At 48.4% G+C, this 71,134-nt stretch overlaps 2 protein-coding genes and 1 non-coding gene across 4 annotated transcripts; 2 read left to right on the top strand and 1 right to left on the bottom strand.

Annotated features, from left to right (window-relative positions):
- Positions 1-1,791: 1,791 nt before the first annotated feature.
- Positions 1,792-20,349, bottom strand: LOC144148715 (uncharacterized). The gene is made up of 3 exons (XM_077680233.1): positions 19,955-20,349; positions 5,651-5,763; positions 1,792-2,122 (listed from the first exon to the last, which is right to left on the bottom strand). The coding sequence occupies exons 1-3, from the start codon at positions 20,022-20,024 to the stop codon at positions 1,973-1,975; spliced, it is 333 nt and encodes a 110-aa protein (XP_077536359.1). The 5' UTR covers positions 20,025-20,349; the 3' UTR covers positions 1,792-1,972.
- A 7,495-nt stretch (positions 20,350-27,844) lies between these two features.
- LOC144148716 (uncharacterized) lies at positions 27,845-40,535 on the top strand. 2 transcript variants are annotated; one of them, XM_077680234.1, is made up of 6 exons: positions 27,845-27,961; positions 28,801-28,841; positions 31,649-31,729; positions 35,578-35,643; positions 39,421-39,571; positions 39,683-40,535. In XM_077680234.1, exons 1-5 carry the CDS (start codon positions 27,934-27,936, stop codon positions 39,529-39,531), a joined length of 327 nt encoding a protein of 108 aa, XP_077536360.1. In that variant the 5' UTR covers positions 27,845-27,933; the 3' UTR covers positions 39,532-39,571; positions 39,683-40,535. The 2 variants fall into 2 exon arrangements, with proteins under 2 accessions (XP_077536360.1, XP_077536361.1); XM_077680235.1 differs by lacking the exon at positions 39,421-39,571 and having other exon boundaries at positions 39,683-40,531.
- Positions 36,806-36,877, top strand: Trnal-uaa (transfer RNA leucine (anticodon UAA)). Its single transcript has one exon. It is a non-coding gene; the product is annotated as a tRNA-Leu (tRNA).
- Positions 40,536-71,134: the final 30,599 nt, after the last annotated feature.

The raw sequence follows: 71,134 nt of genomic DNA on the forward strand, positions 1-71,134 counted from the left end.
AGAAGTCCCCTCCAATGATTGTCTTTAAAAGACGAAGGATTTCTCGGGCTGGGAGAATTGGTGTGAGCAGTGCATGTGTGCTTGCTGCGCTGCTTATGACAACAGCAGTTGCTATGCTGTGTGGCGTAGCAGTAGTGCCGTGGCCACGTGATACAGTGCTTGAGTAGTTTATTATAATCTTGTCTCTGGGTGACTGTTTTCTCTCGAATGTGGGATTGAAGCAAAGATGCCTCAAAAGTTAAAAAAGAAAGGACAGCTACAAATTGTTGAAATAACTGACTTAAAAGGGCCATGAAGACACCATGCAACTTCATTCAGCTTCAAAAAACTAGCTTTTGCTAACTCACCCAGCTACATTTCAGCCACGGAAGACGTCTTTTTAACCGAAAGGAATGCAGGAATTGCTAAAAATCTTCCAAATTTTATGCCACAGTGACGTGTTATGGTAAATAGTTGGTTACCGGAGTGTGTTCACTGCACTTCAGCATTCGAGTAATATATAGGTTTGCAGCTGCCTGTTGCACAAACATGTTTCTGACAGCGTAGAGAAATGCCAGAAAGTGAAGTGAACCAAACTTGTATTTTGCTTTCATGCCCCTCTAAGGACCCTCAAATGAAAGTATGAATGCACCGTTGAGGGAGTGTTTGTTAAAGTGGCTTCAAGGAAACGCCTGTGGCTCTGAGGGCGTTTAATAATGCGGCGTTAGATGAAACGGCAATCAGTACAATTGAGCAGGGACATGTAAGACTTCTTACATGTGGTAGTGCAAAAGCATCGTCCCATGGGTGAAACGTTTTCGCGTTATGTTTCTAGTAGTACGGGGCAAGTAAGGCATTTGCTTTAAATGTGGCTGAGCCTGAGGTACTATTTCATTTAACAGGGAGGTCAAGGGGTTTCAAAATAATGAACCTTGATGGGTTGTATCATTTTTTACTAAATGTAACGAACCAGAGGCAAATTTGTGATCCCTAGTTCTACTGAAGCGGCTCAAGCATGAAGGCTTCACCGTGCAATTCCAGTGGATCCCGTCGCACGTCGGTGTAGCGGGAAACGAACATGCTGACAGCTTAGCCAAGGACGCCTCATCATCTACAAGGATGGTGCAAACGCGGTGCGATTTCCAACGCATACAGAAACAGACCGTTCGCGAGCACTTTATCAGCTGTGGTGACCAGTCCATCAACAAGTCGTGACGAAATGCCTGAAGAGAGCCGAAGCCTGCCTGCTCCACCGAGTAAGAACAGACTCAGCCCGTACACCAGCTTGGCTACATGAAAGCATCATTGTTTCATCCCCTTTGTGCCCCTCGTGCAGTGTGACTGGTGACATTGATCACTTCATATGACCTGCTCCAAAACCAACCCTGAGCGGACAAACTTTTTTCGTGATCTCCAGGAGTTAGGAGTGCCCCACGCTACATCGGAGGACATTATTTTTCCTAGTGACCACTGGATTGTGCAAAGAGAGGTGTCTCATCTCCTGCTTGGATTCTTGCAGTCCACAGGACTAAGTGAGGTGTGGTGACATTGTGTGTCTTACGGCAGGACTAAGTGAGGTGTGATGACTTTGAGAGTCTCTGATATTGTGTTGGGGACGATCAGGCGGAGCAATTGCCGGCAGCTATGGAAGGCCTGGCTAAGTCCGCCTCATTCAGCAATACTTACTACTACTACTACCACTTGCATGTTTCTATGCTATGTAATTCACTATTTCCTCAATGGTGGCCATAAACTGAACATACATCGGCATCCATGAAAGAGAGAAAAAAAACAAAAAACGCCACGCCTCAGTTCACATTGATCACTCTTTATTGATTATGTGCCGGCTGGCAAAATGACTACTTGGTGGTCCTAGGTGGTGGGAGTGACGAGTTCCCTTGGCATGTTATGTAAGTTGTGAAAGGGCCCCGCATTCCATTTTCAAAGCCTGTGTGTTCTTAGTTCTTTGCACGTATAGTTGTTTCTCCGAAGCTCAAGTTGAAATGGGTGTTCTTGTGGCGTGCTTGAAGGACATGCTCAAGAGCCCGGCATCTGAGCTAATATGTGGGGTGCACTTGCAGATCTTGCAGCCAGCCTCCACCACCACCGAGCATTCGTCCTCTGGGCTGACTTTGCACCTGACCTGGAAGGTGTGAGAGATCGATTAGCACCTCTGGTGATAAGTGGTGATGGGTCCGTGATCAAGGGTCATCACGTACACTAATGCAAGCTCTGTACCTTTCACAGATAAAGTGCACTATGCAGTGGAGCTAAAGCTGTTGAACATTGTAAAGCAACCGCTGCAGTAAGATCAGTCGCCTATGTCAAAGTCTCTAACAAAGTGACACTAATTGCTGAATAACTGTTTTCTTGCAAGATGATGTTTTAAGCAGCTCTCCGTGCTTATGTTTGACAGTCAACAATACGTCGTTTATTGAGAAATAAGTTATTACTATAGGCCGGATTTTTAGGCACTAAAAAAGCACGTTTTAGGCGCCAAAAATAGGCGGTAAAAACAACGTTTTAGGCACTAAAAAGAATAAAATAGGCGCAATACATTTTTAGATAAATGCTAATAATTTCAAGTGAAGACGTGAGCGAACTGTAAGCACGACAGGAAACCTAAAATGTTATTGCTATGATGCCACAATGGCAGTAACAGTTCAATTCAATTCAATTCAATTCTTTATTTTTCTCTCATAACAAGTTATATACATTGACCTTAGACGTGGAATTGCCCCGTAATACCTCTGGGCTAATGGCGATCAATTGGCTTAATTTCACAAGCGCATTGCTTACATACATGTTCAGATGCGAAAGTCACTCAAGCGTCGCATATTGTGAAACAGGCAGGAGAAACAATACTTGAAATATGGTAATACTGATTTATAAAAGCGCAAGCGTCGGCACAGGTGCGTCTCTCCTCCACTCTCCTCCTCTCCTCTCTCCGATAGCGAACGCGGTCTCAGTCGACGGTCGTCCGTGCTCCGTTTGCACTGTCTCGCAGTGCTCGACGATTGCTTGATGCGACGGTTCCTTTAGAGAATCAACCCAACGTAAACACCAATGGAACCACCCAGGTGCGTTGCATCACACCAGGGTTCCCGCGAGGGGAGGTGGGCGTAATTTTTAAGTGCAATGCACTTCTTAAGCGACCCTGAACCTGCGTCCACCGGCGATGTCCGCATCACATACCCACGTGGGGGATTGGCCAGGAATCTCCTCGTCTCCCTTGGCAACGGGGGGAGATGGGCGCGCGCTGCCTGGCCGCTGACATTCACATTCCCACGTGGGGGATTGGCCAGGAATCGGGCGTGAGAAGGGCTAATGCTCCCGCTTAAAGGAGTACTGACACGAAATTTCAAAGCTGAGATCTGCTCTAGCAATCAAGTACAACGACAACACAAATAGGTGTCTGTGAATAAATGCATCTTTCTTTCTTTGTAGTTGTGTGTGTGTGTGTGTGATCTCTCTTTCGCGAACATTACCGAACCGCGCAAATTCAACTCGTGCATTCGCACTTTCACATTGTTCCCCTCGGGGAAATGCGGGGAATTTTTCACCATCACTTTCTTTGCCCCTGACGGTATCATAGTTCCCCCGGGGAGTAGAGTTGTGCGTCCACCGCCAAGTCCGGCGGGAAAGCCACCCATAAAGCATGCAGAAGCCGCCGCTCCGGTTGCACCGGCGCAAAGGGAGGTTGGGGGGTGGGGGGGGGGGGGGGGGGGTGTTAAAAAGAGGACCAGGTTCAAACTCATAGAATTCAGAACAGTAAATATTTCCAGGTAGAATGAATAAAGGTATCAAATTGCACTCGAAAGCGAAACGTGACGCTACATAGTGCTGATTTAATTAGGCGCCAATTTGAGAAAAAAGGCATTTATAGGCATTTATCGGAGTTTAGGCACCAACACCCAAAATAGGCATTTATAGGCACTATAAAACAACCATAAAAGCCATCCTTGACCTCCAATTCGTGCTCATATATCGAAATGGGGCGATAGGATCGCAAGGAAAAAAATAGGCATTTGCCTAAAATCCGGTCTCTAGTTATTACTGCTGCCATTTCTCCCTTAATTTTTCAGCGAAATGAAAACTTAGACGAGCCTCCCCCTGAGCAAGGTGCTGAGGCATTCAATTTTTTGTTTTCTGGCTGAGGTTCATGTCCTTGGAAAAGTTAATCGGCACCAAAAGTTACCACACAGATTTGTTTTATGTTTACGTGTCCCTGCCACCTTGGTGTTTATTTCAGTGAAGGCTGAACCAAGTTCCGCCAATCCTGCGCTTCACCATTGAAGATTTGGGATGTCACAAATTGCAGTGCGAGAAAGTGTATGAGGCGCATCGATACCTGTTTTTGTTTTGCTGCTTCGAAGGGTGTATTTCCATTCACAATATACAATCCACCAATAAAGGTGTTAAATATATGCTTTCGTGGATTTTTAATCTTGATTGTGCACTGTTATGTGTCTTGACTGCTTCCTAGAAAGAATTTATTGAATGCATTGTAAAGCGCCACAACAAGAATGTCATCATTTCCTTATAATTTTATGAGGGTAGCCAATGTGCCCACTAGAAGCGTTACCAGCTAACAACTGCAGCTTAAACATGAAGGTAGGACTGAAGCAAACCTATTTATGCAGATCACTTTTACACCAACATGATAGCGTTTTATATGATGCACAGCTGTTCGAATGATTTTGTGCACGCAAGTACGGGTATATATTTCTAGTCTACTGTTTGTTTGGCAGCCAATTCGAGTTTGTAGTACGGTCCAATCTTCAGCAAGCTGCACTATTTGAAGATATTGCAAAAAAAAAAAAATCAGTTTGCTTGCACTTTGTGGAGATAGATGACCAGTGCTAGCCTTTCTTGAATGCGGGCCCGCAGTTATTCAATGACCGCTTTACGAAGGCGCGCTGACGACGATCCCCGGCACAAATCTGCGCCCGACATATCGCCCCCTTTCACGCATTTGTAAACTAATTTCAAGAATTGTCCTGCCTTGGCGGGGAGGGGGGGGAGCTCCTTGGGCGGTGTAGTCCACTGTGCAGGTAGCTGCTTGTACGGTGAAGGCAGGTTCCCGAGTTCTACGCGGGTGCGAGAACTGGACTTGTACAGCTGCGCTATAATGTGTCATTTTCAGATTTCCTATGGATGGAATTGACTAATACCCGTCCCGCGCACGTACACGAAAAATGGCATTAAGTTCTTAATGCCTTAAAAGTTTTAATGCCACTAATAAGCTGCTACAGGCAAAAATTTAACGCCGTTCGCTTGCTGTAATGTCATGGTTTAAGGCGTTCCGCACTCTCAGCACGAGTGTGTTGACGCGGAGCTGAACTTTGAAATGAGACGATTTTGTGTGCACTTTTGGTGGCACTAAAACAGCGGCCAAAGGAAAAACATCGTGCTACTCGTCGTTTTGAATTTTTCGGATTTGGCTACCGCTGACACGTGATGGCAGCTGCTGAAGCCAGAAACGGCTAACACCAGTTTTTTTAGAAAATACTATTTCTCAAAACGTTGTCCTAAAAAAAACATTTTTAACCCTTTTTAAGACGTCTTCCTCTACGTTAAAAACTTGTAAAATGAGAGTGCATTTCTCTTTTTTGTCATTTTGTCACAAATTCCATTCTTAAACGAGGAAAGGCAGTTGTGCGTATATCACCTTGGGGCAGGCTGTGGGCGGAACCTCTTCGTGGCACAGGCAGGCTGGACAGCCGTTCTCGTCATTCGTCAACTCGCACTCGCAGCTTGTCTCGGGTGTCGGGCAGGTGGTGGCTGAAAAGATAAAAATCGGAAATCGAGCAGACGTAAAAACTAAGTGTTTGTTGCCTTAACAAATTATTAGGCCTCTTTAGTTATTCAAAAATACGGCCGCCTTCGCAATCATGCGATACGAGGACTGTGGAAGCAGCAGAGCTGGCGGTCTTCACTTGCTTTAACTTTGCTTTTCTTTGGTCTGCCATCTTATCGGTAGATGGGGCACTGATGCCGTCGAGCGCACGCCGATAGGAGAACGCCCGCACTTCAGAACTGACGTCATCACTAGGCGCAGCCTATCCCCGACGCGCGCCTCCACACCCGAACACCTGCGCCGCGACGCGCGCTCCCCACACCCGCTCGTCGGCTCTGTGCCTCCTCGCAACTTGCCATAGCACTTCTTGGCCTAGCATTTTTCTGCTCTCCATTTTGCGGCGCGGATTGCAAGCGAAGCGAGGCACGGTTGAAGCACAGGCTTAAACAGTTCCGCTGTTACTTAAATCGCTGGCTGCAAATCTGGCCTTTTTTTTACGAACGCTTACCTCCAGGCCAGTGTGAGGCACCGCGAAATAGTTCACCTGGTCATCCTTACTAAACAAATTGGCCGCGTATCTGCTCCTTTCGTTGCAAATGCCGCCAAAAGACGATAGTCTTTATCGGCTTTTGCGAAGTAAACGCCTCCCTTCGCTTTCCCGTTCACCTCTCATGTTGTTCCTGTTGCGTCGCGCTCCTCCCAAGGTAAAGATTCCAAAGGTTTGCTTCTCAACTACGATTCTCAACTACGACTTTGGCGCTCTCTACGTAATAAGTCGTTTGCCCGAAACTGATATGAACGCTTGGTTAACGTAGCGTTCCCGTCGGGTTTTCTGGAAGCTGGCTTATTTTCCGTGGCCGACTTCGACTTATTGGCGTCTTATTCGTAAGCGGGAACTTATTCGGGAACTTATACGTACGGGCAAACGGGCCCTGGTGTCTCGATGCGAACGCTGCCGTACGGCGAAGAAGCTCGTTAATCGAGGCACCCTACTTGAACCGCGTTTCCCTACTCCACGTGCGTTGCAAGCAGAACGTGGAACCTATCTAGTAGAACCTTGCGTAACTGTTGCCGGTTGATTTCTTAAAATGGCGCCAGAAGCTATAGTGGCGCGGGTGACAGCAGGCGACGGCGGAGTGAATTCTTTTTCTGCAGTTGATGATGTATTTAATTTCGCAAAAGTCAAGCATGTTTGATTTTTTTCTAAAGGAACACTGCAAATATCACTTCTGTATTGGTTGGTTGTTTCATATTTGCGTAATGTCTTGTTCTTCTTCAACAATGTTGACAAGTATGAACATTACACCGGACATACACGGGTAGATTTAGCTGTGACTATATAAGACTATTGCGCAGGCATTGTGCTTTGGCCGGGAGGCTGAATCGGGTCACGGACAGACAGACGTACAGACAGACCAAAATTTCTGGGTTTAAAGGGACACTGAAGTGATATGTAAACATTGCGGGATTACTATAGCTCAAATTGTAGTCCGGAGTCCCCAGGCCATGTTTCGACCACTCTAGGCGAGTTTACGCGATTTTATTTAGTAGAAAAACTAATTCGAAAATGCTGTCCTCCTCTCTTTACGCTCGCCCATTTTCTGTGGCGTTTTCGTGTGACGTCAGGAGGGGATGAGCTGGCAAAGATCTCCCCGGCCGACAGAGTCAGTCGGCCCAGCGTTTCGTCCGCCGGCCGCCGGCGGGCCGTCGCAATCAAGGAGGTTAAAAAAAAATTGCTTGGTCGCAATTCGTTCGCTTAGTTGAAACGAAGCCAGGACACGTTTGTGAATGGAAGAATGTGCCTTTCTTTACTTGGTTTGTTTGTACACTGTATCTAGCTCCAGGTCAAGGTCGCTTCACACAAGCGCTGCACAAGCGCACATGCGACGCTTCGCTGACTGGTACGCCAGTAGGAAAATATAAGGCCTCTGAAAGGCGGGAGAAGAGTCAGCGAAGTCAATATAGGTACTAAGGAAATAAAATCAACTGATATTTTTACCGTACAGCGTAAAACTAGGGCGCGGGAAGCACTTTTTTGCGCTGGGCGAACAAGCACAGCGGTCAGCAGCACGACTACGCATCTGCGAACGCTTTTCCGTCTACGAAATGCAATTGCTAGACGTGAGCTACTGTGGAAACTCGGGCGACGCTTAGTGCACGAGCGCAGTACAACAAATAGTCACCTAAGCTGCTTGAAATGCCAAAACTAAATAAAAGTGTAAACCGGTTGTACAATATATGCCATATATTAGCAAGGCCTCCGCGTCCCGCTCCGTGGTTCAGTGGTCTTGGGCGCTAGGTATGTCACCGCAAATGTTTTGCAAGTCACGAGTTCGACTCCCCGCGGGTGCGTGCTTTTTTTTTTTTTTTGTAAGTTAACTTTTTTGTTTTCCGCCGATGTTTTCTATATTGAGTTCACCTTTTTTTGGGCCGCAACGTTCATGGCTGCACGAACTAGTTCACAAAACGCGCGCAGGCTGGCACTGGCGCGCTAGCGAGTTCTCGTTGGCGTGCTGTTGCCATAAGCACCCACTGCTTGCAGGCAGTGGGCACAGGCCAGAATGAACAGACCCTTGGCCTGGTGCGAACACGCTTTTTACGATACAGGCATGAGGGAGGCAAGCTCCAAATATGGGGGAAAAGCGCATGACATTTGGGCGTCTGCGGGTACGCGGAGGGCGTTCATGCACTGCGTAGGTCTCGGCTAGTGAATGCTACGACTACAAGCCGTCCTGGGAGGCTTATCTTGTGCATTTTACAGCCGACAACATGGCAGAAGCGCGGTACGATGATTACTGAGATATTGAGAATGCCCATTCAACAACGCCATTGGTTATGTTTTACAGAACAGAAACCGAAACTTGTTTGATTGCTAACCTTGGGCATCGTCCAATCACGGCGCCCCTCCTCCCAACGTCACAGCCTTAGTTGGTGCGGCCGCCGCAAACCGCACATGGTAGTTTTTCTTCTTTCGTGCTTTGTAAAATAATTACCGATTTGTCAACCGGATAAACGATTAAAAGTGTGCTAATTTGAGCCAGTCTGCGCAGTGCAAGCGAAAACGGGAGCTTGACAAATTCACTTCAGTGTCCCTTTAAGTAGCCCAAGAAAGACGCGTCTTTAAAAAAAAATCCAACCCTTTATGAATTACTTTTTAGTGCGCACGCAGCACTTTGGCGCCCGGTACAGGGGTTTGGCGCCAGCGAAGGCGGCGGTGTTTGCGTAACCGAACGAGCGAACCAGACATCCCAGCAGAAAGAAAACGAAAGGAACAGCGTCTGGCGAAATAGAGGAGGAGGACGGCCCTCGCTGGGAAGGCGTCATCTCCCAGCGCGTCGCCACGGCTCAGTATCTCGATGACTGCCTCCCCCTCACACTTTCGCCAGTCTTCTCCTCCGTTTGTGGCTCATCTAAACCACGTGACGTTTGTGCGGGAAGTTCATACATGATTTGCAACAACACGCTGGGTGTGCAGCGAAGCACCGCGAGATAACGGCAGAGGTGCACGCGCCGCCATTCGTTCACTGATCACGCAATCACTTTCTGAGACACAGCAGATATGCGCCGTGACTGAGAAGACTGCAGTTCGCGCTGCGCACAAATTTCGCTTTAGGGAGTAGAGTAATCATTATGTCTTTTTTTTTTGTCTCAGGAAATAAGGAAATTGGGGCTGCTTCGCACTAATGGCGTGAAGAATGGGCAAACAGCGAAGCTGGGGGTCCCGTCTAGCTTGTTCTTGATTTGGCTAAGTTTACGCGCGGTTATTCTTGGAGACTTCACCAAGTTTTCGGCGAGGTGTCGTTGCTAGCCCCCTCCCCCCTCCCCCCAAAGAGCAATGAACATTCGGTCATGAAAGTTTGTACAATGTACGCGTGCCCGCCATCTTTCCAGTGAAGCTCCGAGAGTTACAGAGGGCGCAGCGTGGCGAGCGTTTGTTCAAAATTTTTGAACTCGTTCGGGGGCCACTGTTCGGCCTGTGTAGTTCGGCGTATAGGACGCCAAAAAAATCCTGGGCTATATCTACTACCGTGGAACCTGGGGAGGAGAGAAGCGTGCAGTGTTCAAAGATTGTAAGCCTCTGTTGCCACACGGCGCGCGCTGATTGGGTGCCGGAGAAGCGCCGGTGGGAGGAGCAATCGCGCGCTTGCTGAGGCGGTGGCGCCCTCTCCAGCGTTGAACCGAATTTGAACGGGCCCTAGGCAGGGTTCCAAAGGTTGTGATTTTATGCGCGCAATCGTTGAAGTACTATTCAAAGAATGTCCTGCGCAAAAAAAAATGGTTTAAAAGCGTTCGGTATTAGCCGAGTTATCGTTCATTAAAAAGGTCCCGCAATAAGGAGGCCTGGCGCGTCCACCCGTTTACCATGCTTCAACTTTTTTTATACTTTTATGTTCAATTTTATGATCTTATTGACCACTGCCTAAAGCTGCTAATGCGGGGGCCTGCGGCCTTGTCAAGCTGCCTTTATGACAGCTTTTTCCGCGGGCCTCCAGCGTCATGTATGCGTTGTGTACGTGATGCGAATAAAGGCTAAAGGCTTGTACCGCGCCTACAAAGCACTGTGGAAGCTGGCACGTCACCGGCCAGGCGCAAGACCACCAAGAGAAACAGGGCTGGTTCGAGATGCCCGCAGCGATTGGCTCCGCTGGGCGGTACGTCACGCATTTTTTTTTTTTTTTAGCAGACGACGGCCACGTTCCGCCTACTACAGCCGCTACCGCTCAGCGGGGCCGGTCGGTGGTCGGCCCGTATTGAACTGCAACTGTTGCTCGTGCGCCCGCGTCGGCACATCAGTTTCATAATAGTGGAAACAAGCGCTTGAGGGCCAGATAGGGGGCTCCAAACGCAACGTGCTCGCTCTCGACAATAATTGAAGATTGCCACCGACGACTAGCGGCCCGCTAGCGTTTCTGCATGCGGCGCTGTCGCGGCGGTTGGTTCACCGAGGTCGGAGAAAAGGCTTAGCATCGCCGCAGTTATTCGGACACCGCTTTGCGAGGCGCGCTGACGACGATCCCCAGCGCAATCTTTCACTGCACTGTCACCCCCTTTCACGCATTTATAAACTAATTTTCAGCGATAGTCCAACTCTGGCGGGCAGTGACAAGTTTTAGCTGCAGTGAGTTGCGACGGTAATTGGAACACTTTAAAAACGTTTCCTGAGCGAACCGCCGGTCTGTTCGCGCTCAAACTTCACACGAAGGTCGCATTTTGGGGTCTATTTTGTTTTACGCCGGGAACAACGACGGTACTTCCCTGTTTATACTGAAAATAAATAAAAACGATTTTCGCCTATGGGAAAATGGCGGCGATTTGGACGTACGAGCCCGAAAACCGGATTTTCTGATCGTCTGTTAGCTTATTTCTAGGTGCATTTTCTGATCGTCTGCTGCACCATTTGGCTCCGTACGTGAATTCCAAACATGCGTTTCACTCTGCAGGTAATTCCGTCATTCCAACATCAACTTGCGCTGGCTCGCGCGTCCAAATCAGCCGCCATTTTCCCATAGGCGAAAATCGTTTTTATTTATTTTCAGAATACACAGGTAAGTACCATCGTTGCTCCCGGTATCAAACAAAATAGACCACAAATTGCGACCTTCGTGGCAAGTTTGAACGCGAACTGAGCGGCGTTCGCTCAGGAAATTTTTTTTACGTGTTCCAATTATCGTCGCAACACCCTGTATACCGTATCGTGCATACACCGCACAGTGGGCTCCTTGCCGACCGTGCAGGCAGATGCTTGCCGCGGTCGCGCGTGTAGCGGGCGTTTTTTAGATGCGACGCTCAGAGCATCTCTTGTCGGCGGCCCTGTCCTTCCTGCGTGCGTCCGTTGTTGTCCGCAGCCACTCTCCCCCTCTCCTCTCTGATAGCGAACACTCTCTCGCGAGGGGCATTGGATTGGATTGGCTTGGATTGAATTTGGATTGGAATAAAGTGGATTGTGTTGGATTGTGTTGCGTCATAGCCGGAGCACTCTCTCCGCGGTCTCTTCTCCTTCGGCCGCGCTGCGCATATAACCGGTGGGCCGCTCCCCGGCGGCCTTTTGGTCGACGGTTGCTCTCCGCTGCGCTGGAACCCCCCTCAGCGTCGCATCACACCAGGGTTCCCGCGAGGGGAGGTGGGCGTAATTTTTTTTCTGCAGAGACGCTGCGCTCTGTATTTTTCAGCGTTATTCATACCTTGTAAACGACGCGCTATATCTACAAATTCAGCTAAGATCGAGTGACGGATGGCGACGACGGCGACGATCGACACTCGCCCCTACTGAAATACGCCGTGCCGCCGGCGCAAGAGCACCGCGCGCACCCGCCTTTCAACCAGAGCCGAGCCGGACCGGTGATTGGCTACAACATTTAAAGGGGCCCACCATTAGCGACGCCGTACTATTCGGTGCTTTGTGCGTCACAGAGGCTGCGTCACAAGCAATCTGCCGCACGTCAGAGCGCGGAGGTGTGGCGGCGAGGAAGCGGCAGGTGAGCCAGGAAAGGAAGAAAGGACCTTTGTTGCGTGTTTATGAGGCCCGTGCTTTACGCAGATGTGTAATAGTTGGTATACGTTGTCGTGAAGGGCTACTCCAGCGATCGTGCGTTTGAAATGGCAACCTTCAGAAGCCTATCTAGGGCCAATTTCAGAAATTCGAAGTTTGGGGTAGTGGGAGGGTTCAACGTTAACCTGAGCGCAGTGCAATGCCTGCGCCTCGCCCTGGGGGCTCGTCATGACAGATAATTTATTAAATCTTGCTACAGCTTGGACCCGCTGTACTTATAACTACTACATGGGTCGACAGGACACAGGATATACGCAATGCGCTGCAGAGCAAACAAAATGGTGATCAATGAGGCCCGGCACCAGAGAAGAATGCCTTGTCTTGCGTCGACCGACCACCTGACCTGATCAGGCCTAGCGTCGTGAGCTGGTGAGTACTTGAGTGTAACACAATTATAACTGCTTTTCTGCTTGTGCTGGGCGCTTGTGAAGCGGACAGAAAGCGTTCTACAAATCTTTCAATCATGTTAGTTGATTTTAAACAGGTTTTCTCCATTATGCACTTTTCTTAGTACGCGTGACGTTGTAGCGCGAGGCGTTGGAAAACGGCTGTCCCAGTGTTTTACTAGTACAGCGACTATATGAGATGGTGACGACGGGAGACGCCGACAGCCCGAGCCCCTAAGGGACTTGGCCCCTAATAAGCAATTGCTTTTAAAAAGGCCATGCAGACAACACACAAGTTTGGTTCATTCGAAAGATTGCCTCGTTAGAATCATACTGACACCGCTTTTAACGAACACTTCGTTCAAATAAGCTATATAATTAGGAAGAAAGGAAATGGCCATGCGACCCACTAGCTCATTTCCCGCACTAGAAACTATAATGTCATGTGTGCCCAGCTGTGCGATTCGCTGAGGTTAGCAAATTAGGCATGGCTTAAGCTTGCCCAACGAGCTATTTGCGCCTTAATGTAATGCATATTCATTTTACAGCAGTAAAAATGGTGCGGTAAACAATAAAAGTTACCAAAATACACGTACCGATGCGGACTGCTGTTGGAACTGGGCGCACAATACTTGTTTTAGCTCTACAGCAGTCCGCCGCTTTGGAGTTGTCTTACAAGACACTGGCCGATTGGCGTGAGCGACGTTGTCTTACGTGACCCTGTTTGTTGAGGATACCCCATGTTTCACGAAACGATTACTTTCTACAATAGCAAAAACAAGCCAGGTGCAAATACGGTCAAAAACAAAGCAACGGCGGAAAATGGTCCGCGGATGAGTGCGGTAGCGCCACCTGGGAGGACTGAGGGAAAGCAAGGCTGCACAGCTGAATGACGCAGTCGAAGTTCGTTTGAATACGCACACTCATGACTTTATTTCTGACGTCCCGAAAACACACGATTTGGCGGGAGAATCGAAATTTCAACCAAAATTTATTAGCGGCTCAGTGAATATGGCGACGCGAAGGCCGCAAGAATACACTTATATTCGCCCCTCCCCAGGTTTCACGCTGGTGGAGATAGCCCGGTATCTTCTTTTAGATGCGATGCATCTCTTGCTCTGAGGCATGTCCCTCCTGCGTCGGCGTCGGCGGCGTCCGCACGCCACCTGCGCATGCGCGACTCTCCTCCGCTCTTTTCTCCGACAGCTGTGCGCAACACTCTCACTCCGTGTCAGTATCATAAACAACATCTGAGTGCGCGCGCTTCGCTCCGCTCCCGTTGCGCAAAGTGCGCGCATGCGCGACTCTCCTCCGCTGTCTCCTCTCCTTCAGGCGCTGTGAATAAATTGAACTCCCCGATGCGTCGCATCACACCACGGCTCCCTCGCGGGAAGATGGGCGTAATTTTTTTTCGTAACCCGGTCACCAGCCAGGTGCTCGGGACGTCACTCGCGCAACTCCTCGGCCAAGAACTGCTTGATGATGACGATGACGACGATAATGACGATGATATATTTCTTAGCCAGTTGGGCACAAGCTGTTTCCGAGAGGCCATGAACTTTTTCAACTTCTAGTGCCAGCTGCCATAGTCATTGCGACCAGTGCCTTCATGGGTTCCCGCAGTGGGGCAAGAGAGCCCAACTTGTGAGGCAAGCATGCTCGGACCCCCAGCTCCCGAAGGAGCTCGTGACTCGTGCGGCTGAAGTCGTCGCGGCCCTCAGGGTTGCGCCCACTGCGCCCTAATCCACTATGTAAATAAAAGTTATTTCTCTCTCTCTCTCTCTGAACTCTGACATCAATGAAAAGCCAGTTTTTCAAACTATGCTAAGCAGAGAAAGAGTTTGTGCATAGCCCATGTATGTATCACATGGGGACACGTGCGAGGTATTAGCCAAAAGAAGATGACGGTAGCGCGTTCGGACTCGGGTACAAGCTAGCGGGCGAAGTACAAGAGGATCTTTCGCCTTGCCTGCGCGGTGCTCTCAGGATTGTAAATACACTGTGTGGGGTGTGGATGCCTCTCGTACCGCTTGGCTTCACGTCTTCCTTCACATCACCGTAATAATATCTATTAAATCACTTACCAAGTCGAAATCTAAATTATTCATATAGCAATGACGTGCTTCTTGACCTGGGAGACGACAAAAAAAAGACATAAGTGTGACTGCCTCAGCCAATAGTTGTTAAATTTGTCACAAATACATTTGGCCAGCAGCGAATGTTGTCGGTTCGTTGCGATGGGCCCCGTCGACGAAACGTGCCTGTAATCATACGCTCAAGCCTCCCCTCAAGGCAATGCGGATTGATCTTCGGTTTTTTTTTATTTGTCCTTGCATTTTAATGTTTTGTAGTTGTGTATGAAGCAAGGAAGACCCCGCGTAAATGAAACGTATTGTGTAAAGGGAGCTGGTGCCTGTGGTGGGAGAGCAGTCCCCCCCTCCCAGGACACAGGCTGTCCTCTCAGAGCACAATTTATGTACCAAAAAGTGTACGTCATTTGCATTCGTGTTCATGCCGTGTTAGTTCTTGACTAATTTCGTATCTGCTTTGTTAATAGTTTTAGCAGTCCGTATGCTCCGGCCGTTCCGTTCGTTACGTTGCTACCGGGTTAACCGGCACCCGACGGCGCATGCGCCATTTTTTCCGTACGCGGCCGGCGTCTCTCCCGGCGCTCTGCTTCCGTGTTACCGTATCCGGAGCCCGCAACCGGCTTGCGTTGCTCTGGTCGGCTCGGGTGTTGGGAACTTTAGGCTTAGCGTCTGGCGAATATTTGATCGCCGCTATCTGTGCAACTGCGAATGACAATCCGTAACACAACTTTTCACCACACTATCATCCCCTTTCTCGCATGTGAAACTTTATTTGAGCTACAACTGCCGTTTGAGCGATCGGTGACCGAGACATCTGCGTAGCCTGTTTCGATGCTTCCGCGCAGGTATCGCCATCTCTCGGCCGCTCGACGCACCGCGCGCCGCGGCATCCACGGCCGGTCAGCATAGGCTTGCATCTCGGCAGATATCTGATCGCCGCTCTTAAAATAAGCCCTGAGAACAATCCATAGCACAATTTTTCACCACACTAACACCCACTTTCTCTCAGGTGGAACTTCGTTTTAGCGATCAGATTGATTCGGAAGATCAGCGACAAGCGGTTGCTACCGTGGTCTGCACGGTTCGAGCCGCTGAGTGTGCCGAGCTGGCAGGCGCGACCGGCGTGTGCGCGGACTGTTTCCGATGCAGAAAACGCTTCACGATTGCCTGCTTTATCCATTTCTTGCGTACAAACGCGCGGAATCTACAAATTCAGCTCAGCGATCGTCGTAGTTGACCATGGAGCAAAAACAGTGGGCGGAGCGGCGCCGACGAGGCATCGCACACCCGCATCGGGCCATGTGTCTCAAATTCACGCGTACGACTAGTCGTGGTGACAGTCGTAACGATCAGTCGCATACGAATCGCGTGTACCAATCGTACATGTGTCTAGCGCTTCAATCGGGCAAGGCCAAGGCCATTCCTCCACGTGAACGGCACGCGACCATGTCGTCACCTGCGCTCGCTCTGGTGCCGTCGCCGCCGCCGCAGCCCCTGCCTCACAATGCGTCCGGCCGAGCGCGACTTATTTTAGATTGCAATGCTTTAGGGGAAACTGCGTTGTTTATTTACGTATTTTTAGCGTGTGGATTTTTGCAACAACTCGGCTAATCAGCCGTCACACGGAACGAACGGTACGACGCTACGGAGTGCTAAAACACGTTTTCCATCTCACTACACGGAAAGAACCCGGTACGTGCGCGCGCATGCGCAGTCGGGTCCCGGTAAACCAGGTAGCAACGTATTGATTGATTGTGGGGGTTTAACGCGCCGACGCAACGCAGGCGATGAGGCGCGCCGTAGTGGAGGACTCCGGATTAATTTTGACCACCTGGGGATCTTAAACGTGCGCCGAAATCTCGTACACACGGGCGTTTTTGCTTTTCGCCTCCATCAGAAAAGCGGCCGCCGCTGCCGGGAATCGAACCCGCGACCTCGTGCTCAGCAGCGCAACGCCTTAGCCACTGAGCCACCGCGGCGGGTAGTAGCAACGTAACGAAAGGAACGGCCGGAGCATACGGACTGCTAAAACTCTCTAATAGCAAGGAGAGATGTCGTCCTGGAATGTAACGTACGGCCCGAGTATGTGAACGTGGAAAAGCGTAACCACGAGTGTTTTGTAGCTGCTTTTGTTACAGGAGGAAAATAATTGCTTTCGCCTTTTACTAAAGATCACCGTGGGGAGCGGCTGTTGAATGATCTTTAACGGCCAATTTTTACATGGCCCTGGCCGTTTAGCTGGGGCCTCAAATCGAAAGCCAAAATCAGATTCTGTTCCCGTGCGTTTCACGGCGTCGGCGCGAAACAGCTTTCTACGCTGCCGGTGCCGTCCGCAGGCGTGGCTCCGCGGGGCCATTCAACACGTTTAGCACTACTAGCAAGCACGATGGCCAGTCCCGGGTGGGCTGCTTGATAGGGCAGACTTGGTGAACGCCGCTGTCTCGCTTAATTTCATTTCATTTCGTTTCATTCTAGTGCGCCAGACTCAAGCTCCCACTAGTGTGTTTAACGTCGGCGTTGGGGAACGAACCGAGCGAACGAAGGGAGAACCAAAAACAGAAAGAAAACACACGAGGAAAGTGTGGCGAAAGTCTGAAGGAGAGGGCGGTGTGCCGAAGCGGCGCGAGACGCTCCTCGGCGGTGACGCATGGAGAAAGCGTGAAGGGGAGGCAGTGACACACGGTGGGCGGTGGCGACGCGCTGCGAGATGCCGCCATAGCAGCGCGTGCCGTCATGCGCTCGACGATGACGCGTTCACTTCCTGAGACGAAGTTCGCGGTCCCTTCCCGAGACGCAGATTGCCGTGACTTCCTGAGACGCAGTTCGCGCCGCCGACGCGGAGGCTTACCATCGCTGACGTTTGCGCGTGTGGTTCAAACACGATTTACGACGACATTCGCGGCGACGCGCTGCGAGATAACGGCAGAGTAGCGCGCGCCGCCGTGAGCCCGCTGATCACGCGATCACGTCCTGGGACGCAGCAGCTGTGCGCCGTGACCGAGAAGAATGCAGTTCGCGCTGCGGCCACATTTCGCGTCAGGGAGTGCAGCAATCGTCGGCCATTTTTTCATTTCACTTATTTATACTTCAGGCCAAGATGATGGCCCTTGCAGGAAAGGTAATACACGAGAAGTGAGTACAAACAGCGCATGAGCAAGATGCTACTTATAGCATGTTACAAATACGCCTCCATACAACCACCACGTAATAACATACCTGTAGATGAAACCACAGTGGGGCGAAAACGTCGTGTCCCAGCAACAGAGGAGCACTAAATCACAGAAAAGCAAGAAATTTGGATACAAGGTAAAAGTAGTTGCGACACTGCTTTATATTACGCCAATTCAAGAGACCGTTGGTTCTCCACATGTTTCAATGTATATGTTTAACGCGCCGAAGCTATAGCTGGGATATGAGGCGGGCCGTAGTACCACATACGAATCGTTAACGTGCGCCGAAATGTCGACGCACGGTCGTTTGTTCGCTTGGCCTCCACCTGAAAAGCGGCCACCACGGCAGGGAAATAAATCCCCGTCCTTGCACTCAGCAGCCCAGCGCCTCAACCACTGAACCGCCACGGCAGGTAAAGCGAGATTTCGAGTGAACCGATTTCATTAAAACGGCGGTTTAGTGCGGGTGCATTTGAGTTTGTGGCTCACCATTAAGAGTTTACTTTTACGCCAATTTTAGCGTCTACGCATACCGATCCCCGTGAGAGTTAAAAATGAATTCAATTTGTTCTTGCAAAGAAGGTACGAGACACGGACCCGCACGGGGAGGGGGTTGTCTATCTAGTTCGCGGTTTTATTTTGTCAACACCGGAGAAAATAAAAATATATAAAAAAGTAAAAGCACGAGAACGGATGAAGAGAACGGATGTACGCTTCGCTGCGCTTAGTGTGAACAAACTTGCAAAAGAAGAAAGTTAATACGCCTCGTTGGATTCTGCGGTTCCGTCCGGTCGGTCTCGCGACTACTGAAGCTCGCTTTGTTCTAAGATGCTTGATTTAGGCACCGTTATCATGCAGCTGCAGTGACCCTTCATTTCCGAACGGACCCCGCTCCGGACCCGGAACATGCGGTCGCCCTGGGGCATATCGTAAGACCCTGGTGCTGCTCGTCCGCTATCCTGATGACTCCGGAAGGCACTTCCATGATCTCCCTGCTTGGAGCATTCAGGATTGATCGGAGGCTGGGAGGGCCAGGCCCCCAGAGACGCACAATATCGTCTGACTCCCCCATCCCTTGCGGCAGTATGGCTTAAGACTACAATATCGCAGAAATAAAGACGTGTTAGAGAGAGAAAAAACTTAGACACGCGACATCTCCCAAATGGGGACGTACAGGGTATGCAGTTTAGGTGGCTGCGTCCATGAAATGAATCCCGGGCCGTCTCCACTAACGTGAAACCGCGGACGGGCGATGCATACAGTGCGTAAGCGTATTCTTGGCACCTTGGCGTTTTTGCCAACGTAGATGAAACCATTGCGGGGGGGGGGGGGGAAGCGTAGAGGTATACAGCTTTGCTGTAAAAGTCTCTTGTCTTTGAAGCCCAAAGCTCTCTAGTGCGAGGCGTAAACGAGTGTGCCGGTGTTTTTTTAGTACGCGTTACGTTCTAGCATGAGGCGTAAACGAGTTTCCCGGTGTTTTAGTACCGTTACTGACCACATGAAACGACGATTACGACGACGACATGAGACGCCAACAGCCCCATCCCATAAGGGGCTTCGCCCCTGAAAAACTCCGAAACTAGTCGGCCAAGTCACACATCCACAGCTGTGCGTGCGTCGAACGAATAGCTTGTGAAAGCCACGTACGAAACTACTGATGGCATTTCGTAACTTCTGCTACCGGGAACATTATGTCGCTTAGAATCGTACATGGCTTCAACTGTGTGCATATAATTGTGGAACACTTACATTCATCGGTGCATTGATACACTTGCGAGGCTATCGGATAAATTCGCCATGTCATTTTACCCTCTTCACTTTCATTCGTCGCCGCTGCCATAGCAGCTATTCCCGAGCGAGTAATTGCTGCATTCACAACGCTCTTATGAGCAGGAACCAACACAATACACGGGAAACAGCAGAACACTTCTCCAGGATGTGGGCAACCGTGGGAAGGCGTTAGAGCATAAGAAACTCACTTTTCGTCTCTTGTGTCATGCCACCCACTACGCAGCTCAGCAGCATCGCCAAGACAACGGCACCAATCATCTTCCTGGATCCAACGACGCCGGAACGCCACAGGAAATGTGCGCACCTCTCCTTAGTGTAAAAAGGGAAACTCAGTTACAGGTAAACTTTCCAGACTACAGGATATAGAGGTGGCGTTCGTATAAAGATTCTCTCTAAGGAGGTCTTCCGTCCGAAGTGGTGCTGTGTGAACCAGGCAGGCACTGGTACACGCGTTCATCTGACAGCGAAAGCAGCCGTGGCCGCGGCTTTTCTGCGCCGTGGATTCGTTAGGGTTACGTGTCGCTGCCACGCGGCTGCAGGAAGCGTCACAGTGGGTGAACTTTCCCGCTCACTGTCCTGCGCGCCGCCCCCATAGCGCGCGACGGGGACTCTGGGCCTTTCAGTTTGCGCGTCCGTGCGTGAAGGTCGCCGTCGACGACGTGGCCGTGTGTGTGTGTGCTGTTAGTCTGGCGGGAAACGTCGTGGCATGTGGATCCGTTTTCGGAAACACCACGATACACGCCGCATACACGCACCGTCGCTGCACTAGCAGCAGAAGGTGACGCGGCCGAGACACATCCTGGCGTGAGTCGGCATTTTCTAGACGGCTGGGCATCGCGTGAGCCGCTTAGGAATCTTGTTGTTTCGCCAACTTGCGCGCTTGGTTGGCTTCTGTGTTGTCCGTATTTGGACGTGCCTTCGGAGTGTGTCTGATTGTACTCTCATAGTTGCGTGGAGGCGCCGATGGGTTGCCACGCCAACTCTTCTTACATCACGCGCATGATTGACGCGTGCAGCACTCGAAGCAAAGACGACCTTGTTATGACGTGCTCAACCGGAGGTGCTGGCTTCCGGCGGCAACACAGTTTTTTGGTGGACGAAGCATTGTGCCGTTAACCTGAATTTCCCAATACGCCGCTACATCCCCCACAGAAGGGAGGTATACGTAATTGAAATGTCTCTTGCGTGCTTCTCTGCTCTGCCAGCGTGACCAATGAATAAACATTTACCGTCGCGTAAACAGCCCGTGCCGTCGCCAAGGCCTCGATGGATGATCAGTAAGCGCTGTTTGCGGCAGCATTACGGAGTTCTCTATGATTTCACGAAGATAATAGTGTTGTGTACACAGGGTTGGGGTGTGGGACAAGAGGGCCGTCACCCCCTCTCAAAGTTTTTGATTTTGGGGGTGCGGAGAGAAGGGGCGGGAAGAAAACAATAACTTTGCTTGTCAGCAAACAATGACTACTGATTATTGTTTTTGCGCAGATTAGCTGCGCGTCAAGCACACGAGGCTTCGATGTACAGGTGCCGTCAGGGGTAATTGGAACACGGGAGCTGTGGCCGAACGGCATCAGAGCGCCGTGTAGCTTTACCTGCGGTAACCGAAAGGAGCAGGACACGCATGCGCGCCTGCAGACGGTGATAGCCCATGTATACTTTTCTCGAACCACTTCTTAAACCTGGTTCCTAGCATTTTTCGCAGCAGACTGGAACCGGCGATGGCGGTGATAGCAGACACACCTAAACATACTTGAAAAAAAAAAAAAAACAATTGTATCGGCATATTCCTGTACGTGATAGCGCCGCTTCTTCCCACTTTAGCGTGCCCTGAAAGTGTGCGAGATACGCTGCCAGTTGTGTCTCTGTTATCAGCGCAATCGCTGAGACCAGGATGCTGCGAAAAATGCTCGAAGCGAGGTTTAAGAAGTGGTTCGAGAACGGAATAGATGGGCTATCACCGTCGGCAGGCGCGCATGCGTGTTCTGCTCCGTTCGGTTACCGCCGGTGCAGCTACACGGATACGATTCAGCCCCAGTTCCCGTGTTCCAAGTACCATAGAGTTTCTTACAGTATACACCAGAGAAGAATCTGGCGCTAGCGTGTATGCGGCTCACATCAAGGTCGTTTGTGTCGTCATGGACCGCCATTATACATCGCGCTCGCCTTAGTTTCATAAATTGCTTGGATTGAAACGTTTTAGTGACCACAAATTTAAACAAAGTGCCACAAAAACGAAGAATAGTGTTCAATTATGTAAGTGGAAAATAAAAACAGGCTCTTTTAAAACAACGACAAAAAGAATTAAAGCGTATTTTTGCCGGAACGGTTGTGCCTGCTATTCCGCAGGACAAGGTTGTAGTTACGAACAATGTTATTATTTGGGGGGTAGCTCATTAGGGACTGTGATTTTAATAATTTTACCACCATTATTAAAAAAATAAGTTGTTTGAAGAGTTTCAAAAGTTTTTTGAGCGTGCCTATGAAAACGTTGCCTTCGTGGTGAAGCGGTGCACCGCGACCGCCAGCTAGTTTAACAAGAAAAATGAAAACGTGGCGTTAAACAGTCGTGAGCGATGACAAGATAGCACGCATACAAGCGCCGGTATCTGCAGTATCTTGTCTTCGTCGAAGTACGTTTTGTTTCTTCTTTTCGTCAGCTACAAATTACCCCCTCAGTCATACGTCCTTTGACTCCGGCATGAGCACCGTCAGGTGCGATCACGCATTGCCTGCTGTTTCACTGAACACGGCTACCACAGAAACGAGAGGATTGCGGCTTCCTTGTAGCTCGTAAACATGTGAATGCATAGTGAGGAAAGCAAATCCCAAAAACCGCTTAAGAATCCAGTTGTCATGCCAAGCCCAAGCCAAAAAAGATGTCTTCCCATGAACCCCCACGACGACATGGCTTACAAGGCGCAGTTTCCTCTCTAGTGTACTTACTATATGCCAAGTACCTCTGACGGCAGCTGTAAGTACGTCCTCACCACGAAGATGAGCCATTTTGCAATTTCAGTGGGGAAAAAATAAAGATAAAATTCCCCCGCATTTCCCCGAGGGGGAGAATGTGAAAGTGCGAATGCACGGTTGTCGGCCCGCTTGCGGCGCTTGCGCTCGGCCCCCGCAGCCCACCGCCTCGCCGCCTTCTCTTCCATCTCTTCCATCGGGTTTGTAGTATCACGTGTACACCACGCAGTTATCAAGCCGCTATAACGCCGCTGAGTCGCCAACGCACGCCGCTGACGACGTAGTTTGAATGCGTTAAAGATATAAGGCGCGTCACTACCACTGATATCAGCGTCGCCTCCGTGGCTTGGTCGGTAGAGCGTCGCGCTGCGGCCGCAAAGTCCTCGGATCGAAACCTGGCGCCGGATGCTGTTTCTTTTTTAAATATAGAGGAGCACTGCGGACGCCAACGCCGCCGCCGCCGCCGCCGGCGGTGGATGGTTTGGGGTCGCTTATAAAGTGCATTCGCACTTAAAATATGTGGAGGTTATGTGGGGCGCGACGTCATCTCGAAGCCTGTGTGTTTTTAATTTGTGCACATTCCTTGGCTGTTAATGTTTTGTTGTTAGCATTACCTGGTTTCATGCTTTCCGTTTCCTTTTTGAGGGGGCAAGGAAAATAAAATTCTGCATACGCCACAGGGGTAGCGTAAGGCGGTTTGCCGTGAATTTCCCCTTTCTAGCCTTTTCCTTCCTTGATTCCGCGCAGACGTGTCCCTACAGGGACATTTCATAGCATTTTTTAAAATAACAATCATTCCCAGTTTTTCTGTCTGTCTGTCTGTCTGTCTGTCTGTTTGTCTGTTCCTAAATGTAGTCATTCCCCTAAAAGTTAAATAACTCTTGGACGAGGTGATTATAAAGACAAAACAATTTGCAAACTACTGAACCTGGTAGCACTCTTTATGCAGTGAACATTGTTCAGTAAACCCACCGCGGTGGCTCAGTGGCTAAGGCGTTGCGCTGCTGAGAACGAGGTCGCGGGTTCGATTCTCGGCCGCGGCGGCCGCTTTTCTGATGGAGGCGAAAAGCAAAAACGCGCGTGTGTATGAGGTTTCGGCGCACGTTAAAGATCCCCGGGGGGTCAAAATTAATCCGAAGCCCTCCACTACGGCGCGCCTCATTGACTGTTTTGCGTCGGCGCGTTAAACCCTACAATCAATCAATCAATCAATCAATCAATCAATCAATCAATCAATCAATCAATCAATCAATCAATCAATCAATCAATCAATCAATCAATCAATCAATAATTGTTCAGTAAAAAAGAAATCAGCAGGGATATTTGAGGCAAAATGTTAATACACAACTGATGCTAATAGCGCCATTTTTAATTAAATATAAATGTGAACATAATTTTGGCGATAGCAAGCAAGAAAAACGTCCTAAAAACAATCTTCTAACCAAGAATTCAAAAAGGGTTCCCGCTGGAGTCTTGTGTCGTGGCTGGCAACAGTAACCAAAGGTCTCAATATGTGGCGGGGCAGCAGTGCGAATGATGAAAAAAATGTATTTGGGCTCAGAAAACATTCGTTGTGTTTATCACGGGGGGAGCGAGACAGGGTGGAAGTGCATGAGAGGTGGGCGAGAGAGTCAGAGGAGAGGCAGTTACGTGGCAGGGGTGGCAAAAGACTATCGTCTTTCGGCGACAGTCGCAGTCGCGAGAATATGCGCGGCGAAATTTTTCCACAATTATCGCACCTCATATACAGAATATTCAATTTGTACTAATTACCACGGGTAGGCGGGAGTGGCAGACGCTGTCACCGCTGCCCACCCCAAACCGATGGACCTGAAAGCTTAAAATTTCCAAGTCTATGCACTGCTGGTAATTCGCGCTCAATATTGCACGCTTTTTTCAAATGTAACCCACAACGGCATAGAAAATGCTTAAGAATTTGCGTACCGATCTTACAATATCGCTTTGCTTCTAGAATTATCGATTTCATTAATGCCATTAAATGTTCCTCAGCAGTGTGTAGAAGCACATTTAACCATTCGCAGAAATTTAGTGTGGGCGGATGTTGACCCACCAATACCTAGTTTAATACGTTTTCGCAAATCCACGATATCCCTGGAACATCAAATGTTCACCCTTGCTGCGTATTAACCCGAAAAATAAAATGGTTGAAATACTTGGCGCTGAATTTTTTTTCTGAGAAGGTAACACTGGTAAAGGAGTTTCTACAGAAATCTCAGCATATCTGAGCATGTAATATTATCTATTTTTTGGGTGCCTAGAGATTACTTATATAATATCTAATTATGCACTGCAGGATTTGTGGGCGTTTTCCTGCTAACTGTTCTGAGTAGATGACGTTCGTTTTCCTCAAACGTATGAACATCTATTTGGCCGGTGACGTTATAGAATACGCTTTGACTTTAAAGGAGATATGCGATTCCCTAAAGTTTGTTCCTAGCCGGCATAAAAAGGTTGGAAGTTCTTTCAGAAATTCCTCGCTCAATATTTCTTAGAGACGCAAAGTTATAAAACTCGTTTTCGTCTCAAAAATTGCTCATACATATAGCTGAAAAGTTTCAAGACTTTTAACAATTTCTCATTCAGCAAAATAAAAAAAGACAACTAGGACACCTCAGAACTCCTTACGAAGTAGTTAGTGCGAAAGCGTTAGTGTCGAATTGCCGAACATGTCCTCTCAGTATTGTCATCATTGTGCCTCTTTGGCGCTTTTTCTGCTTTGCTCGGCTGCTATGACTTGGAACATCGCCGCGTTCGCATCGTCCAGCAAAGAGCTCAGTTAGTGAGAATGCACTTTTCCGATTACCAATATGCTGCATCATGTGATCACCATTTTAAAATGAACTTATGTAAGCCTGAGTACTTGTCTTTAAGAAACCTTCCTTAGACACCACAACACATTTACTAGACCTACTTGCCCGTTTTCTCTCGGCGTGTTTTTTCGAGCACTGCAAACCGTCACTAGATGAAAGAAAATGTACTTGAAATCAAAGCAACCCGTGTCATCCCTTCCCTCATAACCCTTTCCACCCCTACTTGGCTTTTGCCCTCCCTTCCCAAATAAAAGCTTAGCTACTACTACTACAACTACTACTACACCGTTCTTATGACGTGGCACATTCCCGCGTTCGCATCGTCATATAACGAAGACCTTCTCTGAGAACGGGCTTTGCTGTGACTGTCTCTTGGGCTGTAAGGTTGCCGATTGGTTTTGGAAATAAAATAAAATCTACGATTCTTTTAAATTCGTTCATAACCAGAACAAAATGCCGAAATGTCCTTCTGGAATTTCCTGGCTCAATAATCGTTGGTCGTGTCAAGTTATCAGACTCGTTTCCGTCTATATAAATTACGCATGCACACATGGAGAAAAACACTCAAGACTTAAAAATTTTCTCGTTCAACGAAAGGAATTAATATGTGGCACCTGAGAACTCCCTGTAAATTACTTATTGCGAAAGCATTAGCACTGAATTGCCGGACATGTCACATCTTTGTTGTGGTCATCCAAGTTGGGCTCGGCGTGTAACGCCAAGAGCTCCGTCGAGAGAGGTGCGACAAACAAACGTCCGGAGTAAGAGGATAGAGTTGCATTCCTATAAACTGAGACATGCAGTCACGAACGCTGATGACGACAACTGAATCCACATTTACAACATTGTCCATTTAAAGTTTTTCTTTGGAAGAGAGCACACGCAACGAGGAAAATATTCGCGGCGAACAGGGCGTTTAGAAACACGAGAACTTGTCACAAAAACTCATGCTGAAACATGGAGATGAGAGATGGCTTGACTTCGTTGTAAGTATACAGCCCGAAACATCTCTAAAAGGTGCAAATACAAGATCGCGGCCTCTGTATGCGCTCTTCAGATGTAGGGGAAAAGCAAAAACGCCTGTGAGGTGAGATTTTGGCACACGGTAAAGATACCAGGTGTTCAAAATGAAAACGGAGTCCTCCACTACGGCGCACCTCATAGCCCAGGGGCGGTATTCTCGTAATTGTCCGTATTGAAAACGTCCGTTTTGCGTCCATTTTGTTATGACATAGTTCCAGTTGTAGGCGGGCTTTGGGTTAACTTTTGCGCAACTGTTCTTGAAAACACATTTTAAAGGACTAAACCTATTTTAAACTATCTTGTATGTGTTAATTGTTCCGCTAGCGAACCAGCAACAATGCGACGAAAAATCGTCTGCTCTAAATCGTCTGCGCCGAGTGGCTCCGGGAAGCCGCTGCTCATAGCTCCGCTGTGCTTGCATTGCGTCACATCCGGGTGTTCGCTTTTATCCGATGAGGGCATAGAGTTTAATAGTAATATATATTAGTATGAAACTCTATGGATGAGGGCTTGCCCAAAACGGACACTTGTGAAACGGACACAAAACAGACAAAACACGAGAATACCGCGCCAGGTGTAGCTTCGGCGCGTTATATAACCCCAAAATTTAAATGTTTAGCTTCAAAACGCTAGATGCTCTGGAACGCGTGGAATATTACTCGTGTGCACGTAAGTGTGATGCTTCTACGAGACAGGTATGCATGTTATCTAACGGCTCAGTACTGCATCCCCGCTCAAAATTTATGGCAGGCTCGTGTTCATTTCCAAAAAAGTTCGACGAGTTATCAAAATGGCATGGCTTAGCACTAAGCAGAACAGCTGCTTCCGACTAACAAAAGCTCGAAAGAGCTGCGCAAAGTACGTGCTTGCCGTTAAAACAGGCTCTTATCGCTGCAAGAGGCTTAAAACGAGAGTGAAAAGAATGAATGGTTTAAAGCGCAATAAAGCAAGATGGAGGCTACAACACAACTTGCGTGACAGTAAGATATTGCGTTGTCTTTAAGAACGTAACAAAAAATGAGTGTTGAATCTATCTAAAAACAACAATGTCACGGGCGTACAGAAAGCTCACTAAGCAGGACACAGATACCGGATAAGCAGTTCGAATGCGAGAAGGGCACATGGCGATATATTCCGGAAAGGAATAAACAGAATTTCTTTCTTCAGGACCATAAATCTTGGTCGGGAATATAACAACATAGCTAAATAAAACCCGCTTTGAAACTCGGCACCTGTTTTGCGCAATAAAAAGCAGTGCCCCTCAGTACCGCGAGGGCTTTCCGTGTTCCTCAACTGAGTAAAGTAAGAGGCAAGTAAAATTTTGCGCAGTTGTTTAATTCATCAGGATGCTGAAAATCGTAACTTTTGTAATAGGTGAGTGGTCATTATACTGCTTGTACAACAATAGCTCAAAGCATGGCACTCAATATCGAGGAGTTTCCACTGAGAGGATTTGCGTTTCCTGCAGTCAAGCAGAGCGGCTCGAGTAATTCCGTTCCTACTCAGTGTTTCAAGAACCATCTTGTTAAATGATGAAAGGTTATCAGTAATATTGCCATTAAGAATTTCGGAAGAAACATGCAACACAGGTGACAGCGTAACAAGCAACCTAGCCTTTCGTTTTTCTTACGGCGATGGTCTCAAAAAATGTAAACGAATCAACACTGACACCAACTTTTCCTGTTAGTGATTGTTATGCCAGGCGAAAGTTAGAGCATTAGGTTATTATGCGTGAAACCTGAATGAAATAAGCTTGCGTGAATGCTTTTACAAGTGCACCTTGGAGGTGTAATGTATCATGACCTTGTGGCCAACGTCACCTCAGAACTGAGACTAAGTGAAATCGCTCTGTTCGTGCATGCAAAAACCTTTCTACGCAAGCGGGCTGGCAGCGTGCAATTTAAGGTCAGTAGTGGCTGTTGGATGCTGTGCGAAAGCATTTCTTATGTTTGCGTATTTCAGAATACCGACGCACATTAAATGCGCTGGAGAAAGTTAGGAAGATCACTGTATTATTATCCCACTTTCAAGTGTCTGTGTGCGATAGGAAGACGGAGAGACATTTTCAGGACTCAAGTGCCATAATTACGTCTCCCTCTGTGAAAGCCTCGCCTCGACTTCAATAGCATTTCTTGAGATCTTCAAGCAACTTAATATTGCCGCGTATGTCCCAAAGCAACTTGAAGCGCTAATGGTTCTTTCTTCTTTTTCAGCGCTGCAGCTGTTTTTCGACAACTGTCCATTTGGCGTTGATGTAAGGCCATGTATTTCTACTCTTTCTGAAAGGTGACTGCAGTTGCTAGTGAGAAATTACCCACCCTATATAATTACACAGAGAAAAAATAGATTAACCGCGTCGAAGAAATGCAGAAGAATGAAATGTGCAAAGGCACTGTCACAAAGCTGAAACAATGAATGAGTGCTTTTGAACAAAGCCTGCCCTCGAGGAGTCTGAGAGGTCCTTCTTTATTAAAGGGACACTGAAGGGATTTGTGAACATTGAGGGATTACTAGCGCGAATTGTAGTCCGGAGACCATAGGCCATGTTTCGACCATTCTGAGTGCGTTTACGAAACTTTATTTACTAGAAAAATCAATTCTAAAATGCCGTCCTCCTCTCTGCATCCTCGGCCATTTTCTGTGGCGTTTTCGTGTGACGTCAGAAGGAGGTGCCTTGCCTTGACTCCAGCTACTGCACGGCTCGCCGACCTTCCGGCAGAGTCAGTCGGCCAGCGTTTAGTCCATAGAGATAATATAGTTTATTCCGCCAGCCGTCTTTCTTGATATTTACCCAGCCGAACGAACCGTTTCCGCGCATTGACTAGCCAGAATAACCGGTAATTAGTAATCACCATTACGAACTACAGATGATCGAAACTCTGGCGATGGACACGTCGGCCTTGGCTCTAGTGAGCGGTAGCAGAGCGGTAGCAGAGCGGCCGGTTGAGTGCAAAATCAAGACCGACTGCTCTCATCTAGCTGTTACAAAACACTGGCACAACTACACAAAAAAAAGCATGTCCTGAAGGAATCTAACCCGGTACAATAGTGCCATTATCCGAGGCGCAATCTCTACACCAAATCTGAAGACTGAGCATGACTTCTAATATGCCGGTTTTACTTTCGTCTGGACGGAACTGTACAAATTTCACGCCGGCTCCGTCTGGACGGAACGCTAAGCTCTCAGTTGTATTCCGTCTGGACGGAAGGATAACCCGTAGCGCTCCGTTCCGTCTGGAATGAACTTTAGCACTTGTAGTTCGTTCCGTCCGGACGAAACGCAAGCCACAGCTTTTTTTTTTCCCCCGCATAAAGTGGTATTCACACGACGGAGAAATTCGCCGTTTGGCTCCTAGGAGTGTGCGCCACGTGACCCCTACGCACGGTGTCCCTACGTCACGGTTTCTCCGGCGCACCACTAGGTTCGGAGGTCGGAGCTTCTACTCGCGAGCTACAAACGATCCGTTGCTTGGCGGCGGAGGCGGCGGGATTTTGTCTGCTCGTCGGGCGGCTGGCCGTGACTCAAGTTCTAGAGCGGTTGCAAGCACTCTATTTTTATTGTTTCTTATTACATTTGACGCGAAAATGCGCCCCGCACACGACAGGCGTGCTGAGGAAGCCGCGTATACCGCCAGCACGGTCGCTGGGTGAGCGGAGGCCGCGGCCGCGAAGTGGCGCAGGCCGGCGCAGGTAGCTCCAGCGATAGCTTGTTATCGCTCCGCAAGCTTGCGCAAACAAAGCTGCAGATGCGAGAAATGTGGTAATAATGTGATGACAAGTTGCATTGAAAATCATCATCTGCGCCGCCATAACAACTGGCGTTGTTATTGTTACATCACGCCATATTGTTTTTTAAAGACGATAGTCTTTCTTTGGCTACTTAAACACAGAAATTGTGGTCTGTCTCTCTGTCTGTCTGTTCAGCCACACGGCCAAAGGAAAGTCGATAATCCGCAATAGTCTTATATACTCACAGCCAAATCTAAACGTCTAAGCCTGGTTTATATGTTCATAGTTGTCATCTTTGTTGAACAAGAACAAGACATTACGCAAATATAAGAGAGGAAATTTATACGCAAGGGATATTTACAGTGTTTCTTTATTAAAAAATTCATGGATGCTTGGTTTTTCGATAGGAAATGATATTCTACATCTACTGCAGAAAACCGCCGCCTCCTGGCGGCATATGAAAAATCACGCGGCAACAGCAACAAAAGGTTCCACTAGCTAGGTTCCACGTTCTTCTTGGAACGCACGTCGAGCACGGCCACGGGGTTCTATAAACCTTGTAGTCGGCCGCCTCAATTCACGCGCGTCTCCACCGTAGTGCAGCGCTGTCATCGAGGAACGCGGCCTGCAGCAGTGGAACGCGGTAAATTCAAATCGCCTTGCGCAAACCTTTACTGTGTTTACCTTGGGATGAGCGCGACGGTACAGGAACAGCACGGGAGGTGAGCGGGAAAGCAAAGGGGGGCATTTCCTTGGCAAATGTCTACAAAGACTATCGTCTTTCGATGACATTTGCAACGAAAGGAGCAGATACGCGGCCAATTTTTTTTGTGCTTCTGTTGTGAGAATCTCCAGGTGGTCCGAATTTCTCGCTAAAGAAGACAGAATTGACAATTTAATATGGCTACCTTAAGAAGTAAGCACTGGAGGCATTACGACCAAGAGGAATAATACATCTGTAATGAAAACAACGCTTTAAACAAACAAAAAATTACACAATTTGGCATCCCCGCAGGGTGGCTGTCTCTCGTGGCAAGTAAAGACACTTGCATAGAATATTTGGACCCCACCCTGGACCTTAGTAACCCGAATACACTGTTCTTGTGCTGGGTAAATTTGGAAACCCCTTGCCGATTGTTCATATGGCCACAGCGTAATATGTTCAGGATTCCCTATATGTCAGTTTGATGTTTAATCTCGTGATCACAGCCAACCATAATGTCACGAAAGTAGTTTTCCGCGTACGAAGTGGGAGTAGGTAAGACTGGTCGTCCGAACTTCAGCATCAAAGAGGGTTCAGCAACTTGAGTTGTAACTATTTCTTTTTTGCAGTGTATGCCGAAATCTGCTGAGCGTTCCCTGGAGGGGACAAATAATACAGAAGATGGAGAAATATTTCCACTAGGCAACATTGTAAGCATTATTTGTCGTTTTCTTCGAAGTCATTGACAGCCCACTCTGCCAAGTGACAGAATTTTTCTCTATGTGAAATCTTTGCAATATTCACTTGTTTTTTAGAGTACCCACGATGTTTAGAAATATTACGAGACAGAGATAAAATTCAACTTTTCTTGGATGTAATGTCTACATTTGTGGCAGTTGAATACGCGCCGAATGGTGGTTTTATCGAATAGTTAAATATATTAGTTTCGCAAACAATGATTGAAGAAGTACAATCAGAGAGCTTCGGCGTAGGGCTAAATATAAATATAAATGAATCTAAAGAAATGACAAATAAACATGCTGAATTCGCACTCTTCAGCATTGATAACGAAGCGCTAGAACAAGTAGAAGAATAGAACAGTAGGTCAATAGTCTAGTAGGTCAAGGCTGATCCCAACCACGAGGAAGGAAAGCGGCCCAGAATAGGAATGCGCTGTCGTGCATCACATCCGTGTCGCCGATTCAGTAATCGAAAAATTCGCAGAGCACAGTAAACCACTTTGAATGGCGTTTATGGATTATGAGCAACCGTTTGATTCACTGCAGCAGTGTTGAAATGCAGTGTTTAGACACTGCAGCAGTGTTCAAATCGTTAAAAGACCAAGGAATACAGGATGCCTGCGTACGACTCCTGGAAGACACATATGACGGATGCACTGTCAGGATAATTCTTCACAAGCAAAGCTTAATCTTGTAGATTCGAACGGGAGTGCAACAGGATATACCATCTCACCGAAATTCTTCGCAGCATGTCTGGAGGGGAAACTGAAAAAAAAACTTGACTGGGAAAACGCAGGGTTACGGATAATTGGAGAATAGTTGAACTTGTAGTGACGGCAATCTAATCTGCTATAAGCGCCACTATCATCATCATCATCATTATCATAACCGGCATCTTACCACCATCATGAGCGGTGCGTGGACTGGCGCGTCAGCGTTGCCGCAAGACAGCTGGAACAGGACTGCGCCTGCGCACCCGGTCGGGCGCATGTCATTGCAACTCCCCAGTTCCGACCGGGCCACCGTCAATAAACGTAAGAGGCCCAAGCTCACCGAGTCCACGGCTCCTTCCTTGAAACTGTTAGGATTGCAGAGGACATGGTCTTGCCCAATGAATCTGCAGAACAATTGCAAAAATGGCAGAAGGAGTTCAATGGGAAAGCTGCGCAGTATATAGGGCTAAATTAAGTATGAATAAATCTGAAGTAATGATAAACAAACATACTGAATGCGCCCTCTTCAGCATAGATAACGAAACGCTAGAACAAGTAGAACGAACGAATGAATGAATGAATGAATGAATGAATGAATGAATGAATGAATGAAATCTTTATTGACAAAAACAGGGGCAGTTGCTAGGGCACCCGCCCGGTGGAAGGGTTCTCGAGTCCGGGATCCCCTGGCTGCAGCTGGCTGCGCGGGCCCTTTGCACAACTATCTTCCCCGGATGGTCAGAGCTGATCCAAACTACGAGAAACGAATCCAGCACAGAATAGCAATTGGCTGGTGTGCAGTCGGGAAGCACTTGCAAATAATAAAGAGAAAATGCAATCTATACTAAAAGGACTAGTATAAAACCGATGCGCGCTGCCGGTTATGACCTGTGGAGCAGAAATATGGCGCCTTACGCAGCAACTGGAAAGCGAACGAAGGTCGGCCCAGCGGGCAATGGAGCGAATAATGATTGGGTAACTCTTAGGGCAGGAAACGAGCATATTTGATCAAGGGGAAAACTCAAGTACAAGGTATCATAGCTCAAAATTAAGAAAAAGAAGTGGACTTGGGGTGGTCGTTTAGTGAGACGAATCGACAAAAGGTGGATCACGAGAGTAAAATAAAGAACACCAAGAGACGGGACTGGAAAAAGAGGGAGGCCGTTAACTCGATGGAGAGACAAAATGTCAAAATCCTGAGGCCAAGAATGGACTCGGGCTGTGCAACACAGAGCGGGTGGAGGTCAATGGGATAGGAATTCGTCCTGCAGCGGGCATAGATAGGCTCTTGTTGTTGATGATGATGATGAGTAAAACGGGAAGTCAGAATTCAGATGTCTAGTGAGATAATAGAGCACTTCTAGCCCTGCTGCTCTTCTTTCTTGTGCCGTCGCAAGGGCTCCGGTAGGAACGTTTTCACTTAAAAGCATCTTCTGTGCAAAAAGCTGACCTGCTGCTCCGTACCTCTGCGCCACCGTGCGGCAATACTTAAAGTAGTGAATGAAAAACTATCACTCAGTGCATTGCGCCCCTGTGTTAAACCAAAGCTTTACTACTTTCGTCCAGCGATTTCGTGGAGGATGCGCGAGGTGACCTTTTGACCGGAAGCACACCCCCGACGACACACCCCTCGAAGCGCATCGCGTGATTCGCCAAGCCCGCGGTCGGCGCTGCGCACAAGGCCACGTTTTCAGTCGTTCTGCGAAGCATGACAGCGGCGGTCGCCGCCGCCGCCCCTGTGCCGGCGCCGACCACTCCCGGAGCCTCACATGCGTGCGATGCTGGGTCGTTTCGAGTGACGTGATTCGTCTCGCGCCCGGCGAAGAGGAACGGTGCGTTCGCCATGAATGAACGCCGCGTTCACCCGTTCTCATTCTGTGAACGTTGCACGAAACCGAACGGCTTTTAGTCGTGGTCGGCAATACAGCTTACCCAAAGGTTAACCAAGCCAAACCAAGACTGAACCAGACTAAGCCAAGCTTTTGCATTGCATATCCAAGGTTAGCTGAGCGAAGCCGCAGCCATTTTTACTTCTTAATCATGAGGGCGTATATCATTCTGTAGTGCACGCTGCCAACTTCATTCCTTAAAGGTTTTCGACCTTGAAGCAATCTAAGTACTCAGATTTTGTAGGTTCTTCTCGAAAAAATGAGTTCGACGTAATTGAAACTCCAAAAGTTAGTTGTTCCATCAACGAGAAAACGGTCGCCTTGGCAGTCGACAGAAAATAGCGCTTCATCCTTCATCAACTTGGGTCATTAACGAGGGTCATTCCAACATCGTTGTTGCCTCCTCCCACCAATAGGCCCAGATAAACTCTCACGTTCTACCGCCGTGCTGACGAGCAATGAGCGTGCAAGTTTCTTCACGGACCTTCAATGATCCACGGCCCTGTGTTTGTGCGTTGCGTGAATAGAGTGCAATTTATTTTCGTCTGTTTCCAGCTGGAATCTTCGGCGGGCGCCCTGTAGCGGTGGCAAGTTCACTATGCCTCCGCCACCGGTTTGATAGCGTTAAAGAAACGGAAAAAATCCTCAGGGTCTCTTACACTATCCCTAACGCGACTTTACGGTGAAAACCTCAGTGGCGATGCAATTAAGGAAGACACATGATTTATGTTGTTTCCCTCCACATTTTTTCAGTCTCTTTTTTCGCCGCTTAGTCATATAGCTTAATTAACGGAGTCATCCACTTGCATGACCTCGTTATTCAGCAAAGTAGGCGCGTTTTGTATGTGTTCAGCGGAGACAAAGAAGCTGACCTGGCATGATTCTCCGAGTGGGGACGTGTCGGCCGCTGAGGGGCAGACTCATCGGCTGGACCTATTCGCTAGACTAGCTCGAGGATTCGACAGCCCGCTTGACGGGGTTGGACTCTGAGGTGATCAAACCTCGCTACAGCACTTGTTCATGTCCTGCATTGTAGTAAACCCCCGTATAGTTTGGTACTGGAGAAACACAACTGAGCGACTTGCAAAGAAGCTGGGAAGAGAGCCTGTGTTCCTACTTTTCTCATGCCTGGTAGGGAACACCGCGACCACGTTGAATGAGAAAACACGGCTGCGTTTCACCCTGAATCTCACAGCACGTTTTCCGCTGATTACAGGGAATGCACGACGACTTCACTTTCGCTGGGTGCATATCCGCTGCCGACGACGGCGAGGAATGCGTGGTGAGTATTGCGACTCGTAGAGAGCAATGTGCACTTTGCTATCACAGTGGAGAGTAATTTAAAAAAAAATTGTATGGATTGTTTATAGCTTACCGAAGAGGTAAGGTAATTTTTGGCAAAAAAAGGTTGCGCCCGAGTGTGTATATATATATATATATATATATATATGTATATATATATATATATATATATATATATATATACATATATATGAGATGAGGGGCTCGTTGAGGAAATACAGAATAGAAGGATAGGTCGGCAGTCTACAACACCAAAAAAGGCATAGGGGTGTTCTTAGGCTATTAGATGCGACGCTCAGAGCATCTCTTGTCGGCGGCCCTGTCCTTCCTGCGTGCGTCCGTTGTTTTCCGCGTGCGTCCATTGTTGTCCGCAGCCACTCTCCTGCTCTCTCCGATAGCGAACACTCTCTCGCGAGGGGCATTGGATTGGATTCGATTGGATTGGCTTGGCTTGGCTTGACTTGAATTGGATTGAATTTGGATTGGATTAAATTGGATTGTGTGGGATTGTGTTGCGTCATACCCGCGGCAGACGCACTGGCGCCGGCGCGTGCCCAGGTGAGAGCATGTGCGGCCCAGCGCGCTCTCACTCCGCCGGTGGGTGGCGCTGCGTGCAGTACTGCGCATGTGCAGTACTCTCTCTCTCCGCGGTCTCCTCTCCTTCGGGCGCGCTGCGCATATAACCGGTGTGCCGCTCTCCGGCGGCCTTTCGGTCGACGGTTGCTCTCCGCTTGCGCTTGAACCCCTCATCGTCGCATCACACCAGAGTTCTCGCGAGGGGAGGTGGGCGTAATTTTTTTTTACTACGGTTAGTGAAGTTAACATTTTTAAAATATTCATAAGAAATAAATAAAGAAAGAAAGAAAGAAAAACATCAATCGAAAGGCGTGGGTTCGGTCCCCATTCTGGGAACCTCCAGAATACGCTTCTGGTGCAATGACCACTACGGTACTGGCGCGCTGTTTCTCCTCCATTTTATCGGGTATTTCTCTTGATGTATATTGTTTCCTGTGCTTGGAGTGGTAGCCAGCGCTACTCGGACTACACGGACTACTAAACACTGGGTACTGGCTACCACCCTCAAGCGTAAGATACAGTTCTTATAAATATAAATACCCCAGAAAGTGAAGGAGAACACAGTCGCCCAGATAGCCGAATTGGTAAGGCATTCGAGATAAAATCGAAAGGCGTGGGTTCGGTCCCCACTCTGGGCGCGTGTTTTTCTTTCTTTCTTTCTTGCGTATATTAAGAAATGTTAACTTCACTAACCGCAGCAAAAAAGAGCCTAACAACACACCCACGCCTCCTTTGGCGTTGTAGACTGCCGACCTATCTTTCTGTATTTCCTCAACGAGCCCCTCATTTCGTAACCACACACACACACACACACACACACACACACACACACACACACACACACACACACACACACACACACACACACACACACACACATATATATATATATATATATATATATATATATATATATATATATAGGGAGTAGTAGAACTTTGAAGATGGTAGAGAACACAAGAGAAGAAAAACTTCGAACAAGGTAAAAGCACGATTGTGGCCACAATCGTGCTTTTACCTTGTTCGAAGTTTTTCTTCTCTTATATATATATATATATATATATATATATAGACCTTATGAGACCAGTAGTAGCCTCGTTTGTGAATTCGGACCGCTGAATGCAATGTTCCTGTGGAATGCAATAATCACTAGCGCCTGGTTGCGGCTTCGGCTTCTTCATCTCTGTATATACTCATCATCACCGATTCTTCCTTCGTTTGGAACTCTCATCATGGGTAACCGGGTTCGGTCGCCATCTTGCTGCCTTCCAGCTCGGTCTGCAAATAAAGCAGGTTTGCGCGTACTGGTCTGCCTTCGCCTACCATCAGTCTTAAATATATATATCACTAAAAGGCTCACCGAAAGGGTTCAAATTAAACTGACGACGACTCAGCGAGCAATGAAATGGAGATGATAGGCGTAAAGTTAAGGGACAAGAAGAGAGCCCAGTGGATCGGGAAACAAACGTATGTTAAGGACATATTAGTAGAAATTAAGACGAATAAATGGGCGTGGGCAGGGCATGTAATCCGAAGGCAAGGTAACCGTTGGCCATTAAGGGTAACAGAGTGGATCCCTAGAGAAAGCAAGCGTGGCAGGGGGCGGAAGAGAGTTAGCTGGGCAGGTGGGGTCAAGAATTTTGGGGGAATAAATTGGTCGCAATTAGCGCAGGACCGGTACAATCGGAGATCTATGGGAGATGTCTCTGCCCTGCAGTGGGCGTAGACGGGCTGGTGATGGTGCTGATTGTATATCAAGCTGCAGTTCTTATTGCAGGTGCTATTCGCCTATTTTGTAAATGCTTTTATGGCGCCGAATCAAGTATGATTCTGCTGCAGGGTTGAAGAAGCCAATGTGGACGTTGAGAAAAAGTCCGCTGGTTTCCGTAAGCGGGAATCGAACCCACATCGTGAATAGAGCCCCTTAAAATTTGCGGACGACAGCTTCTTTTTTAAAGATTCGGGAAAACACGGGAGAAGGATGATGCAGCAAATCTACTCATAAAGCTTAATCGCATGGGTAAATACCTACACAGTACGTCCTTTACTTGAATACGGTTCTCTAGTTTGGAATCCTCACACAGCATCCGACATTGCAAAATTAGAATCAATAAAAACAATCCGCCCGACTTATATGTCGCAGATATGACCGCGATTTTTCGCCTTCATCCAACTTACCTACTTTGGGGTTAACTTAGTTATCTGCTCGGCGCCACTCAGAATGCATACAATTTCTGTACACGTTGATTATTTCACCACTGTTGCCGTCCCTTGAATAGTAGGTGATGCTTGCAACACCATTGTCTATGCATAGCGTAAGCCAACATAAACTAAATATACGCCAGCTCAACCGAAAACTGATTTCTTTAAATATAGTTTTTACTTTTATCTATTGAACTCTCTGCGGAATCCGATACTCACGTACGGGTTCGGGTACTCACATGGGGTAGGCAGACTCCGGCAATCCAAAGTGAGGCTTTATTGCCTGGCAGATACAGGGCATACACCAGACAAGACGACTATCGCTTGCGGGGAGACAGTAGCTCTGTTCGCTCGCTCAAGCTGTGGGTCTCAGACCTCGATATCCGTTATCACGGCTGCGGGAGAGGGGGAGGCATCCCTTGCGACCGATAAGGACAGAATTTCTCAGCAGAGTCTCGTGGAGCCAACTGGGTTCACCGTCATCGGGGCAATCAGAGTAGACACTACCGAGATAACCGATTCCGACCAAATCGCCCAGTCGACTGCCGGAGGAGCACTCGTTCGTCCCGCAGGTCCGTTCTGGGAGAGAGCAGGTCTTCCCGTGGTCGGGAAGAGGGTGGAACGAAGGAAGGAGACAAGCTGGTCCTCCTTCGCCCACACGTTCACGGCGAGCCGGTTCGGCGCGTCGCATGGGGTCATGAAGAGGTCACGACTCACGTGACGCACTGGCTGACAGAATGGCGGCTCCCAGCTCGCGAAAAGGAGTGCAGGCGAGGCGTAGGGAAACAAGGGTCGCCACAAGCTAAGCAAAGAAAAGACGGCTCAGGCTTAACAGATGTAAACATACTTAGCACGAGGGAGAGCCAGGAAAATGCACTCAGCGTATAGTGAAAAGTTGACTTTGCTTGAGACTCCCCAGCGTGCTGTCGAACTGTATCCTTACTGTTTGATTGCATTAATCATTTCGCTTGCGTTAAAGGCCACGCGTAGACAACCCAGCTGGCGCGCCATTGATGGCGACACTGTGGGACCAGGCGCCAGCGAAGCGGCCGGTAAGCGTTCGCCTTGTCACGTGGTCCGTTGGCGCTGAAGCACGCGCGTGGATGGCGCTGCCGGCGCTGAGTAATCAGGTGCATATGAAGGAGCCTTTTCACCCTTGCCTAGTCACTTTGTACGTTTGAGGACCCTTCAACGAGCCATATTAGTCTAGCGGTAACAGTGTATTTTATCTTCTGTTTCAGACGTATCATTGCAGGGGACTCTGCCACGACAAGGTGTGCTACTGCCAAGACAAGAAGAACTGAAAGTTTTAAAAGTGTTGCCGTCGCATATTTGGAAAGTTGAAATGAACCTATTCCTACCAAGGAAAGAAGACACAGTTTTCAAAGCTTGCAGATGGGCTTGGTGAAAGAAATGTGTATTTTTTCAGGTGCAGTCATAACAGCTTATGAAAACAGCCAAATATATAAGGTGGGGTGGGTGGGGTGACATATATTCCTCGATACAACAAACTGCATGCAGGAATGAAAAATTTGCACGAAGGAACGGACTTGCACTTCCAGCTTGACTTCCAGCTTGCGCATTGAGCGTCGTCTGCTATTTGTAATTACTGAGCATGGGCATCAATCACACACGTGGAATGCCTCGTAAACGCCGCCGCCACGTTCAAGATTTACCAATCTGAAAAAGTCCTTGTGGCTATCTACGCTTTGCAAGCCGCACTGCAGCAGAACGACAGAAAGTCACGCCCAACTACGCTGCGCTGACCGCCACCGGCATTCTACTGATGAGCGGTTCGCCACCGGCGGCGCTGTTCGCTGGAGCGACGATGGTGCCACACAACGGCCACCCGCTCTCTCTACCACAAGTATTTGGCCAAAAGGTTTATGAGTAGTCCACCACTAAGCAAACTGGGTGGAAACTTCTTTGGCACTTTTTATTCTTTGTGCAGGTGCTTCTCAGATTGTTTCGAAGCAGATAAAACCTGGTGTATTTAACACTGAAAGAGAAGTCGAAGAAGCAGTGAAGGACATTTGTTGAAGACTTTTGTGCGGATAAATTGTGTTGTTTTATCCATGCGATTATTATATAAACTTTTTTTTGCGATAGTATGCCCTTTTGCATAAAGTCCTAGAGGTACAAGTTGGCACCCGTTTCCCGGAGGAAATATAGGAGACAGCGGTGGTGGGACCCCCACAGCCATCGTTGGAGATCAGGGGGTCTCCCAGGATGCAGGCCTGTGCCGCGAAGGTGTCCGGATCTCGCTGCACTCAGGGAAGGGCAAGTCCATAGCAGGTGGTGGGTGCCGGCGTCTTCGGCAGGAACCGTACAGAGGGGCAGGCGTTCGTAAACGGGCATGGTATCATGGTGGCCACGCCCGGGTTACCGCAGAAGAGAGGGCCACCTCAACTCGAAGTCTACGCAGCAGGACCTCCTCCCAGCGAGCGAGCCCAGTGAGAAGGTCTGTTCCACACGGTGGGATGAGAGCGCGTGTGGCGCGACGCAGATCTTCCTTTAGTTGGACAAACTGTTCATGTGGGTCCATTGTCAGCAAGGGCAGCGGTCGTGGAATCGATGAGAGGTGACGGGAACTATCCACCGCAATATGCGCAGTGATAGTATTACGCCGGATCCACGACAGTCGGAGAGGGCAGGGGTACGTATCCAGCAGTTTATGAATCTCTCTTGAAACGGATGAGTTTGAGGCTACACGGCGCAGATCCCGTATTTTGGTTCGCTTCTCAATGAGAGGGACATTCGATCGCCGTAGTTAAAACGCCGTCGTGGGGCCCAGCGTCCACAAATGCCTCTACAACCTGGGGCTGGTTTACAGCCGCTCGTAATGGTGCACCCGCGGTCTGCGCGCCTGCGTTCCTAATCGACCGACTATGGAGTCTGGTTACGGGCCTGTTGTTGGTCACTTGATGGTATAGCCATCGCGGCCTAGTCACAGGGTGGGCTGGTAATGCGAGTAGAGGACGACCCATGTAGATTGCCAACGCCGCTGCCTCCGCAACAAAATTAAGTTTGTGCTGGCGGGTGGAGCGGAGCTGGCGTACAAGGTCATCCAGGGTGTTCAGTTGAGCTTCTGTCTGAAGAGATGGTATGGGCGTTATTTGGGGGAGGCAGGTGATTGTCCGCATTGCAGCTCTATTAATTGATTCAAGTCGGGCCCACTCCGCTTGGGTCATATGCTGGAATTGAGCCTGGTAGAGAAGTCGAGGCTGAAGTATTGACCGCACCAAGAGTCGTGCTATTTTGAAGCAGAAGCCTCCAGACTTTTGTGAAATGCGTCGGATAAGGTGAAGCATTTGACCTGCTTGTTGGCGGGCAGATCGAAGCCACAAGACAGGTGACCCTGACGATGAAATCTCCAATCCCAGCACACGAAGAGAGGTGGCAGTGCGCATAGGCTGGCCGGAGGTTTGTAGCGCGATCGGGGATATCTCCCGTCTACGACGGCCCCAAGCGTTGGCCACGGACAGAAGGGCTGTCTTTTCGACTGAAAGCGAGAGACCAGCGTATGTACACCATTTCTGTGTGGGATTAAAGCTTGTTGCAGGCTCGCGGCTTGCCGAGACAGGTCTGGGTGGACAGTCCATACTGTAATATTGTCTGCGTACACCATGAGGCGTAGGTCTGATATAGAACCAAGATGCCAGGCAAGCGGCAGCATAACTACGTTAAAGAGGAAGGGTGAAATCACCGATCCCTGCGGCACTCCACGGACGGAAGTAAAATGGCCATAACTATCTCCACCAATCCCTACTGAAAATGATCTTTTAGTCAAGAAGGTCCGGATAAAAGAGCGGACCTTTTCCGGGACAAGTAGGCTTTGGAGAACTTCCAGGATAGCTCTGTGGCTGACGTTGTCATAAGCCTTGTGAATATCCATGGCAAGCAACGTCCGCACTTTGCGAGATCGGCCGCCAAGTAGCACCATTGATGATCAGTGCTCAAGTCTATTCTCTGTACTCAGACGAGGTCTGAACCCAATCTGTGCGGCGTGGTACCACCGGTAAGTGTCCATCCACCACTGAAGTCGCGTAGCCAGCATTCGCTCCAACAGGTTCCACAAGGTGCACATTAATGCAATTGGGCTCAAATTGGGGAGATGCTCGGGTGGTTTGCCTGGCTTCGATATAGCTACGATATCTGCCCAGAGCCATGACTCCGGTATTTGGCCCGAGAGCCACACCTCATTGATGGAATCAAGGAGACGGCTCAGGGCCGGATCGTCGAGGTTCTTATAAACCTCGTACGTAACGCCGTCTGGGCCGGGAGATGACCGAAGTTTCGCCTGTTCTATCGCATCCAGGAACTGTGCCATGGTGAATGCCGATTGCATTCCACGGACGGCGTCACCAGAAGGAGAGGCACCGACGTGGCGCCGTAGAGGAAACGGGCACGGGCTGCTAGCAGGAAGGTTGAAAAATGCAGGGTACATGGCACGAACCACATCGAAAGCAAATTGGTCCGCGTTCTTGCCTGATGCCAAGCATGCACTGGCTGCTACATCCGGAGTGCGGCCGCCTGATTCCATTGCCCGAAAAGTTCGCCAAATATACGATGTGGTGGACGAAGGGCCGAGCGACTCACACCAGCTGAGCCATAGTTGCCGTGAAAGACGTTTGTAGTGTCGTCTGGCCGCAGCGGTCAAACGTTGCAAATGCATTCAAGTTGGCGCACACGAGGGATCTCACGAGGCAGCCACTTCAGCCCATTTGCGATGGGCCCACATCTGCAAAAGTCGGAAGTCAGGCTTTGGCCGAGACTCCTCAACTAACGTCCTCCAACTGGCACTGCTCAGAGCCTCTTTAATCAATTATATAAACTCTTCATGACTTTTATATTGTCTATATTCGGCAGCAGAAGAGGAAACACCCTGCGGCTGCTTGGCCGTCGTACCGCCTATAATCTAATGACGCCAGACGTATCGACAGTGTCTTATTTCCCTCTCAGTCTTCAGAATTGTAAATTTCCGGCGCTTTATGGTTTTGGGACTTTACGCACAGATTGTGCATGTTGAACATGCCAGCAATTTTATGATTTCAATTCTGTGGGCTCTTGTGTATGTCGTCAAGGCCGATGGCAGCAAAACGGGTGGTATGATGGTGCGATTGAGACACTACTTTTCTTGTTAAGAATGCTTGTAAACCAGTAGAAAAAAACATACCGCAGCCTACGCGTATGATAGTTTGTTATGCTAAGGTAATTACACCATATGAATACCTGAACGTCCTGTGCCGTTAGAGAGCGACAACTAAAGAGTTCTCGTGCAAGAGCGGCTGTGCCATATTGCCACCTTTTCAACTTCCTCCAAACGAAACCCTCTGAGAGACAGAGAGCCAATTTTGAAGGAACGTACGTTTTATCACCTGCTTGTCAGTGGGAACAGTTTCAGAATTTACAGACAAAACTTGCTGCTGCGGCTCAGTGGCTAAGGCTCTGTGATGCAGAGCCCGAAGACACGGGTTCGATGTGGTCCGCGGCCGTCGTTTCCGAATGGAGGCAAAAACCGAAAACGTCCGTGTGTCGGGATTTCGGCGCAGTTTATAGATCCTGGGTGGTCAAAATTAATTACACCTAGGGCTTCGGTGGGTAAAACACCCAAAGTTACGTATATCGAACCTCGTTATAATGAAGTCGCATCGGGGCAGTGATTAGTTCGTTATAAACGATATTCGTTCTAACAAAAGAGCGAAATGTCGGTTCAGACCAATCGGTAATCTGGCTCCCGCAAAAAGTCTTTATACGAAATCACATCATTTTAATCTTCGAGCGTACAATATACAAGGTAACCCCTGCCTTTCTCCTTGTGGCACTTTAAGCTCAATGAACTAGAACATGAACGGCAAAGTACAACGGAACAAAGTTCATTTGACAAAGCAAGACTGCGTTCCTGTTTTCTCAGGAAGAATGTGATGTTTTCCTGGTGGCTATTCACAGCACTGAGCAGGATGACGTTTTCCACAGTGTCCACGAACAAAGGGGCTTCTTCTACTTCTGCTGTTTGGGTGGTGGTGGTGAAAAACGTTCTTTATTGAGCTCAAGGGGTAGGGAAAGGGGTGTGGTCAGCCTCCTTCGTCCAGGAGGCCGCGGGCCTGCGCTGCATCCGTGGCTCGTTGCACCAGCGCGAGTTGACGCTCCGGCGCCGAGCTGGTCAGCGCAGACTCCCACTGCTCAGGGGATGGGGATGGGATGGGGTGAGGGTGGTGGGGACAGGAGTATACTAGGTGGTAAGTTGAGAGTGGAATGTCACACTGTGGGCAATCGTAGGGGAACAGAGATGGGGAGATGTGGGACAGGATGGTGTGGTTGTAGTATGTCTCGGTTTGCAGTCGCCGGTAGATATACGCTTGATGGTTGGAAAGAGTGTGATGAGGAGGTGGGTATATCCTTCTTGTGTTTGTGTAATGGGAGAGAATGGAGCTGTATGTGAGGTCGAGTGGGGTCAGTGCCTGTGGGACAGGTGGGGCTTGTCCGGTTCTTCCTGGCCTTGCTGTTGGGAGTGCCCGGTTGAGGAGGTCGCGGGCTACGGCGTGGGCCGCCTCATTCCCTGCAAGGCCGGTGTGGCCTGGTGTCCAGATGATAGAGATGTCGATGTCTTCGGGGAGGTGTTGTAGGATCTGGATGGCTTGAGGGGGGGCGAGGCCGGCTTGGTATAGGCGGCAGGCTTGTTGGGAATCCGATACGATGTTCAAGTAGGGTTTTTGTTGGTGGGTAGTGGTGGCGTGAGCGATGGCTAGCGCTTCGGCCGTTGCTACAGGTAGGTTCCGATAGGAGGCTGCAGTTGCTATTTTACCAGTTGAGTCGAGGACTACCAGGGTTGTGTGCTTGTGGTCTGTAGATCGAGCAATGTCTGTGTACCGTGTGTGAGGGTCTGAGCTGTGTCGTTTTTCAAGGAGCCTCACCCTGGCCTCTCGGCGTCCCCGGTTGTAGGTAGGATGCATGTGTTTTGGAACAGGATGGACCTTGAGGCGTTGACGGATGGTGAGAGGAATACGTTGCGGTGCTTGCTGTGAAGAAGGGGTAGTGCGTCCGATGTCCTGGAGAACTTTTCTTCCTGCTGGTGTCAATATGAGTCTCTGGAGGTGTGATGCGCGCTGTGCTTCCAACAGTTCACTTAAGGTATTATGCAGACCGAGTTTGAGGAGACGATCGTTAGATGTGTAGGTTGGGAGGCCGAGGGCTGCTTTGTAGGCTTTTCTGATGAGGGTGTCCAGTTTGTTGATTTCCTGCGGTTTCAGGTTGACAAATGGGGTGCCATAGGTGATGCGGCTGACTATCAGCGCTTGGATTAGCTTGCAGGTATCGTGTTCTTTAAGTCCGTATGTAGAGCCTCGTATTCTTCGGATGAGGTGTGTTAGCTGTGTGACTGTTTTTTGGAGTTGTGGTAGAAGGGCCGCTCCGGAGCCATCGTAGTGGAAAGGTACGCCGAGCACGCGGAGCGTGGTAACTTGTGGGATGGGGGATCCTTGAATGACGACTTGGGGATCTGGGGTAGTGGGAGGGGGTCGGCCTCTTGTGCGGGAACGTAGAATCAACAAGGCCGATTTGTTAGGTTCTGCTGTGAGGCCCCTGGGTTGGAGATAAGCAATGGTGGTGTCGATGGCTTGCTGGAGTGCGTCTTCTTGTTCTCCGCTCGAGCCATGTGTCGTCCAAATGGTTAAATCGTCCGCGTATAGGGCATGGCGAATGCCGGGGATATTTTCTAGTTTGCTTGGTAATTGGAGGAGTGCGATGTTAAATAGCAGGGGTGAAATTACGGACCCTTGCGGGGTGCCTTTGGCCGGTGTTTCGAAAGTTGGGGATTGTATGGGTCCGAGTCGCAACGTGGCTGTGCGGTTTCCCAGGAACGCCTTGACGAAGTAAAAGATTCGGTGGCCGCATTCGGTATGGTTGAGGTTTTCGAGAATGGCTTGGTGTGTTACGTTATCAAAGGCGCCCTTAACATCTAATGTGAGTAGGGCATTTGGAGCGTCACGGCTGAGGTGGTCTAGTATTTGCTCTTTGATTTGTATAAGGATGTCCTGCGTAGAGAGGTGCTGGCGAAAGCCGAACATTGTTAGGGGGTACAGGTGTTTTTCTTCTAGGTGGGTAGTTAGGCGTTGATGTGCTAGATGTTCGTAGATTTTTCCGAGACATGATGTCAGGGAGATAGGTCGGAGGGTGGTGGGTGATAAAGGCTTGTTAGGTTTCGGGATTAGCGTGATGTCGGAATGCCGCCACTGTTCTGGATAGGTGCCCTGTTGCCAGTGATGATTGTAGTAGTCAAGGAGAACTTGGAGGGTATCTTCGCTTAGGTTTCGGATGGTGCGATAAGTGATGCGGTCCTTACCCGGCGTGGTGTTGTTGGTTAGCAGGGCCAGGATGGCTCGGAGTTCAGCCAGGGTGAAGGGAGTGTCAAGGGCTTCGTTAGTTGGTCCGGTGTATTGAATGTCCGGTGTGGAGGGGTAAGTTGCAGGATCTCCGAAGAGGTGTAGCTTTATGGATTGCAGGAGGTCTCTTGGGGGGAGGGCACTATTTCGTATGAGTTGTTGTATCCGGTGATTCGTTTGTTTGTGAGTCGAGCTATTGTCCAAGAGAGATCGCAGTAAGTGCCACGTTTTCTTAGTGTGTAGGGTTCCTTGCAGTTGGTTACAAAAATCGTGCCAGTTCTGGGTTTGGAGTTGGGCTGCATATGTCTGGGCTTTCTGGGTCAAAATGGCAATGCGCTTTTTTAGGGTTCGATTGTGTTTTTGGCGTTTCCACCGCTTTGTGAGGCTCCGCCGAGCATCCCAAATATGCATAAGGTGGGGGTCTACCGCAGGTATGTCTTCCGTGAGGGCAATGAGTTGGGTGTGTTTCTTGACCCGTTGCTCAAGGGCTTGGGTCCAATCTTCCAGGTTTTCGCCGATGGGTGGGAGGTCTGATTCGTCCTTGCGGAAGGCTGGCCAGTTGGTAAGATGGGCAGTGCCTTTTCTGCGCGGTTTTCTTTCGAAGGGTATGCTCGTCGATATTATATGGTGATCACTGCCAAGTGTTTCGCTTAGGCAGAGCCAGGTGGTGTTGGGGCAGTTTTTTGAGAAGGTGAGGTCCGGTATAGTGTCGCGGGCAACGCTATTTCCGATTCTCGTAGGGGTAGTAAGGTCGTTTTGGAGGACCAGTTGATTGTTTTGGGCAGCATGGAGTAGGGCAGTGCCCTTTTTTGATGCGAAATGATAACCCCATGCTGGGTGGGGGGCATTGAAGTCGCCAAGGATAAGTAATGGATTATTGCAGGCCTTCCTTGTGGCTTCATGTATGAGGTTGTCTATGGTTTTCAGGTTTTCGGATGGCGGGCTGTAGATGTTCAGGATGTAAACGCTTGGGCTTGACGGGCGGGTCGGGATGAGTTCTACAAAGGTGTGCGGGATGGTCTGGTTGAGGTAGTGGGGCTGGGCTGGGTGGGTGTTATGTACTAGTATGGCGGTGCGGTATTGAGGGTCCTGCGTGAATGCAGTATACTGAGGCAGACGGGGGGTGGAGGTGTTAGTTTCTTGCAGGGCTATTACGTCCGGGGGCTCAGTCTGTATGAAGAGAGATAGTTCGTGCCGTTTGCTGTTGAAAGAGCGGCAATTCCACTGGTACACTATGATGGTGTCGGCCATGGCTTTAGTCATAGTATGGGTGGTGCTTGGTTTTTTTGGGGGGATGGGCATTCGATAGGGTTTCCTTTATTCCTTGCATGGCCAGTTCAATCTTGTTTTGACGATCCGTGAGTGTTTGAAGATTTCTGCATAGAGTGTTGAGATTTTCAGCCTGTGTGTCGATGAGTTGCTTAAGGGCTTGCGCTAGTTTTGTTTCGATTATTTGTGTGAACGTAGTTTCGATGAGGGCAGAAATTTGTTCCGGAGGGGTAGTTGGTTGTGAAAGGGTTGGGGGGAGTGGGGTTTGCACCAGCTTTTCTATTTTGTTTGTGAGGTCGTCCAGCTGTTTCTGGAATCGTTGTTGCTGCTGTCTGAACTCTTCAAGCATGACAGTGAAGGTGTAGTTGTGCTGAGGGGGTAGGGGGTGGGTAGGGGATAAAGGGATTTGAGCAGTGGGAGCATTCGTGAGTTTGGCTGACCAGCTCACCTTTGTTGGGGTAGCTTTTGGTGTCTCCTTGCTGATGACCGTTGTTGGAGGGGAGAGTGGCGGGTAGTCTTCAGCTGGAACCTGAAGCTTGCCGTGGTTGTTAGTCTGGTTGTTAGGGCGCGTCTCATATGGTGTCGGGGTTGGGCGGAAGCGTTTAGGGCAGTCCCGGTTGGCAGTGGGATGGGGTCCGTTGCACAGTTGGCAATGGGGGACACAGTCGTGGTCTTGTGTTGGGTTGGAGAATCCGCAAATCGGGCAGCGTGGTTTGTCGGGTTGGGGGCATACGTCTTGGCGATGCCCAACATCTCCGCAGCACTTGCAGGTCTGGAGCGTGCGACGGTACGGTCGGCAACGGAGCATTTCGCAGTCAAACTTGATGTAATAGGGGACCCGGGTTCCCCCGAAAGTCAGAAGGGCTGACCGCGTTTTGCCCATTATACGTGCGTGGATCAGATATGGGCGGTTTATGGCTGTTAGTTCCAGAAGTTGGGCTTGCGTGATATTATCTGGAATGCCGTGTATCACTCCTCTTGAGGTGCCGGGGGGAGGCTTCATGTAGGCCGTTATGTGGTAGGTAGAGTTTCGCAGAGTGAGGGACGTTAGTTGTGAAAGCCGGTCTGCAACGTGTAGATCGGGTGTGCCGGCAACGATAAGGTTGGTCGTCGGTTGTGCCTGGATCGTGATGAGAGTCCGAAATTGTTGTTCAGGGATGTGGCTGGCGGCAGCGATGCTTCGGGCCAATTCATGAGTTTGCCATTCGCTTATACGTAGACCGTCATGTGGGCGAATAACGGTGATGTAATGGCTTGGCGGGAAACGTGGTGGGGGGATAGTACGCACCGCGGCGGGGGTTGTGTCAGCAGCCTGGGGCTTCCCTTGGGCTGTGTCAAGTTGTTTCTTGCGTCGGGCGTAGATGGCTTCAATCCACGGGTTAGCGGGCGGAATGGTTCGTCCACTGAGGGGATCGTACTCCATTTGGTTGGCTGAGGTGTTGGTGGTTGGGGCGGCGGGGCTTTCTGGGTGAGTTTCCATGGTCGTGACTGAGGCGCCTACGAGCGTAGGCGCGCCACTGGGTTCGGAGCTCGTTTCCATGTCATCGGAGGCAGCGGTTGTCAGTGGCGAGTGGTCGGGCTTCGCGCTGGCCGTCGCGCCCAGGTGTGCGTCCTGCTGCGCCATGGCTGGAGAGCCGCCGCTCGCGCTTGGCCAGGGGAGTAGGCCTAGCTGCGGCGCCGGCGTGGTCGGACTTTCAAGCTGACGTGTTGTCGCTGCCGTTGGTCCGAGAAGGTTGAACGAGATGTCAGGCGGTTCCTTGGGTGCTCAGGAAGCGTTTGGTGGTGCGAGGTGTCTCGTTCGCATCGAGGAATCGCACGTTGGAGGCAAAAAACGGGAGTCGAAACGGGGCGCGGGCGCCGGTGTCGGCCCCCTGGCGGTGATTCTGCTGTTTGGGCGCTGGGAGTTTTTCCAAGTAGCTTCTCAGCCTACTGCTTAAATATTTGTTCGTTATATCCGATAGGGCGCGCTCCTCACAGTTTCACTTGAGTTCTAAAATGGATGAGGGGTGTCATTGAAATGAAACGTGAGCAACCAAAGTTCGTATTTAGTTCGCTATAGTCGATAATTCGCTGTATCAGTGTTCGTTATAACGAGGTTCAACTGTAGGCAATAAGGTGACGCTGAACATTAAATATAGCAGCAAAGCTGTCGCCCGTGCCGCCTGAAAAAAATATGTGCAAAGAAATATTTTTTGTGGTGTATTGCAAGCATTGCAAGTTATCAGCTCCCACACGTTCAACGAAGATTTTTTTTTAAAATAGACGATTCTACGGGATGGGACCCGACATTAGTGGCCCGGTAAAACAGACATAAGCCATGACGGGGACTGCGACAAACACAACGCCTCTGGAAAGACCGGGCCCACTGATGAACTGTCTGCTCTTTGAAGTGGCAGCGATTGAACCATGCAACCCCAAAAACCGGCCTGACCTCGGTAGGGCCATGCCGAGACGTCTTTCGACCTGTTTCATCTCTCCCCTGTTGCAGTAAAATCAGAAATAAGTGGAATGCTTTGCCGGAATAAGAAACATGTCGTGAATGGCTAATAAGACAAATGAGCGGGTGCAGGTATTGAGAATGATCCCACCGAATGTAAGGAAGGTTTAAGGTGATTCTCTGTGGAGCCCAAGGTGGCAAGTTTTTGTTCGAAGCAGTAGTTGTTTTGACGTGGGAGAGTGTATAAGCTAATTCCCGGCAGGTTGTGTGACATACGCAGCACTCACGTGAAGGTTGGAGGCGATTCCGGAAAGCATTTTGCCTGTAGTTGGTGACAGCTTAACTCTGCACCGTCGTTTCCAACATCAAACGATGCTGCGCCCACAGGTGTGATGCGGTCGCTTTGGGGACCTCTGCAATTCAGAAGGTAGTTCTGTAATGATAGCCTTGTTGTGGCTGTAAATAATCAGTACAAGGGAGTGAACTACATCGATATCAATTTTTTCAATGTATAAAAACTGTTTTATTAAGAAGTGATATGGGACACTAAAAAAACTGTGGTTGATTCCTCTGTCATAGGAGTCGGTAAAACACGAAAGTGGAATGTGCAGCGAAATCTGCAGCTGAGCATGATTTGCGGGTCCGCGGCTGTCTTGTAAGTGTGCTTGGCGAGCGACGTCCGGCTGGCGAGTCGCTCCGGCAAAGTTGTACTGGCGTCATATCCGGACGGATATGATGTCAGGGAAATCTTGGTGTATCCGGGCATCCGGAAATGACGTCTGTGAAATGTTTGTGCATCCGGACATAAAAAAACATCCGTGTTAAAATATAAAACCCGAAAACGAACAACCCGAGGTATAACAAACTGATGATGATGATGATGATTGGTTATTGCTTTTGGTTCCCCCTTTGTAGCGGTGTGTTGACGTTTCATCTAACCAAAAAAGGACTCGTTTGTACTAAAGGTTGCTTCCCCGCAAGAAGGCCTTATGTGCACGGATGCACCCCTTACAGGCCGCTTGCGTCAATGTACTGGCGTCACTTTCGTGACGGATATGACGTAAGTGAAATCTTCGTGAATCCCGGATAAAAGACTTTCGTTTTAAAAAGAATCTTATTCAAAGGGCAAAGTTGCAGAAAAAATGAAATTTGAACCTGCTAAAAAAGATTTAGCTTTTGGAAGTAAAGTTGGGGCCATTATAAACCACAAGAAGTTAATTTGCTTGCAACAACTTCGACGACACATGAAAAAAATGTTAGAGCATTTTGCAAAGCACTTGTCAATTCCTTCGGGTGGAACAAATGTGAAACCTTTGTGCGCTGTGCTTTTAAGCAACAGTGCTACTAAGATCCTGCAAAACGCACCCTTATATCAAAAATCCGAGTTTAAACAAGACTATCTGGACTAATTTCATTCATCTCCGTCAGGGCATCTCGAACTAGGGTAGTGGCATCTGCACAGAAACAAATGAATGGGTACTCGGCAGGCAAAAGAGATGCAGAACCGTTTGTAACTATCTCGACACAAGGGCCCAGGGTTTTTCACGAACTATAATGTATGACGTCGCTACGGCAAAATATTTGCTCAAACGTGAGATACAAACTTTGCCCATCTCAATTCTGCCCGATACATCTTTGTATTAGGCTTGTGGATAAAGCCAAACGCGCAGCAAATGCTTCAACACACCGTCATCGGTTTATCCCCCTGTGATCAGCCAGTCCTTTTAAGACAGGGACAAAATGCGCCACTAAAAAATCACCCCAATTTCACGTGTTTTTTAACATGGCGCGCAGAACCAAATAACTAAGATCGTGTGTGCTGTTTCTTACTCATGCATGCTTCATATGTTGAACTTGTGCTTTAGCTCGGCCAACAGCGCCAGACTCGTAAAAAGTCCTTTCGTTGGCTCTCCCGGTTAGAAATGTATGGGGCCAAGCCAATACGCGAGACAAAAACTAAAAATGCAGGTTTCGATGAAGCTATGCGGTACGCTTTATCGAGTATAAGCTCAGTTAAGAGAACGGGGGCATTGGATGGGAAGAGTAAAAGGGAGGAGAATTGTTTGCACTACGCTACCCCCGCCCCCACCCCAAAAATATGGCTGTGAATCTGCTCCTTCCATTGCAAATGTCGCCAAAAGACGATAGTCGACTGGCGGCCCTGCTAAGTAAAGGCTTCCCTTCTTTTTCCGGCTCACCTCTCATGCTGCTCCTCTCCCGTCTCTTTTCTCCCAAGAAAACACGCTAGAGGTTTGCTCAACCCAATCTAAATTTACCGCGTTCTACTGCTCCAAGTCGGGGGTCTCGATGCCAGCGCTGCCATACGGTGGAGACGCGCGTGAATTGCGGCACCCTACTACAGCTGTTATAGAAAAACAATGCCTTACTGCACGACCGCTCCAAGCGGAACCTTACGTTGTTATTGCCGTTTGATTTCTTAAATGCGGCCAGGAGGTAGCGCTGGCAAACAGCAGGTGACGGTTTCTGACGTTGATGTAGTACTTTATTTGCTATCGCAAAAACCATGCATCCTTAAGTTTTTTAAAAGAGGAGCACTGCAAATATCACTTATGCATTAATTTTCTGCCTTATATTTGCGTAATGTCTTGTTCTTGTTCAAGAATATTGACAAGTATAAACGTTGATGACAAGTATAAACGTTGATGATGAAGTATAAACGTTGACCGCCGTTGATGCACCTGTGATTCGCAATTTCTGTTATGGCTTTGTTAAATTGGCGAACAGGGGACATTTTAAATGCATATTCGCACTATTACGTCTGTACGCCCTTTTGTCCGTGTGTTCACAGTGCACAGAGGACCGTTAATTACGTCGTAACGTTTCCTTTACAGGTGAGGTCGTGAATTTGCAGTTTGCTTGCTTACTTCAGCCGAATTGCCAACAGTGAAGCGAATCCCGTCATTGCGATGTGAAAAAAAAACACACTTGGCGAATATATTCTCGGAAGACCTTAGTTTTTCCAGCAAAGGGCTTTTTAAACGCATTTAGTGTGAGCGGGTTGAGCGTGGACGCGGCCGTCAGCAAATGCACAAACACTTATTTCATCAGGCTGTGGCTGAATGGTCGCTAACTCCCTTCTGCAATGCATTATTGCCTATACTTGCGAGCGCTTGTTGCGCATCTCAGACTCGGTGGTGACAATTCTTTTACTTCTCAATGAAATCACTTTAAAAAGGACCAATTTTAGCAGCGGAGATTGGAGAAACCTAGCCTTAAAAAAACTGAACCCAAATGCCTCTTGCGGCATTTTTTTCAGTTCAGGACACCGCTCAAACGGGGTCCTGAAATGAGGAAATTGACCACTTGGCTGCTTTCAACAATTAAAATTGATTTTCTCTCTCTCTGGCGGGGTGGCCACGCTTATACAATATTTGAAACGGCGTGTCTCGCTTCTCGAGAAATTTTGCTCGTGGCCGGCTTCGTGGGGTCTTGGTATCCGGTGTATGCGGGCGCAACGGATACTCGACCATCGAAACCATTACTAGTTCCATCAGTGTAATAACACACCAAGTCAGTCTCTTCGGCCTGAGATATGTTCTCAGGGTCGAGCATGGCTTGGAGACGTGAAAGCAACCGTTGTCAGCGTGAGGGCGCCTAGCGCCAAATGTTCGGCCCTAGACCACGTCGGTACATCGCTCCTAGTTTTGTGACGGGAGGACAACACCTTGAAGCAACGAAGTGGATATGGGAGAGAGGAATGCCAGCTCCATTTACTGATTTCTCAGCTAATAACGCGTCGATGTTGGTCAAACAAAAGCCGACAGATCTTTGAAACATACGATGTTTCTGATAAAACAGAATTTCTTTGAGCCTGGAGTGTCACTTTACGTGCCCCACTGTTCTAAAAATATTCGCTTTTCTTGTGTTTATTCTCTCAATAAAATATAGACCGGAGAGCAATTAGTACATTAGTATAAAACACACGCGCTATTTGGCTATGTTTGAACCATGTTTGCGCCAGCAGCAGCCAATGGGCTGCTACTTTTCTACAAGGGGTAGAACAAAACCTGCTGCTGTTGGTATTGTTCCTTTTTTGTCTTGAAACCTACCCACTTGGGGTACCCGCTAGTTATAGGCGCCTTTGAAGGGGTAATGTGTCCGCTTAACAAAAATCATAAAGCTATAAATTGTTGCAAACGTAAAATGTGCAGAATAGTGTGTGCCGCGGAACACCTGAACGTGACGCCACATCAGTTCATTTTTCTATTGCCTCGGCTTCTTAGCGACAAGGAGGCTGCATTTATAGCAGCCAATTATTCGTATGAGGCTAACCCTTCTTGTGCCCCTGAATGTGCCTGTTCCTCCAACCAACCAGGATGATTGTAAATAGAGAATTATCACTACATCCATGCCTATACATATGGCACAGGTGGATTAAAGTGGACATGCCGAAAAAATACAAGCTCGGTTCATTAGTAAGACCGCTTTGTACTGGTAACAAAGATACTAATGTATCCGAACGTCCAAAAAATAGTTTAAGAAGCCTGAGGCAGTGGCGACTCCCAGGCCATTATTCGGCAAGTTTCTTATAACGTCAAAGAGTCCGCCGACCTGAACCATCGCTAATCAAGTCACTTCAATGCTTCCCGGCAGTTAACACAGCAATATGCGTTTAGTGTTGTCACATACGGCGTTACCCCTGCCCAGAACACGTCAATTTGGCGGGAAGTTTGGAAGCTTATAAATACTTCTTCCGTTTTTCGTTGATAAATTAGCTTTTCTGTTGGGATCAAGCTGTGTGAGGTGTTGAACCTTAGTGTTTGGAAGCGAATAAAATTGTACTTTGTTGATCGATTGATTGATTGATTGTAGGGTTTAACGCGCCTGCGCAACGCAGGCGATGAGGTGCGCCGTAATGGAGGGCTCCGGATTACTTTTGACCACTTGGGTATCTTTAACGTGCGCCGAAATCTCGCACACACGGGCGTTCTTGCTTTTCGCCTCCATCAAAAAAGCGGCCGCCGCCGCCGGGAATCGAACCCGCGACCTCGTGCTCAAAATTGTACTTTGTCTTCATGGTCCTTTTAAAAAAGCTAAGGAAATCGTTTTATTAGTTAGGTCGTTTTTCACCACAGTGCTATTTATTCAGTTGATCATCAAATGATGTTTGTATAAAGTAAGTTAAGTAGTCCGATGGGCTTATACTGGAGCTCAATAAGCACTTTGATAACGTAAAATGAGAGGTTGTCGCTAGGTATTGGCTCAGCTAGGCATATTCCTATGGTTGTCAGGGTAAACCCAAGTCGTTACAACTCGCCGGTTCGTATATAGTGATATTTATTAGAGCAGCCATATAAATTTAATTAAAAATGTGCTAAAAAAATGAGAACGAGCTGAAAACACGACAGCCTTGCTGTTGACAACGTGTGTTTTTATTCATCAATCACGTAATTAACACCACCTCACTTTTAAATGTTACCACCTTTTCCAAAATTTTTAAATTTTAAACCACTAATTTTTTACATCACATTCACCATAAAAAATATAGTCTGATAGGATATTCAAGAGGCAAAAATTGTCATAAAATTGTATTAATGTTTGTTACTGACAAACAAATTGTCGAAACTTGGCTGTTGCAGGAACATTTAACTACTGAGTGGAATACAGGAATTCTAAAATTTTTGGCAGAGAGTTAGCCAATTAACCAGACGTGCAAAAAACTAGGATGTTTCGTATGCGATAGTGGCGAATTAGATTATCGTAAAAATAACAAATAAAACAAAGAAATCTTCCAATTTCGTCTTGAATGCTAAAAATAAATTATCAGTACATCAAAAATAACCATCAGTTTCACTAATTCTATTTCTGAGCTAAGGCCTTTAATAAATATATATTACCCTCCATAAGTACCCTCCATCCGAGTGACGACCCGCAGCCTACTAGTGGTGACGAGGACTGACTGCGAGCTGGTGTGCTCATCGGTGCTTATTTTCTTGCCGAGCACAATGTTGGCCACCGAGCCTGGCATGATCACCAAGCCTAGTCGCCAGCAAAAATATGTTCCATCGAGCCGTATCGGTTACATGCAACCGATAGCCTCAGTAACGGTTAACGCAATGTTGCATAATGCGGGGTGGCACAACAGACGCAATGTTGCATCTTCCTCGGTAGCTCTCCCCAGATCCTCCTAGTCTGGTAGTCCTTCCGAGTGACTGATTGGTGAACACTCTTTTTTCGACTTCAAAATTGCTCCACTGACAGCCTGTAGAACATGACCACTGCCATTTAGTGGCATTATTGAAGCCGAAAAACGATAACATTCATTGTACCATGAACGTGGTCGTATGAACGTGGTAGCATGAACGTGGTCGGAAAAAAAAAGGACGGAAGCTCACACTAACTCGTAAGTTTTGAAGTTAGTGAAGCTGGGCACAGCAGTAGCGTGTTGCCTCTTTTTTGCCTCACGGCGTTGTTTAAGCGTCGCTGCTGTACGAGCGACCACAGTTGAATTCTCGCCCCACTGTTTGCTCACTCCTCTCCGCGCACGTGGCCTTTCTTCGTCGCGAGCACTCATCGCTGCGACGGAGGCGTCCTCGCCTTCCTCTGCCAGGTGGCGGCACTGGTCCCCGGCGTTTCTCCGTATCTCCTCGCCTACCTCTCCCCGCAAATTGGGCCCTGCTTGAATCCGTGTACTTGCTGAAGGGGGTGTGGTTTGCCCTGTAGCTCTCATGGTCAAAACTGGTCACCCCGCGAAGACTGCCCGCGGTAGCGTGCTGTAGTTATCGCTACTAAAAAAAGAAAAGAGTGGCCACCATGGTATAGAAGGCCAAAATACGAGGTATATGCAATATGCGCATACGTACCATGGAGGACAGTGAAACTTGTTGCTCTGACGAGTATTTGTAAGCTGAGCTATGGCCGCCTGCAACACGCACTCAGTGGACTACCTAGTGATAAAGCAAGGTTTTAGTATGCCAGAGAGTTTCAAGAACTGCGATGATTACAGCGGCACTAGAAAGGATTTCTGCAACGAGACCTATTGCTGCAAGTACTGCAGGAAAAACTTGGGGCAGGAAGTTCCCATTCATACAGTGGGGCGTGATATAAGTTGCTATAATAAATAATCTTTATGACAGACAAAGAAAGACAGACAGGCAGACAGACAGACAGAGAGACAGACAGACAAACAGACAGACAGAGAAACAGACCGACAGGCCAACATTTTCACGTTCGCGTAGTATCCTCTTTGAAATTAGCTGGAAAGTGAAGCTGCAGCCACTGTTCTGCATGCTGGGAACATTGCGCACCCGTACCCCTCACCGGCGCCGCTAGGCTCCAGCCAGAAAAATAACAGATAAACACAAAGACAAAAACCGGCTATCACGCCAGAAGCCCAACAGGGAGCTCCCGCTGCGATAAAGGGACAGGACAGGGGCGCTACACGTCGTTATGTTTATTTTCGTTAAGATTCCAGGCAAAACACACACGTGTCCGACATTAACTACTCATTTTTTATGCGTGTGGGTGTTGTGCCAGAGCGCCCTATACAAATTTGGTGCACCTGGTGGTGTGCCGACGGCGGGGTTGATTCGCGTCTCGGTGAAGCCGCCTGTGTCAGACCTTCCGCAACTTGGCGGGAAAGGCACCGCCGAGTCGGCCCTACCTTTCCCATCGTGACGGTTGGACGAAATGATGCCTGGGACGAGCGGCCCCGGCAGACACGCAGCGAGTAGCACCTGGAGATGTCGCCGCTGAGTCGACCCCTTTCCCTGTCGTATCGAACCGGCTGACGCAATGGCTTCGCCCACCTTGGCCGGATTAAAACTTCGGGCAGTTATAGTCCTGACTGGAGGGGTTCGAACTGTACGTGTCTGCGACAGAACCCCGGAAGAATAAATCCAGCCCGGAAGCAGTGGTGGTGCGGCGGCATCTCAGCGGCGGCACTGAGTTTGAAAAGGGCGGTCGCCTTTGTCCGAGCCATGTAACGCTCTTGCTAGCTTCGTTATATCACGTTAGTCAACGCAGTAACTTGGGGGTTGTGGTGTTGTCGGGAAAAGTTTCCGCAGCTCCTCCGTCACCACTACACAGATGGTCTTACGCAGTGTGTCCGAGCCATGTAACGCTCTTGATACCTTCGTGTATATTGTATGTAAATGCAGCGTGAGATTACCGTCGGCTTCACTACTTCGTCGCTCTGCCCTGCACCGCGTCAATAGCGGAGTCAGCAGGGCAAAGTCGCAACAGTGGTGACTGAGCTTGGATGGCCCAGTCACCACCCACGCGGCACAGAAAGTGTGTCCCAAAACCGGCCTCTCGATGGCTGCTTTCTAGCATGTCCATCCAGCATCCAGCTTCTGGCAGCCACTGATCATGCGTTTAACAGCCAACATCAGGCAACCAGCACTTCGGAATTTCTCTGGCCGCCCGTGTGCAGACACACAACGGCAGGTACCTGGCTGCCAGATTTTCAGTTCCCTTTCGGCTGCCGATGTTCAGAAAAAGAACGGCCAAAGTACGGCCTTAGGACATCCGTTTTTCCTTTGGAAGCGGTGTTCAGCCGAAACACGGCAAGTGACCGGCCACCGAATAATCGTATCCTTGTGGAAGGTGGTGTTCGAAAGGAGACCGGCCGGAGCACGGCTGCAAGGGAATTGGCTCTTTCAACGGTGAACCACCCGTGGGGTGGCAGAATATTCGCTTTCTTCGCGCAGCCGATGTTATAAAGGAGACAGGCCGACGTACGGCCCCAGAATGTACGTTTTTCATTTGGTTAGCGGTTCTTGGGCGAATTACGGCAAGCGAACGGCCGCAGAATATTTGGCAACCGGTGGTCAAGAGGAGACCAGCCTACGTAAGGTCTCAGGTTATACGTCATTCTTTCGGTAAACGACGTACAGCCGAATAATGGCATTCGTCTGGGCTCCGGAGCTCATGCACTATTGGGTAGAAGGGGACTGCGTGGTGTAGGACCGGTTTTACCCTGGGTGAAGAAAAAGCCGTAAGGGAGCCGAACGACGTTGACGCGTAATCCGCTCGGTGTTTCTACGTTATAAATGAACGAACGTCGGTTGTGAAACAGTAATGAGTGGTTATAAGTGAGCGGGCAAGGTGCAAAGACTCACTGGACATTACCAAGTAAGCTTTTAGGCCATCGGAATGCCATTGATTGCAACAAGAAGACTGTGCCACACGGACGGGTAAGCTAAGCCTCGCCATTCATAGCAGCTACCCCGCCTCGCCTGCCGGCTTCGTCGACGCATCAGCTCGAGAATATTCGCCCCCTCAAGAAATGGAGAGTATTGGAGACATCGACCCGGCAGAGATGTCCGACCCGATATGGCGGTGGTTCACTTAAAATAACTGGCCTAAAGAGAGTCAAGCAAGCGGCCACCACGCAGGAGCTCAACCGGAGCCATCTCAGCGGAGCCACCAAAGAAAGGAAAGGGCGTGCAAAAGCGCTCGTTTTCGGCTATTCTTCTGACAATATTACTCCGAAGAACAATTTTGGGCTATTTTGTAGGTGATAAACATAGAAGAGCCCAAGCTCGTGCATTTGTAGGCTCACCTGCGTGCTCTGCACTATGTTACTTCATCGGATTTTATGACTGCCTATTTAAAAACAAGTGCCATTTTAAATTTGCGATAACAACAGAGCTTTGTCAACGACGTAGCTTGGATGTTAATTTAGTTGCGGTTGGAAGATGAGCTTAGCTACCCTTGGGATATGACTCATTTGGTTGAATATAATCGCCAGCTTCGTAGCAAACACGGATTTCGTCAGGTGTTTATTGTACAACGCAGATTGTTGAGTTCACGCACGGTTTGGCTCTAGCAAGAGATACGCTTAAAGTAGTTGACTGTATTTTCTTGGCCTCGAAAAAAGTATTTGACGGTATTCCATAGGGGCTTCTTGTTAGTATATTGCGGTATATAAACATTATGAGTTGGGTATTTCTTGGATAGCCCAGTATCTCTCACTAAGACAGCAGTCGGTCGCTCTCACTGCATGTTCGTCCGGATATGTTCCCGTGACCTCAGGAATTCCCAGAGGCTGAGTTGCGGACACTCTTTTGTTTGTGTTATACATAAAAGATATTACTATTGGCCTCAAGTGTTGTTCAAAATGGTCGCGAACTACCTGTGTAGTTTAAGAACTGTAGCGAATGAACGTGATTCCGAAAACGTGCAGCATGTTTCGATTTTATTAACATCCGGGTGGGCTGATTCAGAAAAGTCGTTGAATGTGAACGTTTGTTTCACAAGAAAAACTTCCTTCCAATTGAATACGTATACCGTAAATTACGCTGCTTTAAGAACGGCCGTGAATATAAAAATAATGGGAGTTTATTTAGCGAGATGTTAGCGGTTAAAAAGGCACATTATCTACATGACACTTACGGCTGCACGCGCTTTTGGGTTTCTGATACAAAATTTAAGCGAACGTCCATTCTAATTAAAAGAACAACCGTATTTCACTCGTGCGCTCAACGTTGGAGTACGCATGTGTTTGTTGTGATCCCTACACCGAAGAGCTGGTTGATACGCTCGAAATCATACGAAATAGGGCAGTGCGATTCGTATTAGGTAATCCGAACTGTCAACTTAGCATGGCAGAAAAGTAAAAGTAAACCTAAATATTAAGACGTGAAAGATCCCAGACGAAACCTCAGATTGAATTTTTTTGTAATATCTATCATTATAAAACTGGAATCGAAGCGGAGAAGTACATCCAAGCGCAATTCTACATATCCCAAAGTAGTAGCGCAATGGGATCCCTTGCGAGATTCATTTTATCTTAGATCAATACGACAGTGTAATTACCTTCCTTGTATGATTTTATTCACTGTCTATAAAGACGATTTTCACCGCGGTTTGTAAAACTACTTTGTTATTTGTTCTCAAATTTGATGCTTAGTGTTAAGTATCTCCCTGCTGTAATGTAAGCAAAGGCGAAGCCGGTATCAGATAAATAAATAAATAAATAAATAAATAAATAAATAAATAAATAAATAAATAAATAAATAAATAAATAAATAATAATAAATTAATTAATAAACAAACAAAAATAAATAGTAATTACAATTATTATAAATAATTAATAAATACAGTAATCGCTCGTTATAACGAACTCGCTTTACTCAAAATATAACTTTATTCGAAATTTATTCTGGTCCCAACCGAAACTCATGCATTTTAGGCCGCATTACTCGAAGTACACGAAGAGATTGACACGCTTAGAGCGAAGTTGTGAGCGGAGGCATGGCCTAGTGGCGGCGATGCAGCGGCGAGTAATGCTTCAAAAATGGCGGACCAACGCACGCTGGTCTTTCCCCGGCGGTTTCTTCGATCTGATCACGTTCGATTAGCGCCATCTGACTTTACACAAACGGTCCGAATCCGTGGTAGGGTCATTGGTCAATGACCTGGGCGCGACGCTGCGCGAACACCCACACTCGAACTGTAGAATTAGCAGTGTCGTCGACAACGGGGTGCTGGAAAATTTTTTTTGAAAATTTCCCTGCTGCACACCCCAGAAAAAAATTTCCCAGACATCATGCAAAGCCACTAGTGAAATCCGCTTCGTTTTCATTATTGCGCTTTGTTCCCAAAAAGAAAAGCTAATCGTAATTTTTAGCGCAACAAAGGCAAACTTTGACTCGAGCGACGGAATTTTAAGGCGCTTTCCAAAGCGTAACTCGCGCAGTGTTCGGTCACGTCCGCACGCCCACATGTAAATTGGCCATATCCAATGCCACTTTTATGATCGCGACCACAGCCTCATGGAATGGTGGGTCAATTTGGAGCACAGCATGCTCGCGCCCGGCAAGAACTTCAACCAGCCAAAGCTAGGTGCCTTTTTTGCACCTGAATAAAGCTTTTCTTCACTGAATACACTTTGTTTTGATTCCGTGCAGTTGTGGGGAAACTAAAGCTCAACTAATTAAACTTTTTTAGAGTGCTCGCTTATATCAAAATACCGTTTATAACGAATTTTTTGGGGCATCCCGCAGACTTCATTAAAACGAGGGTTACTTTAAATAAATAAGTAAATAAATAAATAAATAAATAAATAAATAAATAAATAAATAAACCGGCGGAGATGCAAATTCGCCTTTGATGGCTTGAAAGCCTTACGCAATCAAACTCGACCAATAAAATATTTATTGTTTTATTCATTGCAGTATGCAAGGTTTGCTGTATGCATACTACCATTGCTATGTTATCGCCTCCTGAAACGTTGCGTATATTCGAAATTATGGGAATGCGGAGCACATTCCTAGCATGACACAAAGCCGCAACAAAACAAGAAATATTTTTGCGAAGCACATGATAAGGAAATAATGCATGCCTAATAAAAAATTTGACACCTGTTTTAAGTCCGTATGATTACTAGTACCGCGAAATCATTGTCCTTATGAGTTCCGTATATACGGAGTATAAGGAAATCATACGGAGCGTGATTTTGCTTATTATTGAAGATAACGAAAAGATAGCGATAAAAAAAGATAATGAAGATTGGCACGAAAACTGTGCCAAACATTCACATTCTGCGAGCACATACAATTCCTGTGTTTGTGGAAATAGTACGTGCATTCATTACGCTTGAGGGAACAACACTCCGTGTGAACTCCGTATTCTCATAATTCTCTATATACGGAACTTTTCAGTAGGGATGCATGGTTTGAAACAAATTATGAAACTCTCGTCTTACGCCTTTCCTTCGTTGACACAGAAGGATAAAACTGCAGCCACCAGAAGCAGGGCGTCATTCGCAACGCGTCTAAAATTTTTTTAACGTAGTCCGACACTAGAGGAAACTTAAAAACTTGTACTGTTAAGTGGTGTGCACGTAACTCGTGACAACAACCTCCAAAATAGAATGAAAATAAATGTGCTTGTTCGACCTCTCATAGGATTAACCCAGGGAAAGATCCTCAAAAAAGTTGATCGAGTAGAAAACTTTTTTGCAAGACGAATGACCAAAAAAGAGACATAAATTTTGTGTAAAAGAATTTATATTGAATGCTCCTGAGTATTTGTGGAGTACCAAAACGCTTCGTAAAGACATTCGCACCGGTTTTATATACAACTAAACTGGTCAAGCAACTGTTGTAAAAATAGTGGATTTAGTCAGAGCACAGAAGTGTTCACGAAGGTTGTCCTAAAATCAATTAGCTAAAAGCGACACTTTTATGTTTGTGAAATTCCACCCACTAAATTACGCACCTTCGCCTCCCCCTTCCCCGTTTATTACAGATAAGCCGCCCCACAGAAGATATCAGGTCCTGGACGATACAACTATTCCAGCTCTGCAGAGAATTGAACATTTTCTGCAGCGGACAGTAAAACAGGTACAGCAATTAAACGAACGAGCATTTGTGAGAACTGTTTAATGAATGAATTTTGGCTGTCAACTGGCGCTGGTAATTCAGCACGGCTGCGCTGAATCCTGAACGGCTGGCAGTGGCGTGGGGGCTGACTTTGATGTGGGCGCAGTGGACCCAAAATGGTGGTTTGTATTGCTGCGCCGCGCGACTGAGTCACCTGCTTGCGCTGCATACAGTGGTCGTCAACCGGACTGAGTAGAGGTAACATACTGTGGCTGAACTTCAATGCCCGTAGCATCGCCGAACTTCCGGCAGCTTTAGTGCGGCTGGAGTCCGACGACCGCATCTCGGCTGCCCTACGATGGCCGTACTTCGGCCGCACAAGGGTGGCTTTGGAATGGCCGTAGCCCTGCGGCTGGAATCTGGCCCTATGAACATAAGCCATTCGACTGGCCGACGGACACTGGCCGTTGGATAGGGATGGGAGTGCGGCCGTATACGTCTAACAGGCCCACATTTGGACACGGGCCAAACACGTCTCCGGGAAAAAGGCCCGACAAAAAATCACCCGTCAAAGTACACCGGTTTGAGTTAGGCCGTACAGTCCTGTGCTGCCTGGGAACTGTGTGTGCGCGCGTGTGTGTGTGTGGGGGGGGGGGGGGCGTTGAGCGGATATCAGTGCCACAGTGCCCTCAGTTGCTCCTGGTGGTTGACAGCCGTTACAGAACTGTCCAACTGCTCTGCCGTGCTTTGTGCACTCGAAAACAAAGTTGGCAGGCGCGTTTTTAGAAGGCGTGATAGCTTCCACTGACGTCACTGTATTGCCGTGTTGTTGGGTTGGTTCCACTGGAGCTCTTGTCTAGAGCAGTGCTTATAAAGCTGGCAGGATCGATCAAAAAAATACACCACCTTCCCGTGGGGAAAAATGAGGAGGATGCGAAGCGTCATAGCGGTTCTGTGTAGGTTCTATTGTGTTGCCGTTATGTTGTTTGATTTATCGGAGCGCTAAATGGGAACGTAGTGTGAACCCCCATGTAGAGACAGAGGAATGTAGAGAAATGTAGAGACAGCGAAGAGACCGACACAGGCGTCACCTGATCGATCACCTCTTGGTTCTCGTCTTTCGTTTTTACGTGCTCACGCTCCTACCCCGCTGCCCGCCCTCTTCGTCCTCTTCTCTGGTTGAGCTGCAAGGCGTGTGGCGCTTCCCGCCACAGCTTTCTAACGGCAAATCAAACATCCTCCTCTAAAGTTTTCAGTTCGTCGTTTCCGTTGACGTTCAGCTTCACGTGCCTTCGTTGTATCAGTAGCTTCTTGACGTAGCTTGAATGAGTCAAGGACATAATGCGCCTTCGTAGCATTTGCTCCTGTCTCGGTTTTGTAGCGCAGTGGGAAGGTCGCCACGTACCTCCCATTGCGGCAACATAGTCGTGGGATCGAAACCGGGCGCCGCTATTTCGTTTTTATAGTGTAAGGGAAGAGGTGCAGACGGATGGACGATGGACGACAGACGAAGGAGCCGATAGCAACAGATGCTTCGCATCTCAAAGTGCAGCGGCGTCGTTGTGGGCAAGCAACATGTTTTACGAGACGTTCGAAGAGGCGCGTCTAAGCGAAAAACGCAACGTCTGGCGTTGGCGTTAATCATATAAAAACGGCCTATTCACGAGCACTTCCACAGTGCGAGCTTAAACTCAGTATTAGTTGCTAGCGAGGGGTGGTCGCTCTGCGGTAGGGGAAGAACAACCTCAGAAATTAACTGTCGTCGTCAGCTTCCTCATTACACGGTGGCATAAACCAGAAGCGGCCCATCGGGTAGCCATTGTAAAACAAAGGCATACGAAAGCGAAACGCTTCTTTAGCGGCAAGATGCCAGAGCTGGTCAGCAAAATATGCGAGGCGAAATAAGGCATCGCACGCACCAACTGGGCATTATGATGCCCGATGAACAACTTCAAACGTGCTGAGGTGTACTCAGGATATTGTATTTTTGTTGCAGGGGCAAATTCATCGCCGCACTTGCGCGGTGGGGCTGTATGCTCACTTGAAAATGGACTGCACGAGACCATAGTCCAACCGAACCTGAGCAAAAATTTTCAAAACAGGTGCTAATAAAACCATATGAGCGCACGTACATCAGCCAAAGTATCGCTTGAACGCACACAAGGGCAGGGTGCGGACAATTTCGGTGACACGAACCATTCATTCGATTTGACACGAATCACGTAAATTAACTGCGACTGTTGAAATGAGCCGTTCGTCTCACGAAACGACAACGCAGCGTGACATGCGTCTACGGAAGCTGCTCAAGACCGGAAAAGAACGACTTCAATGCGCGTACTGCAAGCATTGTTAGCAGCCCCCACTGCCACTCCCCTAAACCAACTTGAACGGCGTAAGGGGGAACGAAGCAGCTACGGGTTCTGAGGCCTCGTGTTTGTAAACAAAGATAACTGCGCCAGTCAACATGCGCCTTAGAAACAAAGAAACTGCGGCCCCGCTTCCCGCCTGGACCTCACCCCTTTGTGTTACCCTTTTTACCACGACCCCTTAGCGAGCGACCGCCCAAAAACACTTGCAGTGCCAAACAGGGACAGCGAAATGAGGGAGGCGCCATTGTCGTTGTCTGATTTTACCAAACTTGACAGTTAAACTGCACAGTGGCACCTCTAAATATTTGCGACTCGTACACGCGCGTCCGGACTGGAGTTTGTGATAGAACGTGTTTGCCCTACTGTACTCACGAGTGCATATACTCACGAGGGCATCCACTCGCAAATACAGTGTTCATGAGTATTGTACACATGAGGGCAATGTACCCTTGAGTTCTCCATTTTCACAAGTACTCACGTGAGTACGATGTACTCATGAGTACTGCACTCATGAGTACTAAGTATGTACTCATCAGTACTATGTACTCATGAGTACTGCCTCCCGATTACTCATGCTCATGAGTATGTACTTATGAGTACTATAGTCACGAGTAGTAGACTTACCCCTGTACTCACTCATCATCATACTCCCTTTTTTAATCTGGGTGGGAGAGAAGAGAGAGAGAAAGCGCTTTTTTAGAAGAGAACGCCGAGATGTCTGCCAGAATTGCGACACCGACATGATACACGGCGGGAGAAGGGTGAGGGGAAAGAAAAGGGCGCATTGATTACTGGTCAGAAGAAAGAAAAGATATAAAATAAGCCATAAAAATGAAAAAAAAAAAACGTCGTTCAGTTTGTGAGTAGTGGGATTTAAATGTCTGTCATCTAAACTCTAAATCACTGAAATCACGCCAATCTCGTCCAGATAGTCGAATAACGCCCCCAGTACGTTGCGTTGAATGGTGATGATGGCCATGGACCAAGAAGTACTTTCAAAGTCATTGATCCTGGGCTAAGGCTCTCTAGTTGCTACATAAGACTGCGCCTTGCGTGTATGTATGCGGAGCATTCCAGAAACAAACGCTTTACGGTTTTGTGGTGACCCGCTGTTGTCGCAGTAAGTGTTTGTGGTGACACCAAGTCGAAAAAGGTATGACTTCGTCAGCGCTGCGGTGAGGCGAAGTAGGTGGTATAACGTCTCTAATCGGCGCGGAAGTACCTCTGGCAGCCTCATCCTAAGCTCTGGGTCCCTGTGGCATAGGAAGGCGTATGATGATCTGGAAAAGACCAGAGGCGGTTCCGTTCCATTGAAACGAGCGCCTTGGCTGTAGCTGTGGCATCACGCTTAGGGAAAAAAATCTTCCTCAAATTGCGCATTTCCAGGCCCCTGCGAGCAGCTTCATCCGCCATCTCATTTCCTAGACCACCACAGTGACCGGGAATCCACTGAAACACTATACGGTGTCCAGCGTCGTTGGCAAGGTGGCGGAGGTATATGATGTCACGAGAGGGATGTTCATGAATGGTGAAACAGTCGATGCGTTGCACGCTTTGGAGAGCCGCCTTCGAGTCTTAAAAAAGTGCATTGCTTCGGCTGCTGCCGTAAAATGTAGCGTATAGCTTCCTTGATAGCGTAACGATCGGCGGTCATTACTTGGAGATATCATTGAATGAACGCAGAGTTGCTGGGAGAGAATGCTGTTAAGACGAGTTTAGAGAAATAGGGATGGAAACCAGGGTACTATGCAGTGATACGTGCCGCACATGAGCTTCTGCTTTGCCTCGTCTTTACCGTGGACCCAAACCTTATAGCGGCCTAATGTTGGTGTCAGTCGACGCGTTACAAATGTCGCTTTCGGCTGACGCCGTGATGTTCATGCTAGAACTAATTTCGGCAGGGAATTAGTGAGCGAGTCAGTAAAGATTTATTTCTAAAAACAAGGGGAAGGTAAAGGAATGTGTTAAAGAAAACGGGCAAGGACGGCCATCCTAGTCCGGTAGGCCGCGTGCAATTGCAGAGGACCTAGCCCGTTCAACCAGAGCAGCCTGGTCGTTGAGTTGGCCGCTGCGCAGCACTCACTCCCACTGCTCGTAGGTTGGTGGGGGGAGTGAGGGTTAGTTAGGAACTGCCATACCAAGTGGAGTGTTTTCAATGACGGGTTGCCGCATGTGAAGTTTAGAGAGTAGGTGTCGGAGATAAGCGGTGTAGGTGCTGGTGGTTATAGAAAGTGCTGGTCTGTAGGCGGTGCCAGATCCGTGCGGCCTCGATGGGAATGGTGAGGTGAGGTGGTGGCTAGAGGCGGCCGGAGTCATGGGTGTTGGCGAGTATATCGGTGTAGGTTGGGGGTAAAGGCTTGAGGGTAGGGGTGTCTGGGGGTGGTGGATGGTTAATCCCCTCCAAGAATGCCTGGTATGTTAGGGCGCTGGCAGTGGCGTGTACCACCTCATTCCGTGGACGAGACAAATGCCCTGCAATCCAGACGATAAGGGTGGCCGGTAGTGTGGGTCATTGGGTGAAGATGGAAAGGGAGAGGTTTTTGATACGACCCGTAGCGTAGCGACGGCAGGCGGATTGCGAATCAGTCAGGATGGTGAAATGCATAGCAGCTGTGTGTCCAATGGTCAGCGCGATAGATGGCTCCTCTGCAGTGTCAATAGGTTCGGTGCGCATTGTGGCCGTAGGGGACCCACATGAGCAGCTCGTGCATTCTTCATGGTGGTCGTGTAGCAACCGGCACGTCATGGGTCCGCGCGCCGAAGAGGATTACGACGAAGCAGTCAAGCCGTCCCTCCCCTTGCGAAACCCCGCGCGTGTATGGTCTATGATTCAAGGGTCCAACCAAAAACCAACAAACCAATCCACACGCGGAGACGACCACTAGACCAGCTGACGGAGATAATGGAGGTCTATTTGGGCGAGGACGCTCTACAAGAGAATTTGCAATACGGTGCTGTGCCGTCGGAACACGACGACGGCCACCACTTCATATAAATTGAACCTGTACACTTCTTTTTATTAATTGATTGATTTCCGTAAGGACAGCCGTGTAATTGCCGCTTCAAGGCCAGTTAAAAGGGTGCGTCTTCGGTTTTATAAATATCTGCAATTGCTAAAGAAACAGCCCGGTTTGTATTTCGCGCGTTCGTTTTTCGCACTGCCATGATAGTAGTTCGCGTCGCGTCTGACAGATAGCGCCAACAGTCTACGGCGCGCGCGCCGCTCGTGGGACCTTGCTCTCGGTGGTTGCACTCAATCTCTGCAAGAGGTAGCGTCAACATCCCCCTCGCGAGGGGCACGATCAAATGCAGAGCATTTCCGGGGGCGCACGACGTTAAGTAGTTTGCGTTACGTTAATGTTGTTGCACTTGTGGCAACTGCTGACGAGAGAGCGCTCGTCAGCAGTAATTTGAATGAGTCAAGGATATAAGGCGCGTCCGTAGCCTCCCAATCTGTGTCGGCTTTGTGGCGCAGTGGGTTAAGCACCATGTACAGTGCGTTCCGCCGGCAGGGTCGAGAAGTCGAAACCTGGTACCGGATGGTACTTTTTTTTATATATAAGGGGTGCGGTGCGGACTACGGACGCCAACGCGGGTGACATCGTGAGTTACTGAAATGCTCTGCATTTAAAATAGGTCTGCTGCTGTGCGTGTGTGACTGGGAGGAGGCCTGTAAAGAGATTTTCGTTTGTCTCCTAAACTTAGCTGTACTGTAGCATCTCCAAGCTGCGCTGATTACATTCCAATCTTCCAGGCATTCTTTCGCAATGCGTCCAGCGTTATGCTTCAAACGCCAGACACCCGAAGTCGCGTCCGAGGCTCCTTATCGATTGCAACTTTAACACGAAATACCGACCACCGTACTTTTGCTACGTCTCTTTCATCAGTACAGTTCTTTTTTGCGGAGTTCAATGCCGGCGACACATACAATCTATATGGGAGCAGACGGAACAGTTGGGACTAGTCATAGAGATGGAGCAACATGGCTTATAGTGCTTGATGAAGGATAGTAATGTGAAATAAACATTAGGTAAATGCATGTAACAGTAAGTTTTGTGGCTGTCATATAATAACATAAATGCACGGTAAACAAAAATACGGTACTAATAAAATGTGTCTTGGCATTTCATCGTTATGTTCTTAAAAAAAAAGGTTTTCTACGCCCTGTGTAAATTTACTTGTCCATGTAAATAGTATTCCTGAAAATAATTAAAATAAAACCCAGCAAAAAAATTTGGTAAAAGGGTTTTTTGTCTAGATACGTTGCAATTTTACACGTGATACAAAATAAGCTAACAATTTGCTGGGCTATTTCTAGTCATGGCTACCCATCTTTCCTCTCTAACTGTGTAGGCGACTTTTGAAGAATATGCGAAGTACTTGTTCGAAGCTAAAATTTAGAGGGGTGTGGTTGTTGGCACAACATTCAAAACTACTAAACCGGGTTGCTGTTTCCTACTTGCCAACACTGTTCTCAAAAAGACTAATTTATGAATATTTGGTGCGAAACGTTACTACAAACATGATACTGGTACTGTTCTTTTACTGAAATTATATTTGGTATTGTTTGCCACAGAAAAAAAAGGATGGGCCAAACGCAATATTTGACCACAAAATAACAGAAAAGCTTGCGCCAAATCTTATCCTCCAGCGTGTGCCTTAAACCCAACCATAACAAAATTCCCAAGAGACGGGGTTCCAGCAGTGCCAAGGAGAGAAAATTGAATTAAATTCAGGAGACCCCTGTTGCAAATAATATTTGGTAGGACCCAGACAAGAAGGGAAAAGAGAAGTGCTCGAGGGAAATTAGAGGCAGTTACTAGACAGCGGCGCAAGAGGACTAGCATCATTCTACACACTAGCCGCGAAACAAGGACATGTACGTAGGCAATGAATGACCGGCATTGGAGTGTATAGTTTTTCTTGGTACTGACGAGTGGAAATA

This window comes from Haemaphysalis longicornis, unplaced genomic scaffold, assembly GCF_048455015.1.
Source record: "Haemaphysalis longicornis isolate Haplotype H1 unplaced genomic scaffold, Haemaphysalis longicornis Haplotype H1 scaffold_8, whole genome shotgun sequence".
Classification (NCBI taxonomy): Eukaryota; Metazoa; Arthropoda; class Arachnida; order Ixodida; family Ixodidae; genus Haemaphysalis; species Haemaphysalis longicornis.

Coding starts and splice junctions, on each gene's coding strand:
- LOC144148715 (XM_077680233.1), bottom strand. CDS start 20,024: ATGATTGGTGCCGTTGTCTTGGCGATGCTGCTGAGCTGCGTAGTGGGT. Junction 5,764..19,954: donor CATGACACAAGAGACGAAAA/GTGAGTTTCTTA, acceptor TTATCTTTTCAG/CCACCACCTGCCCGACACCC. Junction 2,123..5,650: donor CGCCCACAGCCTGCCCCAAG/GTGATATACGCA, acceptor CACACCTTCCAG/GTCAGGTGCAAAGTCAGCCC.
- LOC144148716 (XM_077680234.1), top strand. CDS start 27,934: ATGCTGAAAATCGTAACTTTTGTAATAG. Junction 27,962..28,800: donor AATCGTAACTTTTGTAATAG/GTGAGTGGTCAT, acceptor CTTCTTTTTCAG/CGCTGCAGCTGTTTTTCGAC. Junction 28,842..31,648: donor ACTGTCCATTTGGCGTTGAT/GTAAGGCCATGT, acceptor TCTTTTTTGCAG/TGTATGCCGAAATCTGCTGA.